The sequence below is a fragment of the Canis lupus genome, chromosome 4, assembly GCF_011100685.1.
Source record: "Canis lupus familiaris isolate Mischka breed German Shepherd chromosome 4, alternate assembly UU_Cfam_GSD_1.0, whole genome shotgun sequence".
Classification (NCBI taxonomy): Eukaryota; Metazoa; Chordata; class Mammalia; order Carnivora; family Canidae; genus Canis; species Canis lupus.
In genome coordinates this window covers 108440-180528 of record NC_049225.1, presented here as the reverse complement: position 1 = coordinate 180528, position 72089 = coordinate 108440, and the positions used below count along the sequence as shown (strand labels likewise).

At 45.8% G+C, this 72089-nt stretch overlaps 1 protein-coding gene across 1 annotated transcript; it reads left to right on the top strand.

Moving 5' to 3' along the window:
* The first annotated feature begins 17914 nt into the window (after positions 1-17914).
* Positions 17915-62179, top strand: LOC119876175 (MAM and LDL-receptor class A domain-containing protein 1-like). The gene is made up of 6 exons (XM_038533761.1): positions 17915-17997; positions 18879-18924; positions 30288-30465; positions 31164-31211; positions 56949-57362; positions 61184-62179. The coding sequence occupies exons 1-6, from the start codon at positions 17915-17917 to the stop codon at positions 61555-61557; spliced, it is 1143 nt and encodes a 380-aa protein (XP_038389689.1). The 3' UTR covers positions 61558-62179.
* The last annotated feature ends 9910 nt before the right edge of the window (positions 62180-72089 follow it).

The following is a 72089-nucleotide window of genomic DNA, read 5'->3' as shown; positions in this document are numbered from 1 at the left end:
CTCAAAATAAAGCAGGGGTAGCCATCCATATATCAGATAAACTAAAATTTACCCCAAAGACTGTAGTGAGAGATGAAGAGGGACACTATATCATACTTAAAGGATCTATTCAACAAGAGGACTTAACAATCCTCAATATATATGCTCCGAATGTGGGAGCTGCCAAATATATAAATCAATTATTAACCAAAGTGAAGAAATACTTAGATAATAATACACTTATACTTGGTGACTTCAATCTAGCTCTTTCTATACTCGATAGGTCTTCTAAGCACAACATCTTCAAAGAAACGAGAGCTTTAAATGATACACTGGACCAGATGGATTTCACAGATATCTACAGAACTTTACATCCAAACTCAACTGAATACACATTCTTCTCAAGCGCACATGGAACTTTCTCCAGAATAGACCACATATTGGGTCACAAATCGGGTCTGAACCGATACCAAAGATTGGGATTGTTCCCTGCATATTCTCAGACCATAATGCCTTGAAATTAGAACTAAATCACAACAAGAAGTTTGGAAGGACCTCAAACACATGGAGGTTAAGGACCATCCTGCTAAAAGATAAAAGGGTCAACCAGGAAATTAAGGAAGAATTAAAAAGATTCATGGAAACTAATGAGAATGAAGATACAACCGTTCAAAATCTTTGGGATGCAGCAAAAGCAGTCCTAAGGGGGAAATACATCGCAATACAAGCATCCATTCAAAAACTGGAAAGAACTCAAATACAAAAGCTAACCTTACACATAAAGGAGCTAGAGAAAAAACAGCAAATAGATCCTACACCCAAGAGAAGAAGGGAGTTAATAAAGATTCGAGCAGAACTCAACGAAATCGAGACCAGAAGAACTGTGGAACAGATCAACAGAACCAGGAGTTGGTTCTTTGAAAGAATTAATAAGATAGATAAACCATTAGCCAGCCTTATTAAAAAGAAGAGAGAGAAGACTCAAATTAATAAAATCATGAATGAGAAAGGAGAGATCACTACCAACACCAAGGAAATACAAACGATTTTAAAAACATATTATGAACAGCTATACGCCAATAAATTAGGCAATCTAGAAGAAATGGACGCATTCCTGGAAAGCCACAAACTACCAAAACTGGAACAGGAAGAAATAGAAAACCTGAACAGGCCAATAATCAGGGAGGAAATTGAAGCAGTCATCAAAAACCTCCCAAGACACAAGAGTCCAGGGCCAGATGGCTTCCCAGGGGAATTTTATCAAACGTTTAAAGAAGAATCCATACCTATTCTCCTAAAGCTGTTTGGAAAGATAGAAAGAGATGGAGTACTTCCAAATTCGTTCTATGAAGCCAGCATCACCTTAATTCCAAAGCCAGACAAAGACCCCGCCAAAAAGGAGAATTACAGACCAATATCCCTGATGAACATGGATGCAAAAATTCTCAACAAGATACTGGCCAATAGGATCCAACAGTACATTAAGAAAATTATTCACCATGACCAAGTAGGATTTATCCCTGGGACACAAGGCTGGTTCAACACCCATAAAACAATCAATGTGATTCATCATATCAGCAAGAGAAAAACCAAGAACCATATGATCCTCTCATTGGATGCAGAGAAAGCATTTGACAAAATACAGCATCCATTCCTGATCAAAACTCTTCAGAGTGTAGGGATAGAGGGAACATTCCTCGACATCTTAAAAGCCATCTATGAAAAGTCCACAGCAAATATCATTCTCAATGGGGAAGCACTAGGAGCCTTTCCCCTAAGATCAGGAACAAGACAGGGATGTCCACTCTCACCACTGCTGTTCAACATAGTACTGGAAGTCCTAGCCTCAGCAATCAGACAACAAAAAGACATTAAAGGCATTCAAATTGGCAAAGAAGAAGTCAAACTCTCCCTCTTCGCCGATGACATGATACTACTCTACCTAGAAAACCCAAAAGTCTCCACCCCAAGATTGCTAGAACTCATACAGCAATTCGGTAGCGTGGCAGGATACAAAATCAATGCCCAGAAGTCAGTGGCATTTCTATACACTAACAATGAGACTGAAGAAAGAGAAATTAAGGAGTCAATCCCATTTACAATTGCACCGAAAAGCATAAGATACCTAGGAATAAACCTCACCAAAGATGTAAAGGATCTATACCCTCAAAACTATAGAACACTTCTGAAAGAAATTGAGGAAGACACAAAGAGATGGAAAAATATTCCATGCTCATGGATTGGCAGAATTAATATTGTGAAAATGTCAATGTTACCCAGGGCAATATACACGTTTAATGCAATCCCTATCAAAATACCATGGACTTTCTTCAGAGAGTTAGAACAAATTATTTTAAGATTTGTGTGGAATCAGAAAAGACCCCGAATAGCCAGGGGAATTTTAAAAAAGAAAACCATATCTGGGGGCATCACAATGCCAGATTTCAGGTTGTACTACAAAGCTGTGGTCATCAAGACAGTGTGGTACTGGCACAAAAACAGACACATAGATCAGTGGAACAGAATAGAGAATCCAGAAGTGGACCCTGAACTTTATGGGCAACTAATATTCGATAAAGGAGGAAAGACTATCCATTGGAAGAAAGACAGTCTCTTCAATAAATGGTGCTGGGAAAATTGGACATCCACATGCAGAAGAATGAAACTAGACCACTCTCTTGCACCATACACAAAGATAAACTCAAAATGGATGAAAGATCTAAATGTGAGACAAGATTCCATCAAAATCCTAGAGAAGAACACAGGCAACACCCTTTTTGAACTCGGCCATAGTAACTTCTTGCAAGATACATCCACGAAGGCAAAAGAAACAAAAGCAAAAATGAACTATTGGGACTTCATCAAGATAAGAAGCTTTTGCACAGCAAAGGATACAGTCAACAAAACTCAAAGACAACCTACAGAATGGGAGAAGATATTTGCAAATGACATATCAGATAAAGGGCTAGTTTCCAAGATCTATAAAGAACTTATTAAACTCAACACCAAAGAAACAAACAATCCAATCATGAAATGGGCAAAAGACATGAACAGAAATCTCACAGAGGAAGACATAGACATGGCCAACATGCATATGAGAAAATGCTCTGCATCACTTGCCATCAGGGAAATACAAATGAAAACTACAATGAGATACCACCTCACACCAGTGAGAATGGGGAAAATTAACAAGGCAGGAAACCACAAATGTTGGAGAGGATGCGGAGAAAAGGGAACCCTCTTACACTGTTGGTGGGAATGTGAACTGGTGCAGCCACTCTGGAAAACTTTGTGGAGGTTCCTCAAACAGTTAAAAATATACCTGCCCTACGACCCAGCAATTGCACTGTTGGGGATTTACCCCAAAGATACAAATGCAATGAAACGCCGGGACACCTGCACCCCGATGTTTCTAGCAGCAATGGCCACGATAGCCAAACTGTGGAAGTAGCCTCGGTGTCCAACGAAAGATGAATGGATAAAGAAGATGTGGTTTATGTATATAATGGAATATTACTCAGCTATTAGAAATGACAAATACCCACCATTTGCTTCAACGTGGATGGAACTGGAGGGTATTATGCTGAGTGAAGTAAGTCAGTCGGAGAAGGACAAACATTATATGTTCTAATTCATTTGGGGAATATAAATAATAGTGAAAGGGAAAATAAGGGAAGGGAGAAGAAATGTGTGGGAAATATCAGAAAGGGAGACAGAACGTAAAGACTGCTAACTCTGGGAAACGAACTAGGGGTGGTAGAAGGGGAGGAGGGCGGGGGGTGGGAGTGAATGGGTGACGGGCACTGGGTGTTATTCTGTATGTTAGTAAATTGAACACCAATAAAAAAATAAATTAAAAAAAAAGAAAAGAATTGAAGCGAATCGAATCGAAAAGAATCGAACCGAATCAAATCCCTAACCTAACCCCTAACCCTAACACTAAACCTATCCTAAACCTAACTCTTAACCCTACCCCTTAACCCTAACCCTACTCTAACCATAACCCTAACCCCTATCCCTAACCCTAACCCGAACACTAACCCTAAACTTAACCCGTACTCTAACCCTAACCGTACTCTAACCCTAACAGGTACCCTAACACTAACCTGTACCTCAACCCTAACCCATACCCTAACCCATACCCTAACCCGTACCCTAAACCTAAGCCCACACCCTAACCCGTACACTAACCCGTCCACTAACCCTAACCCTAACCAGTACTCTAACACTAACCCGTACCCTAACCCGTACCCTAACCCGTATCCTAACCCTAACACTAACACGTACCTAACCATAACCCTAATCCTAACCCCTAACCCTAACCCTAACCCTAACATCTAACCCTAACCCTAAAACCTAACCCCTAACCCTAAACCTAAACCAAAAACAAACCCTACCCTTAACCCTAACCTTAATCCCTACCCCTAACCCTAACCCTAACCGGAACCCCTAACCACTAACCCTAAACCTAACCCTAACCCTTGACCCTAACCCTTAACCCTAACCCTAACCCTAACCCTAATCCTAACACTAACCCAAACCCTAACCCTAACCTTAACCCCTAACCTTAACACTAACACTAACACTATCCCCTAAACCTAACCCTAACCCCTAACCCTAACCCTAACCCGAAAACTAACACTAACACTAACACTAACCCTAAACCCTAACTCTAAACCTAACCCTAAACCTAACCTGAAACCTAACCCATACACTAAACAGTACCCTAACCAGTATCCTAACCCTAACCCTAACACGTACCTAATCATAACCCTAACCCCTAACCCTAACCCTAACCATAACCCTAACCCAAGCCCTAACCCTAACCCTAACCCCTAACCCATAACCCATAACCCCTAAACAAACCCTAACCCTTAACCCTAACCCTTAACCCTAACCCTAACCATAACCCTAACCCAAAACTTAACCCCTAACCCTAACCCAAACCCCTAACCCCTAACCCTAACCCTAACCCTAACCTAATCCTTAACCTTACCCTTAACCCGTACCCGTACCTGTACCCTAGCCCTAACCCGTACCCAAACTCATACACAAACCAGTACCATAACCCTAACCCTAACCCGTTCCCTAAACGTAACTGTAACCCATACTCTAACCATAACCCGTACCCTAACCCTAACCCAAACCCTAAACCGTAACATAACCCTAAACCTAACCCCTAACCCTAAACCTAACCCTACCCCTCACCCTTACCCTAACCCTAAACATAACCCTAACCCTAACCCTAGCCCTAACCCGTACCCAAACTCAAACACAAACCAGTACCCTAACCCTAACCCTAACCCGTTCCCTAAAAGTAACCGTAACCCAAACTCTAAACGTAACCCGTACCCTAAACCTAACCCTTACCCTAACCTTAACATAACCTAACCCTAACCCTAACTCCTAACCCTAAACCTAACCCAAAACCTAACCCTTAACCCTAACCCTAACCCTTAACCCTAACCCTTAACACTAACCCTAACCCTACCCTAACCCAAAGCCTAAACCTAATTCCTAACCCTAACCGTTATCCTAACCCTAACCCTGAACCCCCAACCCTAACCCTAACCCCTAACCCATAACCCATAAACCTAACCCTAACCCTAACTCTTAACCCAAACCCTTAACCCTAACCCTAACCCTAGCCTAAAACTTAACCCCTAACCCTAACCCAAACCCCTAACCCCTAACCCTAACCCTAACCCTATTCCTTAACCCTACCCTTAACCCTAACCCTAACCCAAACCAAACCCTAATCCCTAACCCTAACCATAACCACAAACCTTAACCCTAACCCTAACCCTAACACTACCCCTAACCCCTAACGCTATTTATTTACACTGAACCTCAACACTTAACCCTAAACTTAACCCTAACCCTTACCCTAACCCTAACACTAACCGAACCCTAACCGTAACCCATACCCTAACCCTAACCCGTACCCTAACCCTAAACCATACCCTAACCCTAACCCTAATCCGTACACTAACCCCAACCCTTAAACTAACCCTAACCCGTACCCTAACCCTAACCCATACCCGTACCCTAACCCTAACCAGTACCCTAGCCCTAACCCGTACCCTAACCCGTACACTAACCAGTACCCTAACCCGTTCCCTAACCTGTTCCCTAACCCTAACCGTAACCCGTACTCTAACCGTAACCCATACCCTAACCCTAACACTAACCCTAAAACTTAACATAACCTAAACCTAACCCCTAACCCTAAACCTAACCCTAAACCCTCATCCTTACCCTAACCCTGAACATAACCCTAACACTAACCCTAACTTTAACCCTAAATCTAACCTGTAACCTAACCCATACACTAACCCATACCCTAAACCTAACCCTAACCCGTACCCTAACCCGTACCCTAACCCTAACCCATACCCTAACCCTAACCCAATCCCTAAACCTAACCCTAACTCATATCCTAACCCTAACCCGATCCTGTACCCTAACCCTAACCCATACCAATACCCTAACCCTAACAATAACCCTAACCCAAACCCTAACCCATACCCTAACCCTAACCCGTACCATAACCCTATTCTTACCCACACCCTAACACAAACCCGTACCCTAACCATAACCTTAACCCTAAACTCACCCTAACCCTAACCCTAAAACTAACCCTAACCCAAACCCTAACCCCAAACCCTAACCCTAATCCTTAACCCTAACCCTTAACACTAACCCTAAACCTAACCCTAACCCAAACCCTAAACCTAATTCCTAACCCTAACCGTAACCCTAACCCTAAGCCCTAACCCCTAACCATAACCATAACCCCTAACCCATAACCCCTAAACCTAACCCTAACCCTTAACCCTAACCCTTAACCCTAATCCTAACCCTAACCCAACCCCTAACCCCTAACCCTAACCCTAATCCTTAACCCTACCCTTAACCCTACCCTTAATCCTTAACCCGTACCCTAGCCCTAACCCGTACCCTAACCCATACACAACCAGTACCCTAACCCTAACCCTAACCCGTTCCCTAAACGTAACCGTAACCCGTACTCTAACCCTAACCCTAACCCTAACCCTAAACCTTAACATAACCCTAAACCTAACCCCTAAACCTAAACCTAACCCTAACCCCTCACCCTTACCCTACCCTAAACATAACCCTAACACTAACCCTAACCTTAACCCTAAACCTAACCTGAAACCTAACCCATACACTAACCCGTAACCTAATTCCTAAACCTAACCGTAACCCTAACCCTAACCCCTAACCCCCAACCCTAACCCTAACCCCTAACCCATAACCCCTAAACCTAACCCTAACCCTAACCCTAACCCTTAACCTTAACCCTTAACCCTAACCCTAACCCCTAACCCTTACAAAAACCCCTAACCTCTAACCCTAACCCTAACCCTATTCCTTAACCTTACCCTTAACCCTAACCCTAACCCAAACCCTAACCCTAACCCCTAACCGTAACCCCAAACCTTAACCCTAACCCTAACCCTAACACTACCCCTAACCCCTAACCACTAACGCTATTTATTTATCCTGAACCTCAACACTTAACCCTAAACCTAACCCTAACCCTTACCCTAACCCTAACCCTAACTGAAGCCTAACCGTAACTCGTACCCTAACCCTAACCCGTACCCTAACCCTAAACCATACCCTAACCCCAACCCTAACCCGTACACTAACCCTAACCCGTATCCTAAACCTAACCCGTACCCTAACTCTAACACATAACCTAAATCTAACCCTGACCCTAACCCAAACAATACCCTACCCTTAATTCTAACCTGTGCCCTAAACCTTACGCTAACCCCAACCCTAACGCTAACCTGTACACTAACCCTAAATGGTACCCTAACACTAACCCTAACCCATACCCTAATCCTAACCCTTAAACTAACCCTAACCTGTACCCTAACCCTATACCGTACCCTGCCCTAATTCTAACCATAACCCGTACCCAAACACTAAAACTACCCCTAAACCTAACCGTAACTAATCATAACCCTAACCCTATCTCTAAACCTAACCCTAACCCTAATCCTAAACTAACCCTAACCCTCACCCTAACCGTATCCCTAACATGTAAACTAACCCTAATCCATAAACTAAACCTAACCCTAACCCTAACCCTAGCAGTACCCTAACCCTAACCCAAACATGTACCTTAATCCTAACCCTATCCCTAAGCTGTACCCTAACCCTAACCCTAACCCAAACCCTTACCCTAACTCCTAACCCTAACTGTAACCTTAACCCTAACCCTAACCCCTAACCCCTAACCCTAATCCTAAACCTAACCCCTAACCCCTAACCCTAACCCGAACCCGAACCCCTAACCCCTAACCCTAACCCTTAACCCTAACCCTTAACCATACCCCTAACCCTAACCCTAACCCTAACCCTAACCCTAAACCAAACCCTAACCCTAACACTAACCCTAACCCGTACCCTAACCCTAAACCGTAACCTAACCTGTACCCTAACCTGTACCCTAACCCGAACCCAAAACCTAATCCTATCCTGTTCCCTAACCCCAACCCTAACCCTAACGTGTTCCCTAACCCTAACCCTAAACGTATCCCATACCCTAACCCAAACCCTAACCCTAACCCATAACCTCACCCTAACGCTAACCCTAACCCGTAAACTAAACCTAACACTATACCTAACTGTAAACAGTACCCTAACCCTAACCCTAACCCTAACTGAAACCTAACCCTAACACTAACCCTAACCGTAACCTACCCTAACCCTAATCTTAACCCTAACCCGTAGCCTAAACCTAACCCTAACACTAGCCCTAAACAGTACCCTAAACCTAACCCTAACCCGTACCCTAACCCAAACCCTAACACTAACCCTAAACCTAACCCTATCTTGTACCCTAACCCTAACCCTAAACCTAGCCCTAACCCATAACCTAAACCTAACCCAAACCCTAACCATTACCAGTACCCTAACCCATACTTAAACCCGTACCGTAATCCATACTATATCTCTAAAACGTACCCTCACCCTAACCCTAACCCATACCCTAACCCTAATCTGTACCCTAAACCTAAGCCTAAACCAAACCCTAATCATAACCCTAACACTAACCCTAACCCGTAGCCTAACCCTAACCCGAACCCTAAACATAACCCGAACTCTAACACTAACCCTAACCCGTACTCTAACCCTAACCGTAACTCTAACCTGTAACCTACCCCTAACACTAACCCTAACGCTAAACAGTACCCTAAAGCTAACCCCATCCCATACCCTAACCCTAAGCCTAACCCTAAACCTAAACCAAAACCTAACCTTAACCTGTACCCTAATCCTAACCCGTACCCTAACGCTTACCCTAACCCTCACCTGTACCCTAACCCAAAGTCTAACCCGTACCCTAACCATAACCTTACCCAAACCCTAAACCTAATGAAACCCAATCCCTAATCCTAACCCTAACCTAATCCTAACTTTAACCCTTACCCTATCCCTAACCCTAACCCATAACCTAACCCTAACCCTAACCCTGAACACTACCCTAACTTTAACCCTAACCCGTACCCTAACCCTAATCCTAACCGTAAACCTAAACCGAACCCTAAGCCATACCCTAACACTAACCCTAACCCTAACCTGTACCCTAACCCTAACACTAACACTAACCGTACCCTAATCCATAACCTAACCCGTACCCTAACCCGTAACCTAACCCTAACCCTAACCCTAACCCGTAGCCTACCCCTAAACCTGAAACTACCCCTAACCCTAACCCTCACCCTAACCCTAAGCTTAAACAGGACCCTAACCCTAACCCTAACCCATAACCTAACCCAAACTTTACAGCATTAAGTCAGTTCGTTCCATGAATAAAGCTCTACTGCACCTGGAGACACAACCATTGAAGCCTGCAGCTTACACCTTGCATCCCATGAGCTTCTGACAAACATGTCTAGTGAGGATGTTCGTAACTGCATCTGCAGGCAGTGTGGAACTGGGAAGGACTGCGTGTCAGCTCATCTTGCAGAAGGAAGTTCCCCAGAGTGACAGCTTTCAACTAGGTACTCGGGTTTGGAAGTTAGTATGTAGCTCCCTTCTGAGGGAGGAATTACTCAGAAGTTGTTGGATTGGGCTAGGAGACACTTGCCTCTCACAAAACTTGTGTCCCATATCAAACGACGTCCTTTCCAAGTGAAAGGTACAGGCGGTCAGCATGTAGGAGGAACAAGCCATAAGCTCATCCAAAGGAGTGTGCATCACTTGGAGGCAGGTGTCCGGTAGTCGCGAAATTGACAATGCAGACACTTGGTTCTCACTCCGCTACTGTCCCGCATAGAACGGAATGCTGTGGAAGCGATCCGCACAGGCCGTCAGATTGTGGGAGGTACAGGCCATAAGCTCAACTCTGAGAAGCGTGTATGCTTTGCAGGCAGATGTCTGCTCGCCGCTCTTTTATGGGAGTTAGAACCCAGCTACACTTCAATTGAACAAGGCTGTTGGAAATCGCTGTATTGAACTGTTACACGTGACTACAAGCCTGAAACGTCTACATGCTTTTCACAACCTCTTCCAGCACCTAACATAAGGATGTTAGGACCTATGTCTACAGGCAGTCAGGTTGCGGGAGGGTCCCGCCCTCACCTCAACTCTCACAAGGAAGCATGTCTAGAAGCCAGCTTTCAACTAGCTGCATTCTTCTGGCCCTGAGAACGCAGCAGTATTTTAACTCAGGAGGTTCCAAGAATACCACTCTACTCCACCTGGAGACACCTTCCAGGCCTGCATTATTCCACTTGCGTCTCACAAGCTTCTGACAAGCATCTCTGGTGAAGACGTTGGAAACACATTCTGCAGGCAGTGTGGAACTCTGAGGGACTGCGTGTGAGCCCAACTCTCGGATGTAAGTTGTCGTTGGATGCAGGGTTCAATTAGCTAGTACGGAACTTAGTATGTAGCACCAGTCTAAGACAGGAATTACTAGGAAATCGCAGGATTGAGCTTGGAGGCACTACTCTTGTGGGCCTCACCTGGACGAGGTGACTGGTTCCCACCTGGGACTCAACTGGACCTGATAACTTTGCTCCACACTTTGGCCTCACATGGCCCTGATGACTCTGGGCCCCCACCTAGGCCTCAATCTGGGCCTGGTGACTGTGGTCCCCACCTGGGTCTCACCTGGACCTGGTGACTCTCGTTCCCACGTGTACCACACCTGGACCTGGTGACTGTGGTGTCCTTCTAGCCTCACATTTACCTAGCGACTCCGGACCCCACCAGGGCCTCACCTGGATCTGGTGACTCTGGCCTGCAGGTTGGCCTCACATGGACCTGGTGACTGGGGTTGCCACCTGGGCCTCACCCATACCTGGTGACTCAGGTCCCCACGTGGGCCTCACTTGGACCTGGTGAATCTGGTCCTTACCTGGTCCTCACCCAGACCTGGTGATTCTGGTCACCACCTGAGCTTCACTTGGACATGGTGAATCTGGTCCCCATCTGGGCCTCATGCAGTCCTGGTGACTTTGTTCCCCACCTGGACCTGATTGCTGTGGACTCCTTCTTGGCCTCACATGGAACAGGTGACACTGATCCTATCTGGGCCACATCCAAATCTGGTGACTCTGGTCCTCACCTGGGCATCATTGGGACCTCGTTACTCTGTTCCACACCTTTGCCTCACCTGGGCATGATGACTCTGGAAACCCTCTGAGCCTCACCCTGACCTGGTGACTCTGGTCCCCATCTGGATGTCACCTGGACCAGGTGATTACGGTACCCATCTAAGCCTCAACCATACCTAGTGACTCTGGTCCACAACTGGGCATCACCTGGACCTAGTGAATATGCTCCCCACCTGGGCCTCATCTGGAGCTGGTGACTCTGGTCCCTACCTGGGCATCATCGGGACATGGTTACTCTATTCACCACTGGACTGACCTGATCCTGGTAATTCTGGTCCTGACTTTGGCCTCTTCTGTACCAGGTGACTCTGGCTCCACCTGGGCCTCACCTGGAACTGGTGACTCTGATCCTCAGCATGGCCTCACCTGACCTGGTGACTGTGGTTCCCACAGGGACCTTACCTGGACCTCATGTCTCTGGTCCCCACCTGGGCCTCACCTGGACCTGTTGTCTCTGGTACCCGCCTGGGTAGCATCAGGACATGGTTACACTGTTCCCTAACAGGGACCCACCTGGACCTGTCAACTCTGGTCTTCACCTGGACCACACCTGGACATGGTGACACTGGTTCCCACCTGGGTCTCACCTGGACCTGGTGAGTCTGATACCCACCTGGGCCTCACCACTAACGGGTGACTCTCGTTCCTACATGGACCTCATGTGGACCTGGTGGCTGCAGTGTTTCTACCTTCTCATGGACATGGTGACTCTGGTCCCCACCAGGGCCTCACCAGGACCTGGTGAGTGTGGTTGCCACGTGCAACTCACCTGGACCTGGTGACTCTGGTCTGCACCTCAGACTATCCTGGATCTGGTGACTGTGGTCCCCACCTGGGTCTCACCTGGACCTGGTGACTCTCGTTCCCACATGAACCACACCTTGACCTGGTGACTGTGGTGTCCTTCTAGCCTCACATTTACCTGGTGATACCAGACCCCACCAGGGCCTCACCTGGATCTGGTGACTCTGGCCTGAAGTTTGGCCTCACCTGGACCTGGTGAGTGGGGTTGCCACCTGGGTCTCACCCATACCCAGTGACTCAGGTCCCCAAATGTGCCTCACATGGACCTGGTGAATCCGGTCCTTACCTGGTCCTCGCCCGGACCTGGTGACTCTGGTCACCACCTGGGCCTCACCTGGACCTGGTGAATCTGGTCCCCATCTGGGCCTCACCCAGTCCTGGTGACTTTGTTCCCCACCTGGACCTGATTGCTGTGGACTCCTTCTTGGCCTCACCTGGAACTGGTGAATCTGATCCTTTCTGGGCCTCACCCAGACCTGGTGACTCTGGTCCTCACCTGGGCATCATTGTGACCTGGTTACTCTGTCCCACCCCTGAGTCTCACCTGGACATTTTGACTCTGGAACCTATCTTCGCCTCACCCTGACCAGGTGACTCTGGTCCCCATGTGGATGTCACCGGACCAGGTGATTCTGGTACCTCTCTAGGCCTCAAAAAGACCTGGTGACTCTGGTCCTCAACTGGGCCTCACCTGTACCTAGTGAATATGGTACCAACCTGGGACTCTTCTGGACCTGGTGATTCTGGTCTGCACCTGAGACTACCCTGGATCTGGTGACTGTGGTCTCCACCTGGCTCTCACTTGGATCTGGTGACTCTGATCCCCATCTGGGCCTCACCTGGCCCTGTTGACCATGGTCCTCAACTGGGCAAAATTGGGACCCGGTGACTGTGTTCCACAACTGGACCTCACCTGGACCAGGTGACTCTGGTCCCCCTCTGGGTCTCACCATGCCCTAGTGACTGTGAACCCCACTTTGGCCTGACTTGGACCTGCTGACCCTGGTTGCCACCTGCGCCTGACCTCGAACTGTTGACTCTGGTTCTTTCAAGGGCCTCCCGTGTACCTGGTGATCCTGGTTCCCATTGGGGCTCATCTGGACCTGGTGACAGTTGTTACCACCTGGGACTCACCTGGACCTGGTTACAATGTTCCACACCTGGGCCTCACATAGACCTGTTGACCATGGTCCCCAGCCGGCCTCACATGGACCTGTTGCCTCTGGTCCCCACCTGGGCCTCACGTGTACCTGGTAACTCTGATCCATACCTGGGCCTCATCTGGACCTGGTGACTCTGGTCCCCACTTGGGCTCCACCTGGATCCGGTGACGCTGGTCCCCACCTGGACCTCTCCTGGACCTGGTGACTCTCTTTCCAACATAGACCTCACCTGGATCTGGTGACTCTGGTCCTCAGTTTGGCCTCATCTGGACCTGGTGACTCTAGTCCCCACTGTGACCTAATTCAGACCTGGTGAGTCATTCCCCACCTAGGCCTCACCCAGACCTGGTGACTCTTGTCCCCAGCTATGCCTCAATTCAACCTGATGAATTTGGTCCTCACGTGGGCCTCACATGGACCTGGGACTCAGCTGGATACAGTGGCTCTGGTTCCAACATGGGGCTCACCTGATACTGGTGACTGGTCTCCTCCTATGCATCACCAGGACCTGGTGATTCTGATCCCCATTTGGGCCTTGCATGACCCTAGTGACTCTGGTCCTCACCTAGGCTTCATTGGGACCTGGATACTCTATTCGACACCTGGGCCTCATTTGAACGGGGACCTCTGGTCCCACTCTGGGCCTCAAACTAAACTGGTTACTCTGGTTACATTTCTGGGCCTCACCCTTACTTGGGGACTCTGGTCCCACCCTGGGCTTCACTTGGACCTTGTGAACCTGGCCCTTGCCTGGTCCTACCCTGGATCTGGTGACTGTGGTCCCCACCTGGGCCTCACCTGGATTTGGTGACTCTGGTCACCATCTGGGTGTCACCTGGACTTGGTGAATCTTGTTGCCACCTGGGCCTCACATGGACCTTGTGACGGTGGTCCCCACCTGGACCTCACCTGGGCTCTGGTTCCCAGATGGGGCTCTCCTGGACCTGGTTCCTGTGGTCTCCTTCTGGCCTCACCTGGAACAAAATGACTCTGATCCATATTTGGGCCTCACCTGGACCTGGTGACTCTGGTCCTTACCTGGGCATCATTGGGAACTGGATACTCTCTTATATACCTGGGCCTCACCTGGACCTGGTGACTCTGGTCCCCCTCTGGACCTCACCCTGACCTGGTTACTATGGTCCCACCTGGACTCACCTGGATGAGGTGACTGGTTCCCACAGGGAACTCTCCTGGACCTGGTGACTCTGGTCCTCACATGGGCATTATTGGACCTGGTTTCTCAGTTCCACTTCGGGGCCTCACCTGGATCTAGTGATTCACATCTCCCTCTGGGCCTCACCCTGACGTGGTGACTCTGGTCCCCACCTGGATATCACCTGTACCGGGTGACTCTGGTCCCCCTCTGGGACTCACCCAGAGCTGGGGACTCTGGTCCTCAACTGGGCCTCAACAGGACCTGGTGAATCTACTCCTCACTTAGGCCTCGTGTGGACCCTGTGACTCTGGTCCCACCTGGGCATAAATGGGACATGGTTATTCTGTTCCCCACCTGGAACTCACCTGGTCCTGATACTTTGATCCACACATTGGCCTCACCTGCCCTGTTGATTCTGGGCCCCCACCTAGGCCTAAATCTGGACCTGGTGACTGTGGTCCCCACCTGGGTCTCACCTGGACCTGGTGACTCTCGTTCCCACATGAACCACACCTAGACCTGGTGACTGTGGTGTACTCCTAGCCTCACATTTCCCTGGTGACTCCGGTATCCACCAGGGCCTCACCTGGATCTGGTGACTCTGGCCTGCAGGTTGGCCTCACCTGGACCTGGTGAGGGAAGTTGCCACCTGGGACTCACCCATTCTTGTTGACTCAGGTCCCCATGTGGGCCTCAAGTGGACCTGGTGAATCTGCTCTTTACCTGATCCTCACCCGGACCTGGTGACTCAGGTCAGCACCTGGACCTCACCTGGAGCTGGTGTAGCTGGTCCCCATCTGGGCCTCACCCAGTCCTGGTGACTTTGTTTCCCACCTGGACCTGATTGCTGTGGACTCCTTCTTGGCCTCACCTGGAACTGGTGACTCTGATACTATCTGGGCCTCACCCAGATCTGGTGACTCTGGTCCTCACCTGGGCATCATTGGGACCTGGATACTCTGTTCCACACCTGAGCCTCACCTGGACATGATGACTCTGGAACCACTCTGGACCTCACCCTAACCTGGTGATTCTGGTACCCATCTGGATGTCACCTGGACTAGGTGATTCTGGTACCCCTATAGGCCTCAACCAGACCTGGTGACTCTGGTCCTCAACTGGGCCTCACCTGGACCTAGTGAATATGCTCCCCACCTGGGCCTCATGTGGACCTGGTGACTCTGGTCCCTACCTGGGCATCATCGGGACATGGTTACTCTATTCCCCACTGGGACTCACCTGGACTTGGTAACTCTGGTCCTCACTTTGGCCTCTTCTGTACCAGGTGACTCTGGCCACACCTGGGCCTCACCTGGAACTGGTGACTCTGATCGTTAGCATGGCCTCTCCTCACCTTGTGACTGTGTTTCCCACTGGGGCCTCACCTGGACCTCATGTCTCTGGTCCCCACCTGGGCCTCACCTGGACCTGGTGTCTCTGGTACCCACCTGGGTAGCATCAGGACATGGTTACACTGTTCCCTAACAGCGACCCACCTGGACCTGTTAAATCTGGTCTTCACCTGGGCCACACCTGGACATGGTGACACTGGTTCCCACCTGGGTCTCACCTGGACCGGGTGTGTCTGATCCCCACCTGGGCCTCACCTGTAACCGGTGACTCTCGTTCCCACATGGACCTCATATGGACCTGGTAGCTGCAGTGTTTCTAGCTTCTTATGTACCTGGTGACTCTGGTCCCCCCAGGGCCTCACCGGGACCTGGTAACTCTGGTCCTCACCTGGGCCTCATCTGGACCTGGTGACTCTGGTCTGCACCTGAGACTACCCTTGATCTGGTGATTGTGTTCCCACCTGGACCTCACCTGGACGAGGTGACTGGTTCCTACAGGGATCTCACCTGGACCGGGTGAATCTGGTCCTCCCATGGGCATCATGGAACCTGGTTACTGAGTTCCACATCGGGCCTTCACCTGGACCTAGTGACTCTCGTCCAACTCTCAGCCTCACCCTGACGTGGTGACTCTGGTCCCCACCTGTTTATTCCCTGGACTGGGTGACTCTGGTCCTCCTCTGGGCCTCACCTGGAGCTGGGGACTCTGGTCTTCAACTGGGCCTCAACAGGACCTGGTGAATCTACTCCTCACTTAGGCCTCATGTGGAACTTGTGACTCTGGTCCCACTTGGGCATCAATGGGACATGGTTACCTGTTCCCCACCTGGGACTCACCTGGACCTGATTACTTTGCTCCACACTTTGGCCTCACATGGCCCTGATGACTCTGGGCCCCTCACCTAGGCCTCAATCTGGACCTAGTGTCTGTGGTCCCCACCTGGGTCTCACCTGGACCTGGTGACTCTCGTTCCCACATGAACCACACTTGGACCTGGTGACTGTGGTGTCCTTCTAGACTCACATTTACCTGGTGACTCCGGTCCCCACCAGGGACTGACCTGGATCTGGTGACTATGGACTGCAGGTTGGCCTCACCTGGACCTGGTTACTGGGGTTGCCACCTGGGCCTCACCCATACCTGGTGACTCAGGTCCCCTCGTTGGCCTCTTGGACCTGGTGAATCTTGTCCTTACCAGGTCCTCACCTGGACCCGGTGACTCTGGTCACCACCTGGGCCTCACCTGAACCTGGTGATTCTGGTCCCCATCTGGGCCTCACCCAGTCCTGGTGACTTTGTTCTCCACCTGGACCTGATTGCTGTGGACTCCTTGGTCTCACCTGGTACTGGTGACTCGGATCCTATGTGGGCGTTACCCAGATCTGGTGACTATGGTCCTCACCTCAGCATCATTGGGACCTGGTTACTCTGTTCCACACCTGAGCCTCACTTGGACCTGATGACTCTGGAACCCCATTGGGCCTCACCCTGACCTGGTGACTCTGGTCCCCATCTGGATGTCACCTGGACCAGGTGATTCTGGTACCCCTCTAGGTCTCAACCAGACCTGGTGACTCTGGTCCTCAACTGGGCCTCACCTGGACCTAGTGAATATGCTCCCCACCTGGGCCTCATCTGGACCTGGTGACTCTGGTCCCTACCTGGGCATCATCGGGACATGGATTCTCTATTCCCCACTGGGACTCACCTGGACCTGGTAACTCTGGTCCTCACTTTGGCCTCTACTGTACCAGGTGACACTGGCCCCACTTAGGCCTCACCTGGAACGGATGGCTCTGATCCTCAACAGCATGCCTCGAATGCACCTTTCCACTAGCTGCTGTTCTTATGGCCGTGAGAATGTAGCTACATTGTAAGTCAGGACGTTCCATGTATACCGCTCTACTGCACATAGAGACACAAGCATTGAAGCCTGCAGCTAGCTCCTTTGTCCTATGAGCTTCTGACCAGCACGTCTAGTCCTCACTGTTCGAAATTTCATCTGAAGGCTCTGTGGAACTGTGAGGAACTGGGGGTGAGCTCAAGTCTCCGAAGAAAGTACCCTTTGGACACTGCATTCCACTAGCTTCTCATGTATGGAACTTAGTATGTAGCACCAATCCTAGAGAGCAGTTCCTCACATATCTCTGGATTGGGCTTGGAGACACTAGTCGTGTGGGCCAGCACCTTCCACTAACCTCTCACAACCCTTCTGTCACGATTCGAGCCTAGGCCTGATAGGAGCGAAGTGTACCTGCAGTCAGCATGTGGACGGTACAGGGCATAAGTTCAACTCTCAGAAGTGTGTATGCTTTACAGGCAGATGTCTGCTAGACACTTATTGATGGGAGCTAGAACTGAGCTACACTCGAATTGAACACGGATGTTGGCAATAGCTGTATTGAACTCAGATACACGTGAGTACAGGCCCATCACTTCCACATGCTTTTCGCACAACCTCTTCCAGAACCTAACATAAAGATGCTAGGACCTATGTCTACAGGCAGTCAGGATGCAGGACGGTCCTGCCCTGACCTCAGCTCTTACAAGGAAGCATGCCTAGAAGTCAGCTTTCAACTAGCTGCGTTCTTATGGCAGTGAGAATGTAGCAGTATTCTAATTCAGGAAGCTCCAAAATGACCACTCTACTGCACCTGGAGATACCTTCCTGGTCTGCATTGTTCCACTTGCGTCTCACAAGATTCTGACAAAAGTCTATGGTGAAGGTGAAGATGTTTGATACTCATTCTGCAGGCAGTATCGGACCGTGAGGGACTCAGTGCGAGCTCAACTCTGTAAAGTAAGTTGCTTTTGGACAAGGCGTTCATCAAGCTTCTCACCTATGGAACTTAGTATGTAGCACCAGTCTAACACAGGAATTACTAGGAAATCGCTGGATTGAGCTTGGAGGCACTAGTCTTGTGTGCCAGGACTTTCCACTTACCTCTCACAACACTTCAGTCATGCATCGAGCCTAGGCCTGTTAGCAGTGAAGTGTACCTGCAGGCAGGATGTGGGAAGTACAGGCCATAAGCTCAACTCTCAAAAGTGTGTATGCCTGGGAGGCAGATTTCTGCTACCCACTTGTACATGGGATTTAGAACATAGCTACAATCTGATTGAAGAAGCCCGTTGGAAATAGCTTTTTTCAACTCAGATACATGTGAGTTCAGGCCCGACGCTTCCACATGCTTTTCTCACAACCTCTCCCATAACCCAACACAAGGATGTTAGCAGCTACGTCTACAGTCAGGCAGGATGTGGTAGGGTCCTGCCCTGAACTCAGCTCTCAAAAGGAAGCTAGCCTCGAAACCAGCTTTCTACTAGCTGCGTTGTTATGGCCTTGAGAATGTAGCACCACTGTAAGTCAGGATGTTCCATGTATACCGCTCTACTGCAACTGGAGAGACAAGCATTGAAGCCTGCAGCTAGCTCCTTGTGTCCTGTGAGCTTCTTACAAACATGTCTAGTGAGGATGTTCGAAATTCCATCTGAAGGCCGTGTGGAACTGTGAAGGACTGGGGGTGAGTTCAAGTCTCAGAAGCAAGTACCCTTTGGACACTGTGTTCAACTAGCTTCTCATGTATGGAACTTAGTATGTAGCACCATCTAAGAGAGCAGTTACTCACATATCTCTGGATTGGACTTGGAGACACTAGTCATGTGGGCCGGCACTTTCCACTAACCTCTGACAAAACTTCTGTCACCCATCGAGCCTAGGCCTGATAGGAGCAAAGTGTACCTTCAGTCAGCATGTGCGAGGTACAAGGCATAAATTCAACTCTCAGAAGTGTGTATGCTTTGCAGGCCGATGTCTGCTAGACACTTATCGAGGCGAGGTATACCCGAGCTACACTTTAATTGAACAAGGACATTGGCAATTGCTGTATTTAACTCAGATACACGTTAGTACAGTCCTGACACTTCCACTTGCATTTCTCCAACCTCTCAAGGCCCTAACATAAGGATTTTTGCAGATACGACTACAGGCAGGTAGGAGGCGGGAGGGTCCTGCCTTGAGCTCAGCTTTCAAATGGAGGCATGCCTCGAAGCCAGCTTTCTACTAACTGCGTTCTGATGGCCATGAGAATGTGGCAGCCTTGTAATTCAGGATGTTCCATGAACACCGCTTTACTGCACCTGGAGACACAACCTTGAAGGCTGCAGTTTGCCCTGGCATCCCATGAGCTTCTGACAAACATGTCTAGTGAGGATGTTCGTAACTGCATCTACAGGCAGTGTGGAACTCGGAAGAACCGCGTGTCAGCTCATCTCACAGAAGGAAATTCCCCAGAGAGAGAGCTTTCAGCTTGGTACTCAGGTTTGGAAGTTAGTATGTAGCTCCCATCTGAGGGAGGAATTCCTCAGAAGTCACTGATTGAACTAAGGGAAACATGGCTCTCGCAAAACTTGCGTCCCGTATCGAATGAAATCCTTTGGAAGCAAAGCATACCGGCGGTCAGCAAGAGGGAGTTTCAAGCCATAAGCTCAAGCCAAAGGCGTGTGCATGCCTTGCAGGCAGGTGTCCGCTAGGCGCGAAATTGACAAGGCAGATACTTGGTTTTCACTGGACTATTGTCCGGCATACAACGAAATGCTATGGAAGAGGAACGTACAGGCAGTCAGGATGGGGGAGGTACAGGCCATAAGCCCAACTCTCTGAAGTTTGTATGCTTTGCAGGCTGATGCCTGCTAAACACTTATCGTGGCGAGGTATACCCGAGCTACACTCTAATGGAACAAGGACGTTGGCGATCTCTGTATTGAACTCACATACACGTGAGTACAGTCCTGACGCTTCCACTTGCATTTCCCCAACCTCTCCAAGCACGAAACATAAGGATGTTAGCAGCTACGACTACGGGCAGGCAGGATGCGGGAGGGTACTGCCCTCAGCTCAGCTTTCAAAAGGAGGCATGCCTCGAAGCCAGCTTTCTACTAACTGCGTTTTTTTTATTTTTATTTTTATTTTTTTAAATTATTTATTTGTGATAGTCACACACAGAAAGAGAGAGGCAGAGACACAGGCAGAGGGAGAAGTAAGCTCCATGATTTGGGAGCCCGATGTGGGATTCGATCCCGACTCTCCGGGATCGTGTCCTGGGCCAAAGCCAGGCGCCAAACCGCTGCGCCACCCAGAGATCCCCTACTAACTGTGTTCTGATGGCCATGAGAATGTGACAGCACTGTAATTCAGGATGTTCCATGAATATCGCTTTACTGCACCTGGAGACACAACCTTGAAGCCTGTAGCTTGCCCCTGGCATCCGCTACTTACAATGAAATGCTGTGGAAGAGGAACGTACAGGCAGTCAGGATAGGTGAGTTACAGGTACAAGCTCAACTCTCAGAAGTGTGTATGCTTTGCAGGCCGATGTCTGCTAACCACTTATCGAGGCGAGGTATACCCGAGCTACACTCTAATTGAACAAGGACGTTGGCAATCACTGTATTGAACTCAGATACACGTGAGCACAGTCCTGATACTTCCGCTTGCATTCTCCAACCTGTCTCATCTTCTAATATAAGGATTTTGAGCTACAACTACGGGCAGGCAGGATGCGGGAGGGTCTTGCCCTGAGCTCAGCTTTCAAATGGAGGAATGCCTCAAAGCCAGCTTTCTACTAACTGTGTTCTGATGGCCATGAGAATGCAGCAGGCTTGGAAATCAGGATGTTCCATGAACACACTTTAGTGCACCTGGAGACACAACCTGAAGCCTGCAGGTTGCCCCTGGCATCCCATGACCTTCTGACAAACAAGTCTAGTTAGGATGTTCGTAATTGATTCTGCAGGTAGTGTGGAACTGGGAAGGATGCGTATCAGCTCATCTCACAGAAGGAAATTCCGCAGAGAGACAGCTTTCAGCTTGGTACTCAAGTTTGGAAGTTAGTATGCAGCTCCCATCTGAGGGAGGAATTCCTCAATGTCAGTGAACTGAAGTAAGGGTCACATGGCTCTCGCAAAACTTGTGTCCCGTATCGAATGAAATCCTTTGGAAGCGAAGCATACAGGCAGTCAGCAAGAGAGAGGTTCAAGCCATAAGCTCAAGCCAAAGGCGTGTGCATGCCTGCAGGCAGGAGTCTGCTAGGCGCGAAATTGACAAGGCAGACACTTGGTTTTCACAGGGCTACTGTCCCGCATGCAACAAAATGCTGTGGAAGAGGAACGTACACGCAGTCAGGATGGGGGAGGTACAGGCCATAAGCCCAACTCTCCGAAGTTTGTATGCTTTGCAGGCCGACGTCTGCTAGCCACTTATAGAGGTGAGGTATACCCGAGCTACACTCTAATGGAACAAGGACGTTGGCAATCGCTGTATTGAACTCAGAAACACGTTAGTACAGTCCTGACACTTCCAAAGCGTTTCTCCAACCTCTCCCAGGACGAAGCCTAAGGATGTTAGCAGCTACAACTACGGGCAGGCAGGATGCGGGAGGGTCCTGCCCTGAGCACAGCTTTCAAAAGGAGGCCTGCCTCGAAGCCAGCTTTCTACTAACTGCTTTCTGATGGCCATGAGAACGTGGCAGCAATGTAATTCAGGATTTCCAATAATACCGCTTTACTGCACCTGGAGACACAACCTTGAAGCCTACAGCTTGCCCCTGGCATCCCATAAGCTTCTGACAAACATGTCTAGTGAGGATGTTCGTAACTGTATCTGCAGGCAGTGTGGAACTGGGAAGGACCACGTTTCAGCTCATCTCCAAGAGGGATGTTCCCCAGAGAGAGAGCATTCAGCTAGGTACTCAGGTTTGGAAGTTAGAATGTAGCTCCCATCTGAGGGAGGAATTCCTCAGAAGTTCCTGGTTTGAACTAAGACACATTTGCCTCTCGCTAAACTTGCGTCCTGTATCGAAAGAAATCCTTTGGAAGTGAAGCACACAGGCGGTCAGCATGTGAGAGGTTCAAGACCTAAGCTCAATCCAAAGGAGTGTGCTTGCCTTGGAGGCAGCTTTCTGCTAGGCGGGAAATTGACAAGGCAGACACTTGGTTTTCATTCCGCTACTGTCCCACTTACAACGAAATGCTGTGGTAGAGTAACGTACAAGCAGTCAGGATGGGTGAGGTACAGGCCACAAGCTCAACTCTCAGAAGTGTGTATGCTTTGCAGGCCGATGTCTGCTAGACACTTATCGAGGCGAGGTATACACGAGCTACACTCTAATGGAACAAGGATGTTGGCAATCTCTGTATTGAACTCAGATACACGTGAGTACAGTCCAGACACTTCCACTTGCATTTCTCCAACCTCTCCCAGCACCTATCATAAGGATTTTTGCAACTACGACTACGGGCACGCAGGATGCGGGACGGTCCTGCCCTGAGCTCAGCTTTCAAAAGGAGGCATGCCTAGAAGCCAGCTTTCAACTAGCTGTGTTCTAATGTTCTAATGTGAGACCATAGCAGTCTTCTAACTCAGGAGGTTCGAAGAATACCACCTTACTGAACTTGGAGACACCTTCCAGGCCTGCATTATTCCACTTCTGTCTCACAAGCTTCCAACTAACGTCTCTGGTTAAGATGTTCAAAACTCATTCTACAGACAATGTGGAACTGTGAGGGACTGGGTGTGAGCTCAACTCTCAGAAGAGAGATGCTTTTGGACTCGGGTTCAGCTAGCTCTCAAGTATGGAACTTAGTATATAGCACCTGTCTAAACAGGAATTACTAGGAAATCGCTGGATTGATCTTGCAGGCACTAGTCTTTTGTGCCGGGACTTTCCTCTTACCTCTCACACTTCAGAAACGCATCGAGCCTAGGCCTGTTAGCAACGAATTGTATCTGCAGGAGGATGTGGGAAGTACAGGCCATAAGCTCAACTCTTAAACGTGTGTACACCTGGGAGGCAGATGTCTGATACCCACTCGTACATAGGAGTTAGAAATTAGCTACACTCTTTGAAGAAGGCTGTGTGAAATCACTATATTCAACTCAGATACTCGTGAGTACAGGCCTGATACTTCCACATGAAAAGCGATTCGAAACAAAAAGAATCACATCGAGTAGAATCAAAAAGAACGAATCAGAAACTATCGTATCGAAACGAAAATAATCAAATTGAATCGAATCGAATCCAAAAGGTTCGAATCGCATCGAACTGAAAAGAATCGAATCAAATCGAATCAAAAATAATTGAAACAAATCAAATAAAAAGGAATCAAATAGAAAAAAATCGAATCGAAAAGAAATGAATTGAATCAAATCGAATCAAAAAGAATCGAATCGAACACAATTCAGTCGAAGAATTTCGAATCGAATCGAATTGAATCGAATAGAATCTAATCGAACCGAAACTATTCGAATGGAATCAAAAAGAAACGAATCAAAAAGAATCTTATCAAATCGAATCGAAAAGTATCGAATCCAAATGAAACTATTTGAAAAGAGTAGAATCAAAAAGAATCGAATTGTTTCAGAAAAAATGAATCGAATTCAATCGAATAGAAAAGAAATGAATTGAATCGATCCTTAAGGAAAGGAATTTGAATCGAAAAGACTCGAATCGAAAGATTCAAATCAAATCGAATCGAAACAAAAAGAATCGAATCGAATAGAATCGAAAAGAAACTAATCGAAAACTATCATATCGAAAAGAAAAAAATCGTATCAAATAAAGAAAACCAAATCAAATGGAATCGAAAAGGATCTAATCAATTCGAAACGAATCAAAAAGAATCGAATCGAATCGAAAAGAATTGAATCGAATCGAATAGAAAATAATCGAAACAAATCAAATAAAAAAGAATCGAATAGAAAAAAATCGAATCGAATCGAAAAGAATCAAATCGAATCGAAAAGATTCGAATAGATTCGAAAAGAAACGAATCAAAAATATTCGAATCGAATCGAATGGAAAGGAATAGAATCTAATCGAATCGAAAAGAATCGAATCCAAATAAATCGAGTCGAAAGGAGTGGAATCGAAAAGATTCGAAACGATTCGGAAAAAAACGAATCGAATTGAATCGAATCGAATCGAAAATAATCGAATCGAATTGAATTGAAAAGAATAGAAAAGAATCGAGCCAAATCGGAAAGAATCGAAATGAATAGAAACGAAACGAATCTAATCCAATCGAAAAGAATCGAATCGAATTGAATCGAAAAGATTCGAATCGAATCGAATCGAATCGAATAGAAAAGCATCGAATCGAATCAAATAGAAAATAAACGAATAGAAAACTATCGAATGGAAACGAAAAAAATTGAATCGAATCGTATCGAATGAAATCAAAAAAGATCAAATTGAATCGAATATAAGAATCGAATCGAAAAGAATCGAATCGAATCAAAAAGGATTGAATTGAATTGTATCGAATAGAAAAGAATCAAATCGAATCGAAAAGAATCAAATCGAATCGAATCAAAGAGATTCAAATCGAAAAGAATAGAATTGAATCGTATCGAAAGAATCAAATCAAATCGAATGGAAAAGAATCGAATTGATCGAAAAAATCGAGTCGAATTGAAAACAATCGAATCGAATCGGAAAGAATCTAATTGAATCGCATCGAAAAGATTTGAATCGAATCGAACTGAAAAGAATCGAATCGAAACGAATCGAATCAAAAAGACTCGAATCGAATCGAAAAGAATCGAATCGAATCAAATTGAATCGAATAGAAAAGAATCTATCGAATCGAAAAGAATCGAATTGAATCTAATCGAAAAGAATTGAATCGAATCAAATCCATAACCCTAACCCCTAACACTAAACCTATCCTAACCCTAACCCTTAACCCTAACCCTAACCTAACCGTAACCCTAAACCTAACCCTAATCCCTAACCCCTAACCTGAACCCTAACCCTAAACTTAACCCATACCCTAACCCTAACCATTCCCTAACCCTAAGAGGTACCCTAACACTAACATGTAACCCAACCCTAACCCGTACCCTAACCCGTACCCTAACCCTAAGCCCGTACCCTAAACCTTACACTAACCCTAACCCTAACCAGTACTCTAACACTAACCGGTACCCTAAACCGTACCCTAACCCGTATCCTAACCCTAACCCTAACACGTACCTAATCATAACCCTAACCCCTAACCCTAACCCTAACACCTAACCATAACCCTAAACCCTAAACCCTAACCCTAAACCTAAACCAAAACCTAAACCTAACCCCTAACCCTAAACCTAACACTTAACACTAACCTTTAACCCTAACCCTACCCCTAACCCCTAACCTAACCCTAACCCTTTCCCTAACCATTAAACCTAACACTTAACACAAACCCTAACCCTAAACCTAACCCTAACCCCTAACCCTAACCCTAACCCTAACCTCTCAAACTAACCCTAACCCTAACACTAAGCCTAACACCAACCCAAACCCCTAACTCTAAACCAACCTAACCCTAAACCTAACCTGAAACCTAACCCATACACTAACCCGTACCCTAACCCTAACCCTATCCCATAACCTAAACCGAACCCTAAACTGTACCCTAAATCTAACCCATACCCTAAACCTAACCCTAACCCTAACCCATACCCAAACCCGTACCCTAACCCTAACCCTATCCCATAGACTAACCCTAACCCTAACCCTTAGACTAAACCCAACCCGTACCCTAACCCTAACCCTAACCCGTACCCTAACCCTAACCCGTAACCTAACCCTAAACCATACCCTAACCCTGACCTGTACACTAACCAGTACCCTAACCCTAACCCAAACCCATTCCCGAACCGTAACTGTAACCCATACTCTAACTGTAACTGGTACCCTAACCCTAACCCTAAACCTAAACATAACCATAACCCTAACCCCTAACCCTAACCCTAACCCCTAAACCTAACCCTAAGCCTAACCTTAACACTAACCCTAACCTTAACCCTTAACCTAACCCGAAACCTATCCTGAAACCTAACCCATACACTAACCCGTAACCTAACCCTAACCCGTACCCTAACCCTAACCCATACCCTAAACCTAACCCGTACCCTAACCCGTACCCTAACCCTAACCCTATCCTGTACCCTAACCCTAAACCTAACCAGTACCCTAAACCTAACACTAACACTAACGCATACCCTCACCCTAACCTGTACCTTACCCTAATCTTACCAGCACCCTAACACTAACCTGTACCCTAATCCTAACCCTAACCCTAACCTTAACCCTACCCTTAACCCTAACCCTCACCCAAAACCTAACCCTAACCCCTAACCCTAACTGTAACCCCAAACCTTAACCCTAACCCTAACCCTAACACTACCCCTAACCCCTAACCCCTAATGCTATCCGTGACCCTTAACCTCAACACTTAACCCTAAACCTAACCCTAAACCTTACCCTAACCTGTACCCTAACCCTAACCGAACCCTAACCGTAACAGTACCCTAACCCTAACCCGTACACTAACCCTAAACCGTACCCTAACCCCAACCCTAACCCGTACACTAACCCTAACCTGTATCCTAACCCTAACCCGTACCCTAACCCTAACACGTAACCTAAATCTAACCCTGACCCTAATCCAAACAATACCCTACCCTAATCCTAACCCGTGCCCTAAACCTTACGCTAACCCCAACCCTAACGCTGACCCGTACACTAACCCTAAATGGTACCCTAACACTAACCCTAACCCGTACCCTAATCCTAACCCTAAAACTAACCCTAACCCGTACCCTAACCCTATACCGTACCCTCCCCTAACCCTAACCCATAACCGAACACTAAAACTACCCCTAAAACTAACCCTAACTCTAATCATAACCCTAACCCTATCTCTAAACCTAACCCTAACCCTAACCCTAACCTAACCCTAACCCTCACCCTAACCGTATACCTGACACGTAAACTAAACCTAACCCTGATCCTAACACTAACCCATAAACTAAACCTAACCCTAACCCTAACCCTAAACAGTACCCTAACCCTAACCCAAACGTGTACCTTAACCCTAACCCTAAGCTGTACCCTAACCATAACCCTAACCCAAAACCTAACCCTAACTCCTAACCCTAACCCTAACCGTAACCCTAACCCTAACCCCTAACCCCTAACCCCTAACCCTAACGCTAACCCCTAACCCTAACCCGAACCCGAACCCCTAACCCCTAACCCTAACCCTTAACCCTAACCCTAACCCTAACCCTAACCCTAACCCAAACCCTAACCCTAACTCCTAACCCTAACACTAACCCTAACCCATACCCTAACCCTAAACTGTACCCTACCCTAACCCTAACCATAACCCGTATCCTCACACTAAAACTACCCCTAACCTAGCCCTAACACTAATCATAACCCTAACCCTATCTCTAAACCTAACCCTAACCCTAACCCTAACCGAATCCTAACCCTCACCCTAACTGTATCCCTAACACGTAAACTAACCCTAACCCTAACCCTAACACTAACCCATAAAAAACCTAACCCTAACCCTAACATTAACCCATAAAAAACCTAACCCTAACCCTAAACAATACCCTAACCCTAACCCAAACGTGTACATAACAATAACCCTAACCCTAAACCTAACCCTAAGCCACACCCTACCTACCCTAACCCTAACCATAACCCATACCCTCACACTAAAGCTACCCCTAACCTAACCCTAACACAAATCAAAACCCTAACCCTATCTCTAACCCTAACCCTAACCCTAACCTAACCCTAAACCTCACCCTAACCCTATCCCTAACAAGGAAACTAACCTTAACCCTAACCCTAAACCGTAAACTAAACCTAACACTAACACTAAACAGTACCCTAACCCTAACCCTAACGTGTACCTTAACCCTAACCCTAACCCTAAACCTAACCCTAAGCCGTACCCTAACCCTAACCCTAATCCAAACCTGTACCCTAACTCTAACACTAACTCTCCCGTGCCATAACCCTAACCCCTATCCTAACCCTAACCCTAATCCATACCCTAACCCATACCGTAACCCTAAACCTAACCCGTACCCTAAACCTAACCCTAACCCCAACCCTAACTTGAACTTTAACCCTAACCCGTACCCTAACCCTAAACCATAAACTAACCTGTACCCTAACCTGTACCCGATCCCGTACCCAAACCCTAATCCTATCCCATTCCCTAACCCGAACCCTAACACTAACCTGTACACTAACCCGTAACCTTACCCGTACCCTAACCCATAAACAAACCCATACCCTACCCCTAACCCTAACCTGAACCCGTACCCTAAACCTAACCCTAAACCCAACCCTAACCCTAACCCGTTCCATAACCCTAACCCTAAACGTATCCCATACCCTAACCCGAACCCTAATCCTAACCCTAAACCATAACCTAACCCTAACCCTAACCCGTAACCTAAACCTAACACTATACCTAACCCTAAACAGTACCCTAACCCTAACCCTAAACCCTAACACTATACCTAACCCTAACCGAAACCTAATCCTAACCGAAACCTAACCCTAACACTAACCCTAACCGTAACCTACCCTAACCCGTAACTTAAACCTAACCCTAACCCTAACCCTAACCCTAAACAGTACCCTAAACCTAACCCTAACCCGTACCCAAACCAAACCCTAACACTAACCCTAAACCTAACCCTATCCTGTACCCTAAACCTAACCCTAAACCTAACCCAAACCCTAACCGTTACCAGTACCCTAACCCATACCTTAACCCGTACCATAATCCATACCATATCTCTAAACCGTACCCTCACCCTACCCTAACATGTACCCTAAACCTAAGCCTAAACCGAACCCTAATCATAACCCTAACATAACCCTAAACCGTAGCATAACCCTAACCCGAACCCTAAACATAACCCGAACTCTAACTCTAACCCTAACCCATACTCTAACCCTAACCATAACTCTAACATGTACCCTAACCCTAACCCTAACCCTAACGCCAAACAGTACCCTAAACCTAACCCTATCCCATACCCTAACCCTAAACCTAACCCTAAACCTAACCTTAACCTGTACCCTAATCCTAACCCGTAACCTAACTCTTACCTTAACCCTCACCTGTACCCTAACCCAAACTCTAACCCGTACCCTAACCCTAAACTTACCCCAACCCTAAACCTAACGAAACCCAATCCCTAATCCTAACCCTAACCCTACCCTGACCTAATCCTAAACTTAACCCTTACCCTATCCCTAACGCTAACCTGTAACCTACCGTAAACCTAACCCTAAACAGTACCCTAAATTTAACCCTAACCCGTACCCTAATGCTAACCCTAACCGTAAACCTAAACCGAAACCTAAGCCGTACCCTAACCCTAAACCTAACACTAACCCGTACCCTACCGTAACACTAACACTAACCCGTACCCTAATCCGTAACCTAACCCGGACCCTAACCCGTAACCTAACCCGTAACCTAACCCTAACCCTAACCCTAACCCTAACCCGTTGCCTACCCCTAACCCTGAACCTACCCCTAACCCTAACCTGAACCCTAACCCTAACCTGAAACCTAACCCTAACTCGAACCCTAAACCTAACCCTAAACCTAAGCCTAACCCTAAGCTTAAACAGGACCCTAACCCTAACCCTAACCCGTAACCTAACCCAAACTTTACAGCGTTGGAAGTCAGGTCGTTCCATGAATAAAGCTCTACTGCACCTGGAGACACAACCTTGAAGCCTGCAGCTTGGCCCTTGCATCCCATGAGCTTCTGACAAACATGTCTAGTGAGGATGTTCGTAGCTCCATCTGCAGGCAGTGTGGAACTGGGAAGGACCGCGTGTCAGCTCATCTCGCAGAAGGAAGTTCCCCAGAGAGACAGCTTTCAACTAGGTACTCGGGTTTGGAAGTTAGTATGTAGCTCCCTTCTGAGGGAGGAATTACTGAGAAGCATTGGATTGGGCTAGGAGACACTTGCCTCTCACAAAACTTGTGTCCCATATCGAACGACATCCTTTCGAAGTCAAGGTACAGGCGGTCAGCATGTGGGAGGAACAAGCCATAAGCTCATCCAAAGGAGTGTGCATCACTTGGAGGCAGGTGTCCGGTAGTCGTGAAACTGACAATGCAGACACTTGGTTCTCACTCCGCTACTGTCCCGCATAGAATGGAATGCTGTGGAAGCGATCCGTACAGGCCGTCAGATTGTGGGAGGTACAGGCCATAAGCTCAACTCTGAGAAGCGTGTATGCTTTGCAGGCAGATGTCTGCTCGCCGCTCTTTTATGGGAGTTAGAACCTAGCTACACTTCAATTGAACAAGGCTGTTGGAAATCGCTGTATTGAACTCAGTTACACGTGACTACAAGCCTGAAACGTCTACATGCTTTTCACAACCTCTTCCAGCACCTAACATAAGGATGTTAGGACCTATGTCTACAGGCAGTCAGGTTGCGGGAGGGTCCCGCCCTCACCTCAACTCTCACAAGGAAGCATGTTTAGAAGCCAGCTTTCAACTAGCTGCATTCTCCTGCCTCAGGGAACGCAGTAGTATTCTAACTCAGGAGGTTCCAAGAATACCACTCTACTCCACCTGGAGACACCTTCCAGGTCTGCATTATTCCACTTACGTCTCACAAGCGTCTCTGGTGAAGACGTTGGAAACACATTCTGCAGGCAGTGTGGAACTGTGAGGGACTGCGTGTGAGCCCAACTCTCGGATGTAAGTTGTCGTTGGATGCAGGGTTCAATTAGCTAGTATGGAATTTAGTATGTAGCACCAGTCTAAGACAGGAATTACTAGGAAATCGCAGGATTGAGCTTGGAGGCACGACTCTTGTGGGCCTCACCTGGACGAGGTGACTGGTTCCAACATGGGACTCACCTGGACCTGATAACTTTGCTCCACACTGGCCCTGATGACTCTGGGCCCCACCTAGGCCTCAATCTGGACCTGGTGACTGTGGTCCCCACCTGGGTCTCACCTGTACCTGGTGACTCATTCCCACATGAACCACACCTGGACCTGGTGACTGTGGTGTCCTTCTAGCCTCACATTTACCTGGTGACTCCGGACCCCACCAGGGCCTCACCTGGATCTGGTGACTCTAGCCTGCAGGTTGGCCTCACCTGGACCTGGTGAGTGGGGTTGCCACCTGGGCCTCACCCATACCTGGTGACTCAGGTCCCCACGTAGGCCTCACTTGGACCTGGTGAATCTGGTCCTTACCTGGTCCTCACCCGAACCTGGTGACTCTGTTCACCACCTGGACCTCACCTGGACCTGATGAATCTGGTCCCCAACTGGGCCTTTGCCAGTCCTGGTGACTTTGTTCCCCACCTAGAACTGATTGCTGTGGACTCCTTGGCCTCACCTGGAACTGGTGACACTGATCCTATCTGGGACTCACCCAGATTTGGTGACTCTGGTCCTCACCTGGGCATCATTGGGACCTGGATACTCTGTTCCACACCTGAGCCTCACCTGGACATGATGACTCTGGAACCCCTCTGGGCCTCACCCTGACCTGGTGACTCGGGTCCCCATCTGGATGTCACCTGGACCAGGTGATTCTGGTACCCTTCTAAGCCTCAACCAGACCTGGTGACTCTGGTCCTCAACTGGGCCTCACCTGGACCTAGCAAATATGTTCCCCACCTGGGCCTCATCTGGAGCTGGTGACTCTGGTCCATACCTGGGCATCATCAGGACATGGTTACTCTATTCCCCACTGGGACTCACCTGGACCTGGTAACTCTGGTCCTCACTTTGGGCTCTTCTGTACAAGGTGATCTGGCCACACCTGGGCCTCACCTGGAACTGGTGACTCTGATCCTCAGTATGGCCTCATCTGACCTGGTGACTGTGGTTCTCACCGGGACCTCACCTGGACCTCATGTCTCTGGTCCCCACCTGGGCCTCACCTGGACCTGGTTTCTCTGGTACCCTCCTGGGTAGCATCAGGACATGGTTACACTGTTCCCTAACAGGGACCCACCTGGACCTGATATTTCTGGTCTTCACCTGGGCCACACCTGGACACCTGACACTGGTTCCCACCTGGGTCTCACCTGGACCGGGTGTGTCTGATCCCCACCTGGGCCTCACCTGTAACCGGTGACTCTCGTTCCCACATGGACCTCATATGGACCTGGTAGCTGCAGTGTTTCTAGCTTCTTATGTACCTGGTGACTCTGGTCCCCCCAGGGCCTCACCAGGACCTGGTAACTCTGGTCCTCACCTGGGCCTCATCTGGACCTGGTGACTCTGGTCCCCACCTGGGCTTCACCTAGGATATGGTGACTCAGGTACTCACCTGGACCTCTCCTGGACCTGGTGACTCTCTTTCCAACATGGACCTCACCTGGATCTGGTGACTGTGATCCTCAGTTTGGCCTCACCTGGACCTGGTGACTCTCGTCCCCACTTTGACCTAAGTCAGACCTGGTGAATCATGTCCTCACCTATGCCTCACCCAGACCTGGTGACTCTTGTCCCCTGCTATGCCTCAATTCGACCTGATGAATCTGGGCCTCATGTGGGCCTCACATGGAACTGGTACTCAGCTGGTTAGAGTGGCTCTGGTTCCCACATGGGGCTCACCTGATACTGGTGATTATGGTCTCCTTCTATGCCTCACCAGGACCTGGTGATTCTGATCCCCATCTGGGATGCATGGCCCTAGTGACTCTGATCCTCACCTAGGCATCATTGGAACCTGGATACTCTATTCCACACCTGGGCCTCACTATGACCGGGGACCTCTGCTCGCACTCTGGGCCTCAAACTAAACTGGTTACTCAGGTTCCCCCCTGTACCTCACATGACCTGGTGACTCAGGTCCCCACGTGGGCCTCACTTGGACCTGGTGACTCTGGTCACCACCTGATCCTCACCCGGACCTGGTGACTCTGGTCACCAAGTGGGCCTCAGCTAGTCCTGGTGACTTTGTTCCCCACCTGGACCTGATTGCTGTGGACTCCTTCTTGGCCTCACCTGGAAGTGGTGACTCTGATCCTATCTGGGACTCACCCAGATCTGGTGACTCTGGTCCTCACCTGGGCATCATTGGGACCTGGTTACTGTGTTCCACACTGGAGCCTCACCTGGACATAATGACTCTGGAACCACTCTGGGCCTAACCCTGACCTGGTGACTCAGGTCTCCATCTAGATGTCACCTGGACCAGGTGATTCTGGTACCCCTCTAGGCCTCAACCAGACCTGGTGACTCTGGTCCTCAACTGGGCCTCACCTGGACCTAGTGAAAATGCTCCCCACCTGGGCCTCATCTGGACCTGGTGACTCTGGTTCTACCTGGGCATCATCGGGACATGGTTACTCTATTCCCCACTGGGACTCACCTGGACCTGATTACTCTGGTCCTCACTTTGGGCTCTTCTGTACCAGGTGACTCTGGCCCAACCTGGGCCTCACCTGGAACTGGTGACTCTGATCCTCAGCATGGCCTCACCTGACCTGGTGACTGTGGTTCCCACCGGGACCTCACCTGGACCTCATGTCTCTGGTCCCCACCTGGGCCACACCTTGACCTGGTTTCTCTGTTACCCATCTGGGTAGCATCAGGATATGGTTACACTGTTCCCTAACAGGGACACACCTGGACCTGATATTTCTGGTCTTCACCTGGGCCACACCTGGACATGGTGACACTGGTTCCCACCTGGGTCTCACCTGGACATGGTGAGTCTGATCCCCACCTGGGCCTCACCTGTAACTGGTGACTCTCGTTCCCACGTGGGCCTCATGTGGACCTGGTAGCTACAGTGTTTCTAGCTTCTCATGTACCTGGTGACTCTGGTCCCCACCAGGTCCTGACTGGAACCTGGTAACTCTGGTCCTCACCTGGGCCTCATCTGGACCTGGTGACTCTGGTCCCCACCTGGGCTTCACCTGGATCTGGTGACTCTGGTCCTCAGTTTGGCCTCACCTGGACCTGGTGGCTCTCGTCCCCACTTTGACCTAACTCAGACCTGGTGAATCTTGTCCCCTCCTAGGCCTCACGCAGACCTGGTGACTCATGTCCCCACCTATGCCTCAATTCGACCTGATGAATCTGGTCCTCATGTGGGCCTCACATGGACCTGGGACTCAGCTAGATAGAGTGGCTCTGGTTCCCACATGGGGCTCACCTGATATTGGTGACTGCGGCTCCTCCTATGCTGCACCAGGACCTGGTGATTTTGATCCCCATCTGGGACTTGCATGGCCCTAGTGACTCTGGTCCTCACCTAGGCATCATTGGGACCTGGATACTATATTCACCACCTCGGCCTCACTTTGACCGGGGACCTCTAGTCCCACTCTGTGCCTCAATCTAAACTGGTTCCTGGTTCCCCCTCTGGGCCTCAATCTAAACTGGTTATTCTGGTTCCCCCTCTGGGCTTCACCCTTAGCTGGTGACTCTGGTCCCACCCTGGGCTTCACTTGGACCTGGTGAATCTGGTCCTTACCCGGTCCTCTCCTGGACCTGGTGACTCTGGGCACCACCTGGGTCTCACCTGAACTTGTTGAATCTTGTTGCTACCTGGGCCTCACCTGGACCTTGTGACTGTGGTCCCCACCTGGAACTCATCTGGATCTGGTGGTTCTGGTTCCCATATGGGGCTCTCCTGGACCTAGTTCCTGTGGTCTCCTTCTGGCCTCACCTGGAACAAAACGCCTCTGATCCATAATAAGGACTCACCTGGATCTGGCGTCTCTGGTCCTTACCTGGGCATAATTGAGACCTGGTAACTCTCTTCTCTACCTGGGCCTCACCTGGAGCTGATGACTCTGGTCACCCTCTGGACCTCACCCTGACCTGGTGACTGTGGTCCCACCTGGGCCTCACCTGGACGAGGTGACTGGTTCCCACAGGGACCTCAACTAGACCTGGTGAATCTGGTCCTCACAGGGGCATCATAGGACTCAGTTCCACAACAGGGTCTCACCTAGACCTAGTGACGCTCGTCCCCCTCTGCGCCTCACCCTGACGTGGTGACTCTGGTGCCCACCTGGATATCACCTGGACCGGGTGACTCTGGCCCCCTCTGGGCCTCACCCGGAGCTGGGGACTCTGGTTCTCAACTGGGCCTCCACAGGACCTGGTGAATCTCCTCCTCATTTAGGCCTTGTCTGGACATTGTGACTCTGGTCCCACCTGGGCATCAATTGGAAATGTTTACTCTGTTACCCACCTGGGACTCACCAGGACCTGATAACTTTGCTCCACACTTTGGCATCACCTGGCCCTGATGACTCTGGGCCCCCCACCTAGGCTCAATCTGGACCTGGTGACTGTGGTCCCCATTTCGGTCTCACATGGACCAGGTGACTCTCGTTCCCACATTCACCACACCTGGACCTGGTGACTGTGGTGTCCTTCTAGCCTCACATTTACCTGGTGACTCCAGTCCCCACCAGGGCCTCACCTGGATCAGGTGACTCTGGCCTGTAGGTTGGCCTCAACTGGACCTTGTGAGTGGGGTTGCCAACTGGGCCTCACCCATTCCTGGTGACTCAGGTCCCCACATGGGCCTCACTTGGACCTGGTGAATCTGGTCCTTACCTGGTCCTCACCCGGACCTGGTGACTCTGGTCACCACTTGGGCCTCACCTAGACCCGGTGAATCTGGTCCCCATCTGGGCCTCACCCAGTCCTCGTGACTTTGTTCCCCACCTAGAACTGATTGCTGTGGACTCCTTCTTGGCCTCACCTGGAACTAGTGACTCTGATCCTATCTGGGTCTCACCCAGATCTGGTGACTCTGGTCCTCACCTGGGCATCACTGGGACCTGGTTACTCTGTTCCACACATGAGCCTCACTTGGACATGATGACTCTGGAACCCCTCTGGGCCTCACCCTGACCTGGTGACTCTGGTCCCCATCTGGATGTCACATGACCAGGTGATTCTGGTACCCTTCTAGTCCTCAGCCAGACCTGGTGACTCTGGTCCTCAATTGGGCCTCACCTGGACCTAGTGAATATGCTCCCTACCTGGGCCTCATCTGGAGCTGGTGACTCTGGTCCATACCTGGGCATCACCGGAACATGGTTACTCTATTCCCCACCGGGGCTCACCTGGACCTGGTAACTCTGGTCCTCACTTTGGCCTCTTCTGTACCTGGTGACTCTGGCCCCACCTGGGCCTCACCTGGAACTGGTGACTCTGATCCTCAGCATAGCCTCACCTGACCTGGTGACTGTGATTCCCACCGGGACCTCACCTAGAACTCATATCACTGGTCCCCACCTGGGCCCCACTTGGACCTGATGTCTCTGGTCCCCACCAGGGTCTCACCAAGACGTGGTGAGTGTGGTTGCAACCTGCACCTCACCTGGACCTGGTGACTCTGGTCTGCACTTGAGACTTCCCTGGATATGGTGACTGTGGTCCCCACCTCTGCCTCACTTGCACCTGGTGGCTCTCATCCCCACCTGGGCCTCACCTGGCCCTGTTGACAATGGTCCTCAACTGGGCATAATTGGGACCTGGTTACTGTGTTCCACAACTGGACCTCACCTGGACCAGGTGACTCTGGTCCCCCTCTGGGTCTCACCCTGATCTGGTGACTGTGAAACCCACTTTGGCCTGACTTGGACTTGCTGACTCTGGTTTCCAACTGCGCCTCACCTCAAACTATTGCCTCTGGTTCTTTCAAGGGCCTCTACTGTACCTGGTGATCCTGGTCCCTACCTGGGGCTCAACTGGACATGGTGACTCTTGTCACCACCTGGGACTCACCCCGACCTGGTTACTGTGTTCCACACTTGGGCCTCATGTAGACCTGATGACCATGTTCCACAGCCGGCCTCACATGGACCTGTTGCCTCTGGTCCCCACCTGGTCCTCACGTGTACCTGGTAACTCTGGTTCTCACCTGGGCCTCATCTGGACCTAGTGACTCTGTTCCCAACTTGGGATGAACCTGGATCTTGTGACTCTGGTCCCCACATGAACCTCTCCTGGACCTGGTATCTCTCTTTCCAATATGACCTCACTTGGTTCTGGTGACTCTGGTCCTCAGTTTTGCCTTACCTGGACCTGGTGACTCTCGTCCCCACTTTGACCTAACTCAGAACTGGTGAATCTTGTCCCCACCTAGGACTCACCCATACCTGGTGACTCTTGTCCTGAGCTATGCCTCAATTCGACCTGATGAATCTGGTCCTCACGTGATCCTCACGTGGACCTGGTGAATCTTTTCCCCACCTGTGCTTCACCTGGATCTAGTGACTCTGGTCCCCACCTGGGCCTCATGTGTACCAGGTAACTCTGGTCCTCACTTGGGCTTCATCTGGACCTGTTGACTCTGGTCCCCACCTGGGCTTCACCTGGATCTGGTGACTCTGGTCCCCACCTGGACCTCTCTTAGACCTGGTGACTCTCTTTCCAACATGGAACTCACCTGGATCTGGTGACTCTGGTCCTCAGTTTTGCCTCACCTAGACCTGGTGACTCTCTTCCCCACTTTGACCAAACACAGAACTGGTGAATCTTGTCCCCACTTAGGCCTCACCCAGACGTGGTGACCCTTGTCCCCAGATATGCCTCAATTCGACCTTATGAATCTGGTCCTCACGTGGGCCTCACAGGGACCTGGGACTCAGCTGGATAGAGTGGCTCTGGTTCCCACATGGGGCTCACCTGATACTGGTGACTGTGGTCTCCTCCTATGCCTCACTAGGACCTGATGATTCTGATCCCCATCTGGGCCTTGCATGGCCCTAGTGACTCTGGTCCTCACACAGGCATCATTGTGACCTGGATACTCTATTCCACACCTGGGCCTCAAATTGACGGGGACCTCTGGTCTCACTCTGGGCCTCAAACTAAACTGCTTACTCTGGTTCCCTTTCTGGGCCTCACCCTTACCTGGTGACTCTGATCCCACCCTGGGCTTCACATGGACCTTGTGAATCTGGTCCTTACCTGGTCCTCACCTGGACCTAGTGACTCTGGTAACCACCTGGGTTCACCTGGACTTGATGAATCTTGTTGCCACCTGGGTCTCACCTGTAACTTGTGAATGTGGTCCCCACCTGGACGTCACCTGGATCTCGTGGCCCTGGTTCCCATATGGGGTTCTCCTGGACCTGGTTCCTGTGGTCTCCTTCTGCCCTCACCTGGAAAAAAAACGATTCTGATCCATATTTGGGCCTCACCTGGACCTGGTGACTCTGTCCTTACCTGGGCCTCATTGGGACCTGGTTACTCTCTTCTATACCTGGGCCTCACCTTTTCCTGGTGACTCTGTGGACCTCACCCTGACTTTGTGACTGTGGTCCCACCTGGGCCTCACCTGGACGAGGAGACTGGTTCCCACAGGGACCTCACCTGGACCTGGTGAATCTGGTCCTCACATGGGCATCATAGGACCTGGTTACTCAGTTCCACCTCGGGGCCTCATCTTGACCTAGTGATTCTCGTTCCCCTCTGACCCTCACCCTGACATGGTGACTCTAGTCCCCACCTAGATATCACCTGGACCGGCTGACTCTGATCCCCCTCTGTGCCTCACCCGGAGCTGGGGACTCTGGTCCTCAACTGGGCCTCAACAGGACCTGGTGAATCTACTCCTCACTTAGGCCTTGTCTGGACCTTGTGACTCTGGTCCAACCTGTGCATCAATGGGAAATGGTTACTCTATTACCCACCTGGGACTCACCTGGTCCTGATAACTTTGATCCAAAATTTGGCCTCACCTGGCCCTGATGACTCTGGGCCCCCCAATTCGGCCTCAATCTGGACCCGGTGACTGTGGTCCCACCTGGGTCTCACCTGGACCTGGTGACTCTCATTCCCACATGAACCACACCTGGACCTGGTGACTGTGGTGTCCTTCTAGCCTCACATTACCTGGTGACTCCGGTCCACACCAGGGCCTCACGTCGTATGGTGACTCTGGCCTGCAGGTTGGCCTCACCTGGACCTGGTGAGTGGGGTTACCATCTGGGACTCACCCATACCTGGTGACTCAGGTCTCCTTGTGGGCCTACTTGGACCTGGTGAATCTGGTCCTTACCTGGTCCTCACCCGGACCTGGTGACTCTGGTCACCACCTGGGCCTCACCTGGACCTGGTGAGTCTGGTCCCCATCTTGGCCTCACCCAGTCCTGGCGACTTTGTTCCCCACCTGGACCTGATTGCTGTGGACTCCTTCTTGGCCTCCCCTGGAACTGGTGACTCTGATCCTATCTGGGTCTCACCCAGATCTGGTGACTCTGGTCCTCACCTGGGCATCACTGGGACCTGGTTACTCTGTTCCACACATGAGCCTCACTTGGACATGATGACTCTGGAACCCCTCTGGGCCTCACCCTGACCTGGTGACTCGGGTCCCCATCTGGATGTCACCTGGACCAGGTGATTCTGGTACCCCTCTAGGCCTCAGCCAGACCTGGTGACTCTGGTCCTCAACTGGGCCTCACCTGGACCTAGTGAATATGCTCCCCATCTGGGCCTCATCTGGACCTGGTGACTCTGGTTCTACCTGGGCATCATCGGGACATGGTTACTCTATTCCCCACTGGGACTCACCTGGACCTGGTAACTCTGGTCCTCACTTTGGCTTCTTCTGTACCAGGTGGCTCTGGCCCCACCTGGGCCTCACCTGGAACTGGTGACTCTGATCCTCAGTATGGCCTCACCTGACCTGGTGACTGTGGTTCCCACCAGGACCTCACCTAGACCTAATGTCTCTGGTCCCGACCTGGGCCTCACCTGCACCTGGTTTCTCTGGTACCCACCTGGGTATCATCAGGACATGGTTACACTGTTCCCTAACAGGGACCCATCTGGACCTGTTAACTCTGGTCTTCACCTGGGCCACACCTGGACATGGTGACACTGGTTCCCACCTGGGTCTCACCTGGACCTGGTGAGTCTGATCCCCACCTGGGCCTCAACTGTAACTGGTGACTCTCGTTCCCACGTGGACCTCATGTGGACCTGGTGACTGCAGTGTTTCTAGCTTCTTATGTACCTGGTGACTCTGGTCCCCACCAGGGCCTCACCGGCTCCTGGTGAGTGTGGTTGCCACCTGCACCTCACCTGGACATGGTGACTCTGGTCTGCTCCTGAGAGTACCCAGGATCTGGTGACTGTGGTCCCCACCTGGGCCTCACTTGGACCGGTGACTCTGAACCCCACCTGGGCCTCACTTGGACCGGTGACTCTGAACCCCACCTGGGCCTCACCTGGCCCTGTTGACCATGGTCCCAACTGGGCAAAATTGGTACCCGGTTACTGTGTTCCACAACTGGACCTCACCTGGACCAGGTGACTCAGGTCCCCCTCTGGGTCTCACCCTGAACTGGTGACTGTGAATCCCACTTTGGCCTGACTTGGTCCTGCTAACTCGGGTTGCCACCTGCGCCTCACCTCGAACTGTTGACTCTGGTTCTTTCAAGGGCTTCCCCTGTACCTGGTGATCCTAGTCCCCACCTGGGCCTCACCTGGACGTGGTGACTGTTGTCACCACCTGGGATTCACCTGAACCTGGTTACTGTGTTCCACACCTGGGCCTCACGTAGACCTGTTGACCATGGTCCACAGCCGGCCTCACATGGACCTGTTGCCTCTGGTCCCCACCTGGGCCTCACGTGTACCTTGTAACTCTGGTCCTCACCTGGGCCTTATCTGGACCTGGTGACTCTCGTCCCCACTTTGACCTAACTCAGACCTGCTGAATCTTGTCCCCACCTAGGCCTCACCCAGACCTGGTGACTCTTGTCTCCAGCTATGCCTCAACCGACCTAATGAATCTGGTCCTCACATGGGCCTCACATTGACCTGGGACTCAGCTGGATAGAGTGGCTCTGTTTCCCACATGGGGCTCACCTGATACTGGTGACTGTGGTCTCCTTCGATGCCTCACCAGGACCTGGTGATTCTGATCCCCATCTGGGCCTTGCATAGCGCTAGTGACTCTGGTCCTCACCTAGGCATCATTTGACCTGGATACTCTATTCCACACCTGGGCCTCACTTTGACCGGGGACCTCTGGTCCCACTCTGGGCCTCAAACTAAACTGCTTACTCTGGTTCCCCCTCTGGGCCTCACCCTTACCTGGTGACTCTGGTCCCCCCTTGGGCTTCACTTGGACCTGGTGAATCTGGACCTTACCTGGTCCTCACCTGGACCTGGTGACTCTGGTCACCACATGGGTCTCACCTGGACTTGGTGAATCTTGTTGCCACCTGGGCCTCACCTGGACCTTTTGACTGTGGTCCCCACCTGGACCTCACCTGCATCTGGTGGCTATGGTTCCCATATGGGGCTCTCCTGGACCTGGTTCCTGTGGTCTCCTTCTGGCCTCACCTGGAAAAAAATGACTCTGATCCAAATTAGTGCTCACCTGGACCTGGTGACTCTGGTCCTTACCTGGGCCTCATTGGGACCTGGTTACTCTCTTCTATACCTGGGCCTCACCTGGACCTGGTGCCTCTGGTCACCCTCTGGACCTCACCCAGACCTGGTTACTGTGGTCCCACCTGGGCCTCACGTGGACGAGGTGACTGGTTCCCACAGGGACCTCACCTGTACCTGGTGACTCAGGTCCTCACATGGGCATCATGGGACCTAGTTTCTCAGTTCCACATCGGGGCCTCACCTGGACCTAGTGATTCTTGTCCCTCTCTGGGTCTCACCCTGACGTGGTGATTCTGGTCCCCACCTGGATATCACCAGGAGGGGGTGACTCTGGTCCCCCTCTGGGCCTCACCCAGAGCTGGAGACACTGGTCCTCAACTGGGCCTCAACAGGACCTGGTGAATCTACTCCTCACTTAGGCCTCGTCTGGACCTTGTGACTCTGGTCCCACCTGGGCATCAATGGGACATGGTTACTCTGTTCCCCACCTGGGCCTCACTTGGACCTTGTGACTGTGGTCCCCATCTGGACCTCACCTGGATCGGGTGGCTCTGGTTCCCATATGGGGCTCTCCTGGACCTGGTTCCTGTGGTCTCCTTCTAGCCTCACCTGGAACAAAAAAACTCTGATCCATATTTGGGCCTCACCTGGACCTGGTGTCTCTGGTCCTTACTTGGCTATCATTGGGAACTGGTTACTCTCTTCTATTCCTGGGCCTCATGTGGACCTGGTGACCCTGGTCACCCTCTGGACCCCACCCTGACCTGGTGACTGTGGTCAACCAGGGACCTCACCTGGACCTGGTGAATCTGGTCTCACATGGGCATCATGGGACCTGGTTACTCAGTTCCACATCGGGGTCTCACCTGGACCTAGTGACTCTCCTCCCCCTCTGGGCCTCACCCTGACGTGGTGACTGTGGTCCTCACCTGGATATCACCTGAAGCTGGGGACTCTGGTCCTCAACTGGGCCTCAACAGGACCTGGTGAATCTACTCCTCACTTAGGCCTCATCAGGACCTTGTGACTCTGGTCTCACCTCGGCATCAATGGGACATGGTTACTCTGTTCCCCACCTGGGACTCACCTGGATCTGATACATTGATCCACACTTTGGCCTCACCTGCCCTGATGATTCTGGGCCCCCCACCTAGGACTCAATCTGAACCTGTAGACTGTGGTCCCCACCAGGGCCTCACCTGGAACTGGTGACTCTGACCTGCAGGTTGGCCTCACCTGGACGTGGTGAGTGGGGTTGCCACCTGAGCCTCACCCATACCTGGTGACTCGGTCCCCACATGGGCCTCACTTGGACCTGGTGAATCTGGTCCTTACCTGGTCCTCACCCAGACCTGGTGACTCTGGTCACCACCTGGGCCTCACCTGGACCTGGTGAATCTGGTTCTCATCTGGTCCTCACCCAGTCCTGGTGATCTTTTCCCCACCTGGACCTGATTGCTGTGGACTCCTTCTTGGCCTCCCCTGGAACTGGTGACTCTGATCCTATCTGGGCCTCACCCAGATCTGGTGACTCTGGTCCTCACCTGGGCATCATTGGGACCTGGTTACTCTGTTCCACACCTGAGCCTCACCTGGACATGATGACTCTAGAACCCCTCTGGGCCTCAGCCTGACCTGGTGACTCTTGTCCCCCGCCATGACTCAATTGGACCTGATGAATCTGGTCCTCACATGGGCCTCACATCGACCTGAGACTCAGCAGGATATAGTGGCTCTGGTCTCCTTCTATGCCTCACCAGTTCTGTAGATATCTGTGAAATCCATCTGGTCCAGTGTATCATTTAAAGCTCTCGTTTATTTGGAGATGTTGTGTTTAGAAGACCTATCGAGGGTAGAAAGAGCTAGATTGAAGTCACCAAGTATGAGTGTATTATTATCTAAGTATTTCTTCACTTTGGTTATTAATTGGTTTAAATATTTGGCAGCTCCCACATTCGGGGCATATATATTCAGGATTGTTAAGTCCTCTTGTTGGATAGATCCTTTAAGTATGAGATAGTGTCCCTCTTCATCTCTCACTACAGTCCTCAAGGTAAATTTTAGTTTATCTCATATAAGGATGGCTACCCCTGCTTTCTTTTGAGGACCATTTGAATGTTAAATGGTTCTCCAACCTTTTATTTTCAGGCTGTAGGTGTCCTTCTGTCTAAAATGAGTCTCTTGTAGACAGCTAATAGATGGGTCCTGCTTTTTTATCCAGTCCATAACCCTGCGCCTTTTGATGGGGTCATTAAGCCCATTCACGTTCAGAGTTACTATTGACAGATATGAGTTTAGTATCATCATGATATCTATTCAGTCCTTGTTTTTGTGGATTGTTCCGCTGAATTTCTTCTTAAAGGGGAATTTTAAGAGTCCCCCTTAAAATTTCTTGCAGAGCTGGTTTGGAGGTCACATATTCTTTCAGTTCCTGCCTGTCTTGGAAGCTCTTTATCTCTCCTTCCATTTTGAATGAGAGCCTTGCTGGATAAAGTATTCTTGGTTGCATGTTCTTCTCATGGAAGACCCTGAATATATCCTGCCAGCCCTTTCTGGCCTGCCAGGTCTCTGTGGAGAGGTCTGCTGTTACCCTAATACTCCTCCCCATAAAAGTCAGGGATTTCTTGTCTCTTGCTGCTTTAAGGCTCTTCTCTTTATCTTTGGCATTCGCAAGCTTCACTATTAGATGTCGAGGTGTTGAATGGTTTTTACTGATTTTAGGGGGGGATCTCTCTATTTCCTGGATCTGAATGCCTGTTTCCCTTCCCAGATTAGGAAAGTTTTCAGCTAGGATTTGTTCAAATACATATTCTGGCCCTCTGGCCCTTTCGGCACCCTCAGGAACCCCAATTAAATATAGGTTTTTCTTCGTCAGGCTGTCATTTATTTCCTTTAATCTTACCTCATGGTCTTTTAATTGTCTGTCTCTTTTTCCCTCAGTTTCTCTCTTTGCCATCAACTTGTCTTCTATGTCGCTCACTCGTTCTTCCACCTCATTGACCCTCGTCGTTAGGACTTCTAGTTTGGATTGCTTCTCATTCAATTTATTTTTAATTTCTACCTGATTGGATCTAAATTCTGCAGTCATGAAGTCTCTTGAGTCCTTTATGCTTTTTTCTAGAGCCACCAATAGCTGTATGATAGTGCTTCTGAATTGGCTTTCTGACATTGAATTGTAATCCAGATTTTGTAACTCTGTGGGAGAGAGGACTGTTTCCCGTTCTTTATTTTGAGGTGAGATATTCCTTCTAGTCATTTTGCTCAGTGCAGAGTGGCCAAAAACAAGTTGTATTGGGAAAAGGAGAAAAAAAAGAAAGAAGGAAAGAAAAAAGAAAAAGAAAAAAGAAAAAAAGAGAAGAAAAAGAGAAAGAAAAAGAATGAAAGGGAAAAAAGGGTGGCAGAAGCAAACAGAAAACAAAAAGAAAAAAAGGAAAAAAAAAACAGGGGGAAGTATCTTCTGTTTCTGTATACTTTAAGTCCCTTGACTTCCTCTGGAACTTGTCTGTAGCAGTTCTTCTGGGGAAGGGGCCTGTTGTGCTGATTTTCAGGTGTTAGCACTTGGGGGAGCTGCTCTGCCTCCTGTCTGATGCAGGGCTCAGTGGAGGTTGTTTACCCCGTGAGGCCCCTGGGGGAACAACCCCAGTGGTGGGGCCAGCTCTGGAAACCTGGATTCAGCCCCCACAGGAACTCTGAAGCACTGTGCCTGCAGGGCCTGGAGGCTCCAGGGGTGGGGCCGCTGATCTGCTCAGCTCAGGGCAGGAGCATCCTTGCTGTCCATGGCCCTCCCGGCCTCTGCCTGTCCCGGGGAAGGCCGGATCCTAGGCTGTGTCCCAGAGCCCTGGGCTCCTGGTCTGCGTTGTTGGATTCGCGTTCCCACCCTACAGCCCCCTCCACGGAGCCGCCGCCTGAGCCCCTCGGAGCTGCCGAGCTGCTCTGGGTCCGGCTGTGCACTGCAGCCCTTAGGGAGCTCGGCGCACTCTCCTGCACGCGCAGGTGTCTGTTAATGTCCCAGGGAGCCCGAGGGCATCCACACCCTCCTGGGATCCTGCTCTAACTCCCTGCAGGCACCTTTCTAACCAGGAAGGTTGGTGGAGCTCCTGCTCCTCCCAGACGGGGCTCTCCTTTCCTGGGGACACTCGCCCCAGCCTCAGCCTGGCTTCTCGTGCCCCTCCCTATCAGAGGACTTTTGTTTCTTTATTTCTTTTTCTCCGTGTTGCTACCTTGAGAGAAGTATGAACTCTTCTGACTGTAGCGTTCCAGCTTGTCTCTCTTTAAATCTCAGGCCGAATTCGTAGATTTTCAGGATGATTTGAAGGTTTTCTAGGTAATTTGGTGGAGACAGGTGATTTGGGGACCCTACTCTTCAGCCATCTTGCCATTCCTCGGACTTGGTGAATCTTGTTGCCACCTGGGCCTCACCTGGACCTTGTGACTGTGCTCCCCACCTGGACCTCACCTGCATCTGGTGACTCTGGTTCCTATATGTTGCTCTCCTGTACCTGGTTCCTGTGGTCGCCTTCTGGCCTCACCTGGAACAAAAAGACTCTGATCCATATATGGGCCTCACCTTGAACTGGTGAGTCTCGTCCCCACTTTGACCTAACTCAGACCTGCTGAATCTTGTGCCCACCTAGGTCTCACCCAGACCTGGTGACTCTTGTCCCCAGCTATGCCTCAGTTCGACCTGATGAATCTGGTCCCCACGTGGGCCTCACATGGACCTGGGACTCAGCTGGATAGAGTGGCTCTGTTTCCCACATGGGGCTCACCTGATACTGGTGACTGTGGTCTCCTTCGATGCCGCACTAGGACCTGGTGATTCTGATCCCCATCTGGGCCTTGCATGGCCCTAGTGACTCTGGTCGTCACCTAGACATCATTGGGACCTGGATACTCTATTGCACACCTGGGCCTCACTTTGACCGGGGACCTCTGGTTCCACTCTGGGCCTCAAACTAAACTGCTTACTCTGGTTCCCCCTCTGGGCCTCACCCTTACCTGGTGACTATGGTCCCCCATGGGCTTCACTTGGACCTGGTGAATCTGGTCATTACTGGGTCCTCACCTGTACCTGGTGACTCTGGTCACCACCTGGGTCTCACCTGGACTTGGTGAATCTTTTTGCAAACTGGGCCTCGCCTGGACCTTGTGTCTGTGGTCCCCACCTGGACCTCACCTGGATATGGTGGCTCTGGTTCCCATATGGGCCTCTCCTGGACCTGGTTCCTGTGGTTTCCTTCTGGCCTCACCTGGAACAAAACGACTCTGATCCATATTTGGGCCTCGCCTGTACCTGGTGACTCTGGTTCTTACCTGGGCATCATTGGGACCTGGTTACTCTCTTCTCAACTGTGCCTCACCTGGACCTGGTGACTCTGGTCACCATCTGGACCTCACCCTGACCTGGTGACTGTGGTCCCACTGGGCCTCACCTGGACGAGGTGACTGGTTCCCACAGAAACGTCACCTGGACCTGGTGAATCTGGTCCTCACATGGGTACCATGGGACCTGGTTACTCAGTTCCACATCGGGGCCTCACCTGGACCTAGTGATTCTCGTAACCCTCTGGGCCTCACCCTGACGTGGTAACTCTGGTCCCCACCTGGATATCACCTGGACCGGGTGACTCTGGTCCCCTCTGGGCCTCAGCTGGAGCTGCTCTCCCCCGGCGCCCCGGGATCCCACCTGGTTCCCTGCTGAGCGCCTTTCCGTCCAGGAAGAGTCGTGGGGATTGTCAACGTGCCCGCTTCCCGGGCGGGGCGCTCTCCCCGGCCTCGGCGGCTCCTCGCGGGCCCTCCCCCACCGGATTCTTTTTTATTTTATTATTTTCCTCCTTCCTGCCTTGTCAGAAGCGAAAAGCCTTCTCTCTGTAGCGTTCTTTACATCTCAGTTCGAATTTGAGGTGTTCAGGATGGTTTGAAAGTTATCTAGGGGTGTTGGTGGGGCCGGTGTGTGGAGGACCCCACTCCTTTGCATCCTGGCCCGCCCCCCGTTGCCATTGTTTCAGATGCTCAGGTCAAAGACTTCAAAATCATATGGATTCATCTTTTTTTTACATTTTGTAACTGATGCCAGTTATTTCTATCATGTCTGCCTTTAAAATATAACCAGAATGCCTCGTTTTTATCTCCTCACTACCTCCCTGGTCCAGACCATTATCATTCCTTATCGGAATTTTTGAAATCTCCTTTTCTTGCTGATGTCACCTTATTTTTATCTTTTCTCAGTACAGTAGCCATGGGGATGGGATTAAGTCAGAATTTGTTAAAGCATCCCTAATTGTTTCCAATACCTCAAAATTAAAGCCAAAAAATTAAAGTGATTGCTCTGAGTTTACCTAGTTGCCAGGTTTTCTAGGACACCTCCTTGATCACCATCTGTGAATTTTCAACCCTAATCTGTTGTAACCCTTTCTCTTTTTTTTTGCCTTATTATCATTAAATGAATAAAATCTTTAGAATACAGGATTATGCAAATAGTTCTTAAACTTGACACCAAAAATGTGATCCATTAAAAGAAACATTGATAAATTGGATTTCGGGTACATCATTCATTCTTTATTAACTATTACCACAGACTATTATGTCCTAGGTGCTACAACTTTTAATATGATTATCATTAAATGAATTATATATGTCTTACCTATTTCTTTTGTTTTTCAATATCTCACCTAGTATCCCTACCTTTCTCACTCACATTATTTAAATGTCATGAAGACAGAGATTTTTTTCTGTTTTCTTTTCCCCATTTTACTTTTCTGTCTTCTTAGAAGACACTATACCTGTGCCAAACATATAGTGTGTACGCAGTACATCTTTGTCAAATGAATGAAGAGTGAATGAATGAGTACTTGTTATTCTGTTGTCATAATTTCCTGTTTATAAATTTCCCATGCTAGATTTTAGGCTCCCTATTGGTGAGCACTATATATATATATATATATATATATATATATATATATTTATGTATTTTATATGTATATACATAATATTTAATGTAGGATGTGTTGAGAAATGTGAAGAGTCTGAAACTTTACTTATAAGCTAGCAAGTTAGCCTGTGTAGTTCTATGGATGCTGCCAAAATAGGTGAGACTTCTGGTTCAGAGACTAAAGGATTCATTATTAATGGTGTAACACCCAGCAAAAATGTCCTGTTTGCCTTAGTTCCTCTTGCTCCCTGAGTCCCAGGAGCAGCTCAGAGGGGCCCAGGCTGATATGCATGAGAAATAGGTTATGCATCACAGCTAAGAAAGCCTGTGTTTATGGAACCCAAATCTTATAGTGGGATTCAAGCAAATGTGTCTGACCTATGTTTAAGAGGAGTACATTTTCCTTATTATATTATACAAGATAATAATTTGCCCTCTCTTATAGATGGAGTCACTACCTCTATTTTTCATGAGCATTTACTATTTTAATATCCTTAAAAGGATGGTCTGGAACAAAGGGGCAGTTAATGGCTCAGCTTATAGGACATGCAGAAACATGAGAGACCCTGGAGAATTATGTCCCAATAGTACCTCTGCTGGTCAGATTACAGGAGACCCTTAAAACCATGTGTAGAATAATGTAATTAATAATTGCTACTTCAAATGCAATAATTTTGAATGTAAAGTGTTACTGTTTGTGCATTGGTGTCCTTTAAAAGATTTCATCTATTTATTCATATAGCAGTCTTTTTGATTTCATGGTACTTTTACAAATATTTGACTATTTTATGCTTTAAATAACTAATGAATATTAACTTTTGATGAAGACTACTGTTATTTTAACATTACAACTCCAAAATTATTATAACTCCTTTTGAATGCGTGAAAAAGCCTGAAGCTCAAAGAAATACTATGAGTAGAGGACATATTCTAAAATAGTATGCATAGTTTTAATGCATTTAAAGCTTATAATAACCTCTGCTTAATCAAATCAAATAAAGTAGAACCTCAATGTACTAGAACACTCAAATAACTTTTGTCCTCCTTCATGTAACTTTCAAGGAGGGTCATGAAATCTAGCAAGAAAGAGAGATAAACAGGGAGAGTTAACCTAGTGGACTTACAGTTATCATAACTATGCCTCAGAGATATTGTGGTTTTTGTTCCAGACCACTGCAGCTAAGCAAGTATCACAATAAAATCAATTCTTTGCTTTTCCAGTGCATATAAAAATTATGTTTGCACTATACCTTAGCCTGTTAAGTGTGCAGTAGTATTATGTCTAAAGAAACAATGTACATACCTTAATTAAAAAGTACTTTATTGTTAGAAAATTCTATCATACAAATTTTCAAGGAGTCATAATTGTTTGTTGGTGGAAGGTCCTGCTTCTACGTTGATTGCTGCTGCCTGGTCTGGGTGGTAGTCACTGAAGGTTGGAGTAGTTGTGCCAATTTGCTAAAATCAGACAGCAATGAAATTTGCTACATCAATTGGCTCTTCCTTTCATGAACAGTTCTCTGTAGGATATGGTGCTATTTGATAGCATCTTACCCGCAGTACAACCTCTTTCAAAATTGGAGTCAGTCTTCTCAAAACTTGCTGCTGCTTTATCAACTAAGTTTATGTAATATTCTGAATCCCTTATTGCCATTTCAACAGTCTTTACAGATTCTTTCCCAGGAGTAGGAATAGGTTACGTCTCAAGAAATCACTTTCTTTTTTCATCCATAAGAAGCAACTCCTAATCTGTTCAAGTTTTTCCCCCCACTTTTAAAGCCATCATTTTTGGCATTAGTACTTTTTTAAAAATTTTAAGTTTTTGCTTAGATTCTAGTTGTTTAGCATGTGGTTCAATATTGGTTTCAGAAGTAGAGTACAGTGATTCATTACTAATGTATAAAATCATGTGCTCATCACAAGTGCAACCAATAATACTCATCACCCAATTCACCCATCTCCCCTCCAGCAGCCCTCAGTTTGTTCTCTGTAGCTAAGAGTCTCCTGTGGCTTGCTTCTTTTTTTGTTTTCCCTTCCCCTATGTTCATCTGTCTTATTTCTTAAATTCCACATATAACAGAGATGATATGGTATTGATCTTTTTCTAACTGACTTATTTCATCCAAGTTTTATTATGAGATTGCAGCAGTTCAGTCACAACTTCAGGTTCTACCTCTAATTCTAGTTCTCCTGCTGTTTCCACCCCATCTGCAGTTATTTCCTCCACTGAAGTCTTGAGCCCCTCAAAGTCATCCCTGGGGTTTAGAGTCAACTTCTTCCAAATTCCTATTTCTGTTGATATTTTGAATGCTTCTCACGAATCACAAATGTTCTTAATAGCATTTAGCGTGGTCAGTCCTTTCCAGAAGGCTTTCAATGGACTTTTCCCACATCCATCAGAGAAATCAGTATCTATGGCATCTATAGCTGTATGAAATGTGTTTCTTAAATATTAAGCCTTGAAAGTTGAAAATGACCACTTGATCCATGGGCTGCAGAATGGATGTTGTATTAGAGGTAGAAAAACAGCATTAATCTCACTGTACTTCTCTGTCAAAGCCCTTGGGTGCCCAGGTGCGTTGTTAGTGAGCAGTCATATTTTGAAACGAATCTTTTTTTTTTCTGAGCAGTCAGTTCAACAGTGGACTTAAAACATTCAAGAAACCATGTCATAAATAGATGTACGGTCACCTAGGCTTTGCAGTTCCATTTATAGAGCACAGATAGAAGGGATTTAGCATAATTCTGAAGGGCCCTAGGAATTTCATAACAGTAAATGAGTATTGGCTTTGGCTTAAAGTCACCAGCTGCATTAGCCCCTAACTTAGAGAGTCAGCCTGTCCTTTGATGCTTTAAAGCCAGACATTGACTTCTCTCTAGCTATGAAGGTCCTAATGTCCACTATGAGGCTGTTTAATCTACATTGAAAATCTGCGGTTCAGTGTGGCTGCCTTCATTAATTCTCTTTGCTACAACTTCTGGATACCTTGCTGCAGCTTCTGCATCAGCACTTGCTGCTTCACCTTGCACTTTTATGTCATAGAGATGGCTTCTTTCCTTAAACCTCATGAACTAACCTCTGCTAGCTCAGACTTTTCTTCTGCAGCTCAACTAATTAATTATTAGGACTTTTTTTTTTTCAGAACAGTTTTCAAGTCACAGAAAAGTTGAGGAAAAAGTAGAGATTTCCCACATACCTCTCCTGCCCTAAACACACACACACACACACACACACACACACACACACACAGACAGACAGAGAGAGAGAGAGAGAGCGTCTCCTACATCAGATTTCCCAGCGGGCAGGGGAGGGGGGCATTTGTCACAACTGATGAATCGACACTGATACATCATAATTACTCAAAGCCCATTATGATCCACTCTTGGTGTGATACATTCTGTGGGTTTGGAAGAATGTGTGGTAAAATCTATTTGTCAATATGGTATCATACAAAGTATTTTCATGACATTGCTCTTGTATTGTGTGATGAATCACCTCATCAGCCTTCCCCCCCCACCTCTAAATTCTGGCAACCACTCCTCCTTTTACTCTTTTCATATTTTTGCCTTTTCCAGAATGTTAAATAGTTGAAAGCCTACAGTATGGAGCCTTTTCAGCCTGGTTTCTTTCACTTAGTAACATGCATTTAAGTTTCCTCCATGGCTTTTCATGGATTGATAGCTCATTTATTTTTAGTGCTGAATAACACTCCACTGTCTGGGTATAGTACGGTTTGTCCATTCACCTATTGAGGGACTGTTTTTTTTTTTTTTTTTTTTTTTTTTTTTGCTTCCATGTTTTGGCAGTTAGGAATTGCCATGTACAGTTTTTTGTGTGGATGTGTTTTGGGCTCCTTTGGGTATATATCAAAGAGTACCCTTCTTTAAATTTTTAAGTCTTTGCATGAGACCCAAATTATCAGCTCCAGTGCTTTGCTCATTTCATGTTTATTTCTTATACATGATTCTCTGTAGGAATCATCTCAAACCATCAAAGAAGTTCTAACAGTGAGTCTGATACAAGACCATCTGATTCTGTATCCATCACCCTGCCAAGGTTCCTTGGCTCCTACATAAATTTAATTTCTTCTCTCCTAGTGAAAAGCTCTCAACGTGACAGTGATAGTGTAGGGTGATGGACCTGTGTGTCTTTCTACCAAATATCCCCTAACATCCTTTCCTTGGGGGTAGCTACTATAATTATATTTATATAACTAATAGTGGCAACAAGAGTAATTTTACTGAAAATAATTAAAAGCTGCTATAGAGTCACTAGGTTTTTTACTCATATCCATAGAAATAGAAATAGACAAATAAGTTTTAGAAACTTTATGTCAGGGACACCTGGGTGGGTCAGTGGTTGAGCGTCCACCTCTGGCTCAGGGCATGATCCTGGGGTCTGGGATCGAGTCCTGCATCAGGCTCCTGTGGGAATCTTGCTTCTCCCTCTGCCTACGTCTCTGCCTCTCTCTGTCTCTCTCATGAATAAATAAATAATATCTTAAAAAATTAAAAAAGAAACTATGTCAACAGTTATCCTATGATGAGCATAACAGCTTCTAGCACAAAGCTTGGTATACAATAAACCCTGAAGTAGTGATAACTATGATTCTTGCAAATTATGCTGTTTCTGATAATGATGATAATTAAGAAAGTCAATAGTGAGGCTCCAGAAAAGTGAACAATCTTTGAACCTCAATTGTTAAAATTTACCCAGAATATTATATCTCTAAGTCAGAAAAGACTGTTTTTTTAAGATTATTTATTCATTTATTTACGAACAACACTTAGAGAGAGACAGAGACTTAGGCAGAGGAAGAAGCAGGCTCCTTGCAGGGAACCCAATGTGGGACTCAATCCTGGACCCTGGGATCACGACCTGAACTGATGGCAGTTGCTTAACTGATGAGCCACCCAGGAGTCCCGACATACAGAATTTTTAATAGCTGTTCTTATGAAGTGTATATTTGGTTAACAGCTAGCTAAATTAATTTCAGCTGGTTTATTACATCTCTGAACAGCTGAGGTGAGTTTTTATTTTTTTTATTTTTTTTTGAGGTGAGTTTTTAAAATGTGTATAGAAATCTAAATATTTGGGAACACAGTATATTAGATAGGCGTATTTAAATTTTAGCAGCAAAGCATCTGTTAAAAATTGCTGTCTTTGATGGATCTTATCTAATAAAACTAGAAAATTGCCACAGTGGTTTCTGAAATTTTACCACCATTAGTATATTCATTTATTTCTACATTGGTATCTTCTTGGATAGCAGACAATAGACAATAAGGCTCCCTTTCCAGGTAACTATGTGTGATAGCTATTCCATAGTAGCAATAACTTGTTTTCTTTCTGTATTTTCATAAAAGAACTCCTGGATCTTTTTTTTTTAAGATTTTATTTATTCATGAGAGACAGAGAGGCAGAGACATAGGCAGAGGGAGAAGCAGGCTCCCTGCAGGAACCTAATGTGGGACTTGATCTCTGGACCTGAGATCATGCCCTGAGCCGAAGGCAGATGCTCAACCACTGAGCCATTCAGGTGTCCCCCTTTGTTTTTTTTTAATTGTCTGAAAAAGGAATCAAAAGCATTACTTTCTCAGGGATTGAAATGGCAACTACATACTTTGAAACCACTGAAATCTAGGTATATTTATGAGTTATTTATATATTATGTATTTATAAACAGAGATGGCCTATAAAAATGTAGTTTTAAATATTCTTAGTATTTTTCCCCTAACTTGTCATAATTATCATTGGAGTGAAAAATCTTTGGATTTCAATCCATTTACATAGTTTCCTAACTCTATGACCTTAGTTAGATTAATAACTTCCCTGAACTTTCCTTTCTTCCTTGGGCTATTGTGAAAGTTGGATCTATATAAAGTGTTTAGTACAGGGTCTATGACATAGGTATCTATTAAATATTAGCTATAATTCATACTATTATTATAACTTCTCAGTCCTGACTTTCTCTTCCTCTTTTCTAATGGCTTTGTGGAAATTAACTATTTCTTACCTATTTCCTGAAAAGTGGGTCAAATTATTCTGCCCTATAAATATTATGCAATGCATATAATACTTTGGGAAATATTAAGCTCTACAAAATTGGTGGTGAACGTAATATTAATTATAATAATCTTGGTTTTTCAAATTTTAATCTTTTTGAAGTAGCTACTTTTCATATTTTAGTATAAAATAATCTGTAGGAACAATGAAGTCTTCCAAATAATGTCATAGTGGCAGAGAAATAACATGAGTATCGAATAAATTAGGTAGACCTTGGCAATTCTATACTCAATATAGCTGAATAATGCTGTTTCTTTGAAAAATTATTTGGTAAAAATGTAACTTCTTAAATTGATAATTCTGCTTTATTAATTTTTCAGTATGGAAAGCACAACTCTGGTTTTTAGTTCTTTCAGATCAGATAGGATCCATTTTTTCCTCAAATATATCCTTTAATGTACTTAGAGAAGTATAACAAGGTGATTTCAGTTGAGCTTTACGATTCTAAACTATATGAATACTCTGGAGAGCCATCCTAGGAGTCACATTTTGTTTTTCAGGCTCCAAATGTGACTTTGAAGCAGATAGCTGTGGTTGGTTTGAGCAATTAGTCGTGACCATTTTGATTGGGTATGGAACTCTAGAAGTAACCTTTCGGCTGAATTTGAGCAACAGGCTCCACCTAGGGATCATACTCCCAACACAACTGAAGGTAATAAGCAAGGAGAGGCTTTTGTTCACCCTTGGTCAGGCCTGTTAAGAGAAAGATAAGCATTTAAAGCTCTATGTTACTGCAACAAATAGTGTGACAAATAGCTAAATAGTGTCAATTACGTTTATGTTGTTAGTGTGAAATGACTCCTTTAAGGGTGGTGGGGAAGGAGTATAGATATGCTTTTGGCTGAATTCACTTAAATTAACTTTTTGCATGATTTTCAACCTGGAGGTAGATACTAGTTTAGTTTTCATAAGAGCAAATTTGACTCATCATATTTATTGATTTTTGATTGTATAGTCTTAATTTTAGTCAGACACAGAGCTTAGTACAAGGTTAAGAGGCAGGTGCCTCAACTCAGTCGGCTAACTTACAATTTGTATTTGTATCTCAATAGGGCATTTTACGTTCATTCTGAAGAAAGCAGAAGCTTGTCACAAGTTGCCAAACTCCAGAGCCCAACGTTTAGCCAGGCAGGACCTGGATGCATACTTTCCTTCTGGTAAATACTAAAAACTGTGGTCAGCTACCCCAGCAACCCGGTGGTTGCAGGTGTACTTCTGCATTTGTTAGACTTTATGATTTGCCCTTGGTTTGCCTTTAAAAATAGGTACTGTTATATTTATACAATTAGCATTTTACTTAGAAGCACATTATCAGTATTTGTTGTGTTCTTTCTTTAGATGAAAGAGACTCTTTCCCTCCAACAGTGGATTATAATTTAATTAACTCTGCCTCCTCTGTTCTAGATGGAACTCCTTGAGAAAGGCTCCCAGGGTCCTGGAGCCAGAGTATGCACCTCAGCAGATAAGCTCTCGCATATGAGCAGCAATGATTACTGCAAGAAATAAAGGCGTCCATTGTAGCTAATTATTAATCAACGGTTGACTGAGTGGAAGAGCCTATAAGTTAAATATTTAGTCTATGCAATAAATCATTTCCATTCCTTGTGTTTGTTCTTTTTCAGGTTTTATGACCATGGTCTGTCAGTGGGAGCAGCTGAGCTACAGCTACATGTGGAAGATTCCAATGACTCTACAGTACTCTGGAGAGTATTGTGTAACCAGGGCAACCAGTGGTCACAGGCCACTATTCAGCTTGGACGCCTTACTCAGCCCTTCCATTTGTCACTAGATAAAGTCAGTCTTGGCATTTATGACGGAGTCTCAGCTATTGATGACATCAGATTTGAAAATTGTACCCTTTCTCTTCCTGCAGAGAGCTGTGAAGAGCCGGACTTTTTCTGGTGTCGACGCAGCAAGGCTTGCATAGAAAAACTTCTGTTATGTGATTTGGTAGATGATTGTGGTGATCATACTGATGAGGTTGACTGTGGTAAGTGCTTTGTTGTTGTTGTTGTTGTTATTATTATTATTATTTTGGTCCATCGTATTTTTACAGTGGAGATCTTGATTTGTTCACTGTTTTCTAGCCAATCAAGGCAAAGACAGGAAGCATTGTTCCAGAGTTGACGACCGTGATGAGTGGTTGATTAATCAGGTAACCGATATTTGTTATGTGGACTTATTAACTAGATACTATAGATAAAGTGCTAACCACAATGACTGAGTTTCAGATCTCATGGAATTTACAGTCTAATTGAGAAGTAGATATTATTCAAATATTGTTTTAAAAATACAAACTAGGGATCCCTGGGTGGCGCAGCGGTTTGGCGCCTGCCTTTGGCCCAGGGCGCAATCCTGGAGACCCGGGATCGAATCCCACATCGGGCTCCCGGTGCATGGAGCCTGCTTCTCCCTCTGCCTGTGTCTCTGCCTCTCTCTCTCTCTCTGTGAGACTATCATAAATAAATAAAAAAATTAAAAAAAAATACAAACTGGAAGCTTTGATGGGAGATATGGAGAGGAGTGCGGTGACTTTATAATAATGGTATTAAACTTTCTAAAGGAGATGACTTAGCTGAGATCTGAAAATAAAAAAGTCAAAGCATATATATGCAAAAGCCCTGATATGTGACCGTGTAGCAGATGGAGGCCAGCCAGTGCGGTAGGAGCGAGGAGGTGAAGGAGAGATAGGGTGCAGTATAAGGACAGAAATGTGAAGGAGGCCAGATTTGCAGATATTTATAGTCTATATTAGGAAAGTTTTTCTTCATTTGAGGGTTTTTAAGAAGGAAAGTGGTATAATAAAATTGGCATATTAAAACATGTCAGTGTAGATACAGAGTGATAAGTGGATTGGAGGAGAGTGGATTTGGGAGACCCATCATGAGGCCATTGCGATAATCCACTGAGGAGGGGTGGGCAGCCTGTATCACAGCGGCAGTGATGGAGATGGAGGGACTGATGTTTGGGGAAATACTTAGGAGGGACATTTGATGATGTTTTGGCTATAGGGAGCAGGGAGTGCTGTGTCAAAGGTAAGTCTTGAGTTTCTGGTTTAAATTACCAGAAAGTTTATGGTATCTGATGATTGTATACATTTTATAATTTAATAAACCTAGCACCAGGTAGTGCCCATTGCACTTGCTCCTGAAAATGAATCAGAAGCTTATAGCTGTTTTTTACTTCAATTACAAAATCAATCAGAAAAAGAATTTGCATCTTTCTTTGTCCAGAAATAGCAACAATTCTTAAAATTCAAGCTATATGCCTATTACATTGAGAGGCTAATTATAAACCAAAGTGAAGCCATAAAATGCTTGGTGCATCATAGGAAACACTGCATTAAGAAATTTCCATATAAATTATTGTACAGCATGCTGCATATATGTGATCTTTGATACAGTCAGGTGGATTGAAGTCAGAATTACCATGCATCTCATTACACAACTAATTCTTTGAGTGGATATGAATAAAGTTGATAATTTAGACAATGGCTAACATAAGAAGTGTAACTTGTCCCCAAGGTAATTTATTTTTGCGGCTTTATAAAGCTTTTTCATCTTTCTGAAGCTCTCCGAAGCCCACTCCTCAAAAAAAAAAAAAAAAAAAAAAGCAAATTATCCTTAAAACTACTATTAACTTAGAATGGAGTTATGTCAGTACAACTATAATAATCAAAATACTACTTGTGACTAAATATTAGTGAAAGAGAACAGTAGTGGTATCAGAGTGTCAGTTTCTCTCGCAGCTTTCCATATAAATGTGTTCCTGGATTCCATAGAAAGCATTAGGCATCCAGAAATCTATGTTTTATTTCCTAAATCTTCCTACATTTAGAGATAGGGTTTTTTTATTTGAAGGTGGAGCTACGTGCATTCCCTTTCAAAATAGAGATTGAACATACAGTCAATATGAAGACAGGCAATATCAAAATCTGTTGGCTTTAGTGCCAGTTTTATGTCAAAAAACTTAGCAGCTTGACATTCTCCTTCTGCTCCACAGCCAAAGATTGACACCCGGAGAGTATGCTGTGGGTCCTCAGTTCACGTCACAGCTGGGCTTGATTAGTCACAAGTGAGGAAATATCAAACAAAAGCTCATCTCCCATTTGACATTTACTCACTGGGCTCCCATCATTAGTTCTAAGCTCCTGTTCTGTGGTTTTCAAAGACAGATGATTTGTTCTAGCCCGGCTGCATTTATCCACATTTGCTTATATTTATTGTTTCAGAATATTTATTCCCCTTTGGCACCAAGTGCATTTACTAAGATGAATAGTGAAAGGACAGCTGACATTTATATGTTTAAAAAATATTAACTTCGGTGAATGAAGCTAAAATGTAAAACTATGCATTAATTCTAACTTCTGTTCCTTCTACCCAAATAATGCTAAATGTTTTTATTCTAAAAACAAATCCTTGTTGTCAACAAAATGTTCACATCCTGAAAATGACTACATTACTATATTCTGGAAATTGTGGTAGATAAGCTAGGTGACGAGGGGCTAGTCAATCCTTTATAAGTGCTTTGAATTTTTCTAGTGCCTGGAAGGAGTTTTAAGCTTAAAAGCTCCAGCTCAAAGGAGCTGCAATCCAGTGAGAAGAAAAGACTGCCTCTCAGGAGATGCTGCCAAGAGCCCGCAGCACAACAGGAGGCATAAATAGAGAAGGAGAGAGGAGTGAGGTGTTTAAGGCAAGTGGGGAAGGTGGTGTATGCTAAGAAAAGGCTGGCCAGGGACAAACAGGAAGTTAATTTAACTTGGGAAAGGTAAAGCTTGAAAGAAGAGCTTAGATTTCAGTTTGGATTAAATGAGCATGTATGTACAGGAAGAAAATGATAAATTGCCATGGAAGGCAGAAGAATGGTCTTTCTGGCACTGATGGAGGGAAATGTGGAATTGGGGCAAGATGAAACCAAAGGGAGGAGTTTTTCAGCCTGAGGTCTGGAAAATGCTGGCATCAGGATCATGTTGAGTACTTGTTAAAAATATGGATTGCTCGGTCCCCCATATCTAACCAGGTAGTGCTGGTATGGAGCTTCGCCATGGAGCAAGCAATTATGCTGTACACATCAGGTGATTCTGAAAGATTGGACTCTATTAAAGTATGACTCTTCAGTTCTGCATGTTAGAATCGCCAAGGGAGATAATGAATTATCTTGATGTTTAACCGCACTATTTGTGGCAGTTCAGTCAACATCTCTGGGGGGGCTGGGGTGGCTCAGTTGGTTCAGCATCCAACTCTTGATTTCGGCTCAGGTCATAATCTCAGGGTTGTGAGACTGAGCCCCTGTAGGGCTCTGTGCTCAGTGGAGAGCCTGCTTGAGATTATCTCTCCCTCTGTCCCCTGACCCCCCTTTTCTCTCTCTAAAATAAATAAATCTTTAAAAAAATAAATCAACATCCCTCAAGATAAGTTCTGGAACTTCATGTTTTTTGTTTTGTTTTGATTTTTAACATTCACTGGTGATTGGGACATTTGGCTAAGGTTGAAATCGACTGAGCCAGAAGTTTATAGTATTGAGTCAGCCATGGTGCCCTCATCATTTGCATAAAGTTATAGTGCTGGAAATGGTGAAGGATGGGTATAAAAGGCATTTGGAAAATAATGGCTGAAGTAATGCCCCCCCAGTCTATAAAATATTATTACTTGATATAAATCTAGGATTTATTCACTTTTTAAAAACTTTTAGTGTCACATTTAAAAAACATTAAAATCATTAACCTTGGCAGGAGCCAAATATCAACAAGTATTCTTAATCATGTTTTTTGTCCTTAATTATTTTTTTGTTGTTATTTCATGCCAATTTCAGTACCTGAGTTCCAATGTAACTTTGAAAATGGAATCTGTAACTGGGAACAAGATACAGAAGACGACGTTGATTGGACCAGGAAGCACGGTCCAACTTCAACACTTAATACAGGGCCAATGAAGGCTCATACCTTGGGCACAGCTAAAGGACACTATCTCTACATAGAATCTTCGGAGCCACAGGTTTCCCAAAACAGAGCTACTTTACTCAGCCCTGTCCTCAATGCCACCGATGCAGGGGGCTGCACCTTCCGCTTATATTACCACATGTGTGGAAAGCATATTTATAGGCTGGCCATCTACCAGAGAGTTTGGAGTAACACAAGAGACAGCTGCTGTGGCAGATATTTGGGAATCAAGGCAACAGATGGATAAGGAAACGCCTCAATCTTTCCAGCAGGAAGCCTTTTCAGGTATAGATAATGGCTTTCGTAATGTGTATTTAAGATGCATTCAGAATGTCTAAAGAATATGAAAGATCACTATATCCTTGAATTAAAAGCCAGTGGAATTTGGTCAGAGTTATTTGGAAGTACATTTATCATGCAATTAAGGTTGTGCCAAAGCATGTTAAGTTGCTTTCCTCTTTGACTACCCCCAATAATCTGTGATTAAAATTTCTAAAGGTGGACACATGGCATTGGCAGCAGCTACAGGTCCCTCTGACTTTAAGTCATTTTTCTCTTGAAATAAAAAATCTGGAGGGAAAAAGAGTTTTGCGCAATATATGGTACTCTGCCAAATGTTCAGGTTCTAAAATCTGTGATTTTTAAATATTCCATCAGACTTTTCCACCTTTTATAGGTAAGCAGCAGAAATTCGAGAAGGGTGCATGCTGTGTTGGAGAATCACACAGCTACTCTGGGGCAGAGCCAGAGGTCTAGCTAGGTCTCCTCACTCCTGCTGAAATATTCTTTACTGTGATTCTCACCTACCTTCTCCTAAAAGGAAAACTTGGGGGCAGCCCGGATAGCTCAGCGGTTTAGCGCTGCCTTCAGCCCAGGGGCTGATCTGGAGTCCCGAGATCGAGTCCCACCTCAGGCTCCCCGTGAGGAGCCTACTTCTCCCTCTGCCTGTGTCTCTGCCTCTCTCTCTCTCTCTCCTCTCTGTGTTTCTCATGAATAAATGAATAAAATCTTAAAAAAATAAATAAAAGAAAAACTTGGAATGGTGGGTTTAAATGCTTACGTGGCTTTTAAGATTTTATGAAGGCAATTTCTATTATCTCTTGGATTCCCTTAGCAATTCCCTGAAGTGGGTAAGTCAGGATCTTTTTTTATCAGTTTTACAAATATGAATAAAACATTTGGAGAGGTTGTTATTTATATCTGGCCAAATAGATGGTGCACAGCAGGATGGGGGCTTGGAATGGAATCTGCAGTTTCCAATTAATTCACATTCATTCCCTTTCTAATATATCATACAGCCTGTCATGTGTAGGAGGGTCGAATATTCTTTTTCTCTTTGCTCCAATAGATCTATATGTAATATACAGGGAGGAACTCCTTACCACTCCTGGCTAAACTTTTTTTTTTACATGTACTGAATTTCTCTGTTCCCTTATTTAAAGCGCTGTTTCAACCTAAATATCTTGAGAGCCATGATAGAGGGGCATCTGGGTGGCTGCATCAGTTAAGCATCTGCCTTGGGCTCGGGCCATGATCTCAGGTCCTGGGATCCAGCCCTGCATTGGGCTCCCGCTCACTAAGAAGCCTGCTTCTGCCTCTGCCTGCCACTCCTCTTGCTTATGCTCTCTTTCTCTGTGTCAGATAAATAAATAAAAGCTTTTTAAAAAGCCATCATAGATATACTTTGTATATGACTCACTAAAGAATACATTGAAATGGGTGATTTGTCCAGATAGACACAGGCGGAAATTATGAGAACTAGTCTGCTATATGTGGAGTGTTATTTTGCTGTTCAGCCATGTGGCAGGTGCATGTAATCACAAGAAATGAAATGGAAGGAAGGTTCTTCGACTTTTATTTAATAATGGATCACCCACTTCAAATTTAATCAGATGAATTGTAAGTTGGGTCAAACTAGTATCCTTCTGATATTTACTCAAGAGTTGGTTGCCAGGAGAAAATCACCTTGGCAAGGGAGCTGTTTCACATTCAGATGAACAGAGAACTAACCAAGGAATCCTTTAGTTATGAATCAAAAATATAGAAATTGGTGTGTGGAACCAATTTTGGGTTATACATGCAGTACTCTGTTTTTATCCAATGGTTCTTCTAGGCTTTATTTTTTTCCAATGACATTCAGGCTTGAGAAGGTAAAATCAGATTGTGCTTGTGGTGTAGTTAAGATAATAAAAATTGGGTCCAATTTCAGCGACCAGAGATATTCCTTCATTGAATAATAAGTATACAGAGTTGTGGTGAGAGCAGAAATAACCAAGATTTTACTTAGCTGTGATATTGTAGGTGAAATTAGCTAGTGTCAGTCCAGCAGGTAATGTGCTCATTAAATGTTTGTTTAAAAGAAAAATCCAAGGATTTTTCAGGAGCTATGTATGTATATATAGTTGACACACAAGGTTACATTAGCTTCAGGTGTACAACATAGTGATTCAACAAGACTATATATATATATATATGTTTTTTATAAATATAAATATATATATATATTTTTTAAGACCATATATTATACTATGTTCACCACAAGTGTAGCTACGGCCTGTCCTGACACACTGCTCTTACACCATCTTTAACTGTATTCTTCACGCTGGGCATTCATTCTTATGGCCTACTCATTCAATAACTAGAAGTCTATATCTCACACTTCCCTTCACCATTTTGCCCAACACCCCACACTCCTCTCCTGTGACAACCACCAGTTAGTGGTCCGGATTTATGCATCTCATTTTGCTTTTTGTTTGTTTACTCATTTTTAAAAACTTCCACTTAAGTATTTGTCTGAGGTATTTCACTTCACACAATACCCTCTAGGTTAATCCATGTTTTCTCAAATGGCACACCTCCTCCTTTTTATGGCTATATAATATTCCGTGTGTGTGTGTATGTATATACATAATACTTTCTAATCCATTTGTCTATTGATGGGCATTTAATTTGCTTCCAAATCTTGACTATCACAAATAATGCTGTGGTAAACATATGGGTGCATACATCTTTTCAAATTAGTGTTTTTGTGTTTTGGGGGTAAATAATAGTGCATTATTGGATCATAAGATATTTCTACTTTTAAGCTTTTGAGCAACCTCCATACTCTTTCCACAGTGGCTGCTCCTCTTGCATTCCCACCAACAGTGCAAGAGGGTTCCTTTTTCTATATGTCCTGCTAAAACTTTTTGTATCTTGTATTTTTGGTTTTAGCCATTCTGACAGGTTTATAGTGATATCTCATTGTGGTTCTAATTTGCGTTTCCCTGATAATTAGTGATGTTGAACATATTTTCATGTGTCTGTTGGCCATCTATATGTATTTGGAGAAATGTATGTATGTCATTTGCCCATTTTTTAATTGGATTGTTTGGCTTTTTTGGTATTAAGTTGTATAAATTCCTTATATATTTTGGATATTAATACTTTATTACATATATCATTTGTAAATATCTTCTCCCATTCAGTAGGTTGTCATTTTGTTTTGTTGATAATTATATTTGCTGTGTAAAAGCTTTTTATTTTGACATAGTCCCAATAGTTTATTTTTGATGTTGTTTCTTTGTCTCAGCAGACATATCTAGAAAAATAGTGCTATGGCTGATGCCAGGGAAATTACTGCCTGTGCTCTCTTCTAGGGTTTTTATGGTTTCAGGTCTTATGTTGAGTTCTTTAATCCATTTTGAGTTTGTGTGTGGTGTTAAAAAGTGGTCTAATTTCCTTCTTTTTCATGTAGCTATCCAATTTTCACAGCACCATTTATCGAAGGACTATCTTTTCTCCATTGCATATTCTTGCCTCTTTATTCATAGATTAATTGACCATTTAATCCTATGTTTGTTTCTGAACTCTCTCTTTTGTTCTTTTGATTTATGTGTTGATTTTTTGTACCAGTGCCATAGTTTTTTTATTAGTACAGTTTTGCAATATATCTTGAAATCTGGAACCATGACACTTTTAGCTTTTGTTATTCGCTCTCAAGATTGTGTTGGCTATTCAGTCTTTTGTGGTTTCCTACAAATTTCAGTATTATTTGTTGTAGTTCTTTGAAAAATACTTGGGATTTTTCTAGTTCCGTAGACATGTTAAATTGTTTATTGGAGCTTTATTTTGATTCTTGAGGTAGGCTGATAACCCTATATATTTCTCTCTTAGAACTGCTTTTGCTGCCTTCCCAAAATTTTGGACCATTGTGTTGTCATTTATATTTGTGTCTATGCATTTTGTTATTTCTCCTTTAATTACCCTGTTGACTGTTTGGTAGTATGTTGTTGAGTCTCCATATATTTGTGACATTTTCACTTATTTCTTGTGATTTATTTCTAGTTTTATAGCATATGATCAAGATATTTATAATTGCCATATCCTCTTATGGATTAATGCCTTTATTATTTTGTAATGACCATCTTTGTCTCTTGCTACTCTCTTTGTTTTAAAGTCTGTCCTGTCTGATATAAGTATTGCCATCCTGGACTGTTTTGTTGTTTGTTGTTGTTGTTGTTGTTGTTGTTGTTTTGCTTTTCCTTGTATGGTGAATTTTTTTTAATCCTTCATTTTCAATCTTTATGAGTCTTTAGGTCTGAAGTGAGACTCCTGTTGGCATCTTTAGATGGATATTGTTTTTCTTTTCTTTAATATTTTACTTATTCATGAGAGATAAACAGATAGAGGCAGAGACATAGATGGAGAAGCAGGCTTGCTGTGGGGAGCCTGATCCAGGACTCAAACCCAAAACCCAGAGATCATGACCTGAGCCAAAGGCAGATGCTCAGCCACTGAGCCACCAACATGACCCCAATGGATATTGTTTTTCTTATCCATTCTGCCACCCTTTTATCTTTTGATTAGAGCTGTTAGACCATTTACATTTTTTTCATTTTTTTAACCTTTTATTTTTTATTTTTTAATAATAAATTTATTTTTTATTGGTGTTCAATTTACCAACATACAGAATAACACACAGTGCTCATCCCGTCAAGTACCCCCCTCAGTGCCCATCACCCATTCACCCCCCACCCCCGACCCTCCTCCCCTTCCATCACCCCCAGTTCGTTTCCCAGAGTTAGGAGTCTTTATGTTCTGTCTCCCTTTCTGATATTTCCCACACATTTCTTCTCCCTTCCTTTATATTCCCTTTCACTATTATTTATATTCCCCAAATGAATGAGAACATACAATGTTTGTCCTTCTCCGATTGACTTACTTCACTTAGCATAATACCCTCCAGTTCCATCCACGTTGAAGCAAATGGTGGGTATTTGTCGTTTCTAATGGCTGAGTAATATTCCATTCTATACATAAACCACATCTTCTTTATCCATTCATCTTTCAATGGACACCGAGGCTCCTTCCACAGTTTGGCTATTGTGGACATTGCTGCTAGAAACATCGGGGTGCAGGTGTCCTGGCCTTTCATTGCATCTGTACCCTTGGGGTAAATCCCCAGCAGTGCAATTGCTGGGTCGTAGGGCAGGTCTATTTTTAACTCTTTGAGGAACCTCCACACAGTTTCCCAGAGTGGCTGCACCAGTTCACATTCCCACCAACAGTATAAGAGGGTTCCCTTTTCTCCACATCCTCTCCAACATTTGTGGTTTCCTGCCTTGTTAATTTTCCTCATCGTCACTGGTGTGAGGTGGTATCTCATTGTGGTTTTGATTTGTATTTCCCTAATGGCAAGTGATGCCGAGCATTTTCTCATGTGCATGTTGGCCATGTCTTTGGTAGCATGGCAGGATACAAAATCAATGCCCAGAAATCAATGGCATTTCTATACACTAACAATGAGACTGAAGAAAGAGAAATTAAGGACTCAATCCCATTTACAATTGCACCCAAAAGCATAAGATACCTAGGAATAAACCTAACCAAAGAGATAAAGGATCTATACCTTAAAAACTATAGAACACTTCTGAAAGAAATTGAGGGAGACACAAAGAGATGGAACAATATTCCATGCTCATGGATTGGTAGAAATAATATTATGAAAATGTCAATGTTACCCAGGGCAATTTACACATTTAATGCAATCCCTAACAAAATACCATGGACTTTCTTCAGAGAGTTAGAACAAATTATTTTAAGATGTGTGTGGAATCAGAAAAGACCCTGAATAGCCAGGGGAATTTAAAAAAAGAAAACCATAGCTGGGGGCATCACAGTGTCAGATTTCAGGTTGTACTACAAAGCTGTGGTCATCAAGACAGTGTGGTACTGGCACAAAAACAGACACATAGATCAATGGGACAGAATAGAGAACCCAGAAGTGGACCCTGAACTTTATGGTCAACTAATATTCGATAAAGGAGGAAAGACTATCCACTGGAAGGAAGGCAGTCTCTTCAATAAATGGTGCTAGGAAAATTGGACATCCACATGCAGAAGAATGAAACTAGACCACTCTCTTGCACCAGACACAAAGATAAACTCAAAATGGATGAAAGATCTAAATGTGAGACAAGATTCCATCAAAACCCTAGAGGAGAACACAGGCAACACCCTTTTTGAACTCAGCCACAGAAACTTCTTGCAAGATACATCCACGAAGGCAAAAGAAACAAAAGCAAAAATGAACTATTGGGATTTCATCAAGATAAGAAGCTTTTGCACAGCAAAGGATACAGTCAACAAAACTAAAAGACAACCTACAGAATGGGAGAAGATATTTGCAAATGACGTATCAGATAAAGGGCTAGTTTCCAAGATCTATAAAGAACTTATTCAACTCAACAGCAAAGAAACAAACAATCCAATCATGAAATGGGCAAAAGACATGAACAGAAATCTCACAGAGGAAGACATAGACATGGCCAAGATCACTTTTTAATAATAAAATAATTTTATGTCATGGTTATAACTGCATTCAGAAGTTAATTAAAAATTCATTTTCATGGTATAATTTTTAAATATGCTTTTCCTTTCACTATATTAAAATGAAAAAAAAATGTAGTTTTATTCTATTTCCTGCACAGATGTGTTAGACAAATCTAGAGGAGACATCAAAGAGCTTTCTGGCCTGAAAGATTGCAGAGATGGCCTTGGCTAGGCACATAATTTGTTAGGTTAGGCATGTGTTTTTGGAGCATCTACTCCGTGAGAAGAGAAAACTTAATCACACATGGAACCAGCATACGCAGAATTGATGTGTAATGCCTCGGGGAAAATGTTACTTGCTGAAAGAGAGGTCCATTGGGAGACTCAGGTAACTTACAAGTCTTCAGGTCTATCTTGGGTGTGTATGTCTTTAATAATACTTGAAGGGGGGAACCCTGGGTAGCGCAGCAGTTTGGCACCTGCCTTTGGCCCAGGTCGCGATCCTGGAGACCCGGGATCGAGTCCCATGTCGGGCTCCTGGTGCATGGAGCCTGCTTCTCCCTCTGCCTGTGTCTCTGCCTCTCTCTCTCTCTCTCTCTCTCTCTCTGTGACTATCATAAATAAATAAAAAAAAAGAAAAAAAGAGGACCTTTCCATTTAAAAAAAAAATAATACTTGAAGGGAGTCTTTACTTTTGGATGTTACTGGATAATACAAATGAACTAAGATAATACTATGGATAAAGACCACATACTGACTCTTTTTAAGAATTTATTTTTATTTCTAAAAAAATCTTTCCTTTTACCACAAAAGACGAAATTCATTTTTATTGTAGGAAAATGTTTAAATATAGGTAGAAAAGGTAAACCACATCAATGCTGCTTATACCCTCATGATAAAAACATTGTGTGTGTCTTTACAATCTACCACGTTGCTTTCAATTAATACAATAAATAAAAGCAACACTGTTTTCAATTAATTTGCTTTAATTTTATATATAATTTTTAAACACCTATTCACCAATATTTTGTTTGGGCCAATAGTATTCCATCAAATGGATGTACCACCATTCACTAATTCAGTTCCTCACTATTGATTTAGGAGTTGCTTTCGATTGTACACAAATTTAAAGAGTCTTTACTGAACAGTATACAGGTTTGCACACATTGCAAATTATATCCTAAGAGTAAAAGAAAATACAGAGTAGAATTTTTAATTGATATTCATTTTTAAACCATTTGATTTATGATTTTATTGTTTTAAATTTTTTATTTATTTATGATAGGCACACAGTGAGAGAGAGAGAGGCAGAGGCACAGGCAGAGGGAGAAGCAGGCTCCATGCACCGGGAGCCCGACGTGGGACTCGATCCCGGGTCTCCAGGATCGCGCCCTGGACCAAAGGCAGGCGCTAAACCACTGCGCCACCCAGGGATCCCTGATTTATGATTTTAAATTACTCTTCAATAATGTACCTTTTTTTCACAAGCAATACATGACTGTGTCTGTTTTTCTGTATGCTTGCCAAACACTGTCTAATTATTTTTTTCATTGTTTCAGTCTGAAAATATGGTTAAAGTAGGAGGTAACTGTATATTTTCTCCAATTCTTTAATGCTAAGCAGGTTGATCAAGTTTGTGTGCATGCGTGCCTTGTGTAGTTATATTTCTGTGTGTATCTATATTTCCTATTTGTGCTTTTTGCTTGGTTTTCAGTGTGTAATGCTTATTATTCTTCTTACTGACTTAATCTTTTAAAGCATCGAGGTATTTTTTTATTTGTTGTGAAAGTTGCAAAGATTTTCCACAAGTTTTATTGACCTTTTATTAGTTTTTCATGTTTTCACCCTTCCTAGTTTTTAGGTTGTGCATAGTTATGTCTGCCAGGGTGTCCTTTATAGTTTATCTTTTTGTTATTTTTTCCAGAATGATATTTTTCATTAGGTTTATTGACACATGAATGACATATAACATGTAAATTTAAGGTGTACAATGTGATTATATTGTGAAATGATTACTACAGGAAAGTTGATTAACACATTCATCATGTCACAGCTACCTTTTTTTTAAGAGAATGTGGTGAGGACATTTAAGATCTACTCTCTTAGGAGCTTTCATATATACAATACATTACTGTTAACTGTAGTCACCATCCTGTGTATTTTACCCCTAGTAGTTATTTATCTTGTAACCATTTCCTCCATCTCTCCAAGCCCTTCTCCCAGGTGACACCTTTTTATTGCCTATTTTTATGAGTTTGATTTTATAAATTCCACATGTAAGTGAGATCATACAGCATTTATCTTTCTCTGTCTAACATATTTCTCTTAGCATAATGACTTCAAGATACATCCATGTGGTTCCAAATGGCAGGATTTCTTTTTTTTTTAAGATTTTATTTATTTATTTGATAGACCACAAATGGGGGCGGGGAGGGCAGAGAGAAAGGGAGAAGCAAGCTTCCCACTGAGCAAGGAGCCTGATGTGGGGCTTGATCCCAGTACCCTGGGATTGTGAACTGAGCCAAAAGCAGATAGTTGCTTAACCAAATGAGCCACCCAGGTGTCCCAAGATTTTTTCTTTTTTAGTATTCCTGTGTGCCCACACCTGTATTTGAATATATGTCGGTATTATGCACCATACTTTCTTAGTCCATTCATCTGTCAGTGGAGACTTAGGGTTCTTTATATGTCTTGGCTATTGTGAACCATGCTGCAGTGAACATAGGGATGCAGGCATCTCTTAAAGATACTAATTTCAGGGATCCCTGGGTGGCGCAGTGGTTTGGCGCCTGTCTTTGGCCCAGGGCGCAATCCTGGAGACCCGGGATCGAATCCCACGTCGGGCTCCCGGTGCGTGGAGCCTGCTTCTCCCTCTGCCTGTGTCTCTGCCTCTCTCTCTCTCTGTGACTATCATAAATAAATAAAAAATTTTTTAAAAAAGATACTAATTTCATTTCCTTTAGGTATATATACCCAGAAGTGGGATTGGTAGATCATATAGAGTATTTAATTTTTTGAGAATCTGTATTAAATTTTTTGAGAATCCTTCATACTGTTTTCATACCTACTGCACCAATTTGCATTCCCACTGACAGCGCAGAAGTATTTCCTTTTCTCCACTTCCTTTCCAGCATATGTTGTCTTCTTGATGATAGTCATTCTCACAAGTGTGAGGTGATATCTTTTTGTGTTTTTGATTTGTATTTCTTGGTAATTACTGATGTTAAGCACAACTTCATGTACCTCTTGGACATGTGGATATCTTCTTTGGAAAAATATCAGCTCAGGTCCTTCGCCCCTTTTTTAATTGAATTATTTGGGTTTTTTTTGTTGTTTTTTTAAGTATCGAGTTGTAGAAGTTCCTTAAATATTTTGGAAATTAATGCCTTATCAGACATATGGTCTACAAGTATTTTCTCCTATTCTTTGTGTCACCATTATTATTCTGTTATTAAGTACTTTGTTAATAATTTCTTTTGCTGTAAAGATAACTTTTTTAGTTTGATGTAGAGCCACTTGTTTATTTTTGCTTTGTTGCTTGTGCTTTTGGTGTTCTATGCAAAAACTCATTACCAAGACCAACATCAAGGAGTTTTTAACCCTATATTTTCTTCCAGAAGTTTTAATTATATTACATATGGGCTTTATTTTTGTCATGTTGCATTTTATGAAATGCTTTTATTATGCTTTTGCTATGAGGATTGTGTGATTTTTATCCAATGATATATTAATGTATCATGTTTATTGACTTGTGTTTGTTGAGCCTTCTTTGCATCCTAGGGATAAATCCCATCTTCGTGGCATATCATCCTTTTAATGTGCTAACTTTATTAACTAGTATTTTGTTGTGAATTTTTGCATTTATGTTCATCGGGCTATTGGGCCTTTAGTATCTATATGCCTTTTGTATCTGGATAGTGGAGGTCTTATAAAGTGAATTTGGGAGTATTCCCTCTTCTTCAATTT

Excerpts from the sequence above, each read along its gene's own strand:
- LOC119876175 (XM_038533761.1), top strand. The coding sequence starts at position 17,915 with ATGGCTCTGATCCTCAACAGCATGCCTCGAATGCACCTTTCCACTAGC. Across the intron at positions 17,998-18,878 it reads CGTGAGAATGTAGCTACATT|GCAGTATCGGACCGTGAGGG; the intron begins GTAAGTCAGGAC and ends CTCATTCTGCAG. Across the intron at positions 18,925-30,287 it reads TGCGAGCTCAACTCTGTAAA|TACCCTAAATTTAACCCTAA; the intron begins GTAAGTTGCTTT and ends AACCCTAAACAG.